The sequence below is a fragment of the Saimiri boliviensis genome, chromosome 4 (assembly GCF_048565385.1).
Source record: "Saimiri boliviensis isolate mSaiBol1 chromosome 4, mSaiBol1.pri, whole genome shotgun sequence".
Lineage (NCBI taxonomy): Eukaryota > Metazoa > Chordata > Mammalia > Primates > Cebidae > Saimiri > Saimiri boliviensis.
Window position 1 is genome coordinate 148,635,234 of NC_133452.1, and position 60,948 is coordinate 148,696,181.

Here is a 60,948-nt window from a genome sequence, read left to right on the forward strand (position 1 = left end):
GGGGATCCTGGGCCGAGGAAAGCGATCCATTTTCTCTAACCATTTGCCCCAGAGCTGTCAGGTTAGCGTTGCGTCCTTGGCAGCCCAGAGATGAATGTGTTAAAATTATTTGCACGGGAGCCTTTCTCAGCCCCAAAATATACCACGCTGTGACGTTCCTCGCGCCGACCACGGGTCCCTAACCTCGGCCACCTTCTCCCGTTGAAATATGCACATCGCTCTTCAATAATTTAGACACCTGGGAGACTGGACAAGTACGATTTTTTTTCCAAACACACGAGCATCCGGGTTGCCATCAATCATGCTTTTGTTTTATGTGAGATGGGCTTTGGTTGTTTAGCTACCCGGCTCCATCCTATTTGCATGTAGCTATTTAATGGGCATTTATTTTAGCTTTGAAGATCTGCTTTAAAATCTAAATCCAAAGAGGGGGGAAGGGCGCCCCTCTTGTGGTTCGGGTGGGTTTGCCTTTGGCACCCTTTCCTTTGAGGAGACTGGCCCTGCGGGTCTCGATTACAGATGAATTTTGATTCCGAGGTGGGGCACGTAATGGAACGGAAAAGATATGTTCTGTTTCCCAAATCTCAGGGTGCCTTTCTAGCAAACAATGCTCCAGTCACTATTTGTGTATGAGACAAGTAATTGTGCTCCAAATGCTTAAATAAATCATTGATGGGTGAAATTACACATTCTCACTTAAAGTGTAATGTGATTAAAAGATTATGAGATTGAAGCTAATATCTTGTCTCCCAGCTCCTGGCCCCAAGTCTTGACACCAGAAATTTATCAACTACAACTGTCCTGAAATTTACAAATACAATAGGTTTCTATTGACAGCGAATCAAAGACAGCCTCTAAAAAATAAAAATAGGTGTGTGTGCGTCTGCATATTGTGTTGGTCGTGGTTTTATTCTAAAAAGACCTAAGAAGGGAAGAGAAAGACTGAGATGATAGGGAGAGGGTATTTGCTTGTTTCATCTTTTATTTTTAAAAGTAAATAGGGAAGGCGGGAGGAGGGGGAGCCGTGTTGGGCGCTACGTCTGCGAGCTGATTACTCCTCGTCTGAAAGCGGCTCCATTTCCCGCACGGTGGGTAAGTCCTTTATCGGGGGAAGCCCCGGCCTCGCCCGCAGCCATTCCTTGCCTCGAGGCGCGCGCTGGGCCGGGGCGCGGGAGCCGCTCCGCGACTCCGTAATGACCTGGGTTCGCCGCAGCTGCGCCCTGACCCTTTGTGATGGCGCCGATAGCGCTCGGATGAAATTATGTCCTTCTCCGGGTGTGAAATTACCATGTTTATTAATTGAGCCAGACATTAGCTTTACCTTTTCTTTTTAAGCCGTGAAAATCTGTGATTCAGGGCAAATGATTCTCCGACAGACGCTCGGCTCCACATCCCACCCCTCCCAGCCCGCGCCTCCTCCTGTCCTCGCGCTCCCCTGCCCCCACGTCCCGGGCAGTTCAGGAAAGCTTTCTAGGGTTCCACGCCGGAGAGCCTAAGGAGAAGCAGCCAGCAGGCCTCTGAGCGTGTGAGCGCGTGTGCGTGTCAGCGCGCACACGGGGATGTTTTCCTCTTCAGGAAGTGTTACCAAACAATAATAGCAACCCGCGACTCTGAATTACAGCATTTCCCCCAGAATTCCTGATCAGTAAAACCCAAATCGTTTTCAAGACAAAGGAGCATCAATCAGCGACAAAGACAGATTTAACGTATTAAATCTTTATTAAAGTGAAGTCATTCTTATTGAAATGATGTAGTAGGTGTGCAGAAAGATTGTTGGTTTTTTTTTCTTTTTTTTTTTTTAACAAGGAGTAAAATGAAGATGGTGGCGGAGAGCTTGCTCCACGTCTTGTTCTGGGCTGGGATTGGATTACTGGGACTCTGCCCAGGGTCCCGCGGCAGGAAACACCACCTTGGACTGCAGGGAAGAGACTGATCTCCCTCCTCCTGCCGCCCTCCCCACCCCCGGTTGATTTCCCAAGAAACAAGCGTTTCCCTGGCCCGCTCAAAAACTTCCCGCCTTAGTCTCCGCATTAGGGAAACTGAGGTACTGCCGGCATGGCTGTCCACACTTGTGCTAAACCAACTACTCCAGAGGCCTAGAGAACGCAGAGAACCCCTAAGTGTCCCCTGGTTTTCCAGAACAAGACGCAGCAATCTCCCTAGCCTAAAGAAAGTCCTGGCCCCAGGTCTGAACGAGAAGGGGAGCCTGGGTTTGCTCCCAGCGGGCTCGCCGGCCGTCTCCACAACCCTTCCTTCCCATGGGCAGTATTGAATGCAGGAGCTGCCTGTCTTCCCGACCGGGGTGGGCTCTTCAGTTGGACCTCGGGGCCTGTCAAGGAAGGGAAAGCAGGAGGAGGAGGGAGTTCAGTGAGGAGTCTTCTCCCCAGGGGATGGGCTGCCCAGAGTTTGCTGCTTTGCGTCTCAAATGGCCCAAATTCTTACCTCCCCAGGAGAGAAGGTAGAGGGGGTATCTAAAATTGTGGGCTGCTTTTCAGAATGGCAGCCTCAACTCTAACAAAATGTGTTTGTGTCTCCACCTTCAGACACGCAGACATCCACACCAACTGAAAATCAACTGTTGGAATCAATTTCCTTGGAATACTCAACTTTTTTTTCTATCATATTTCAGCAATGGACTGAACAGTTATAGCCAGTTGATTCAATTTCGTATTTGCATAACCACGAGAAGAAGGTGGCTTTGCAGACTCAGTGAATAGGTCTCTTGTTTGTTGTGTGTGTTGTGGGGTTGGATTTTTAAATACGTGTGGAGAGGAGGAGGGTATCTCTAGGGCTGAGCTGCTGCCCCAGGAGTCAGAAACTTAGAAAGCTGCTTCTGGGCTGATGACTTACTATTGTTCCCTTACTCCTCCACGTTCTCTCTCCCTTCCCTCAGATCTACCCCTGGAATCCTCTACATTTGAAAATTCACTAATTGGATCTTTCTTTTGTTTGTTCTAGGCAGCTCTGCTTTTAAAGACAAACTGCTGTAGTAAACTGTTTGAAATAATTACGTGGCAAGGAGAGATGGCAATACTGTTTTACACTTTGCCTGAAAGGAGCAAGCAGATTTTCAGGGCAGCCTTCAGAAATGGAGCCAATTTTAAAAGGATCCCAACCCGTGCACTAATTAAATATTTCACAGCTCCCAAAGTTAATGTGTTAACATTGGGACTTCTTTTCCACCATATCATACAAATTGGCCCTCTGTAACATCATCCTCTCGCCCCAACTACTCCCTCCTGTACTCACCCACACACATACACACTCCCTGCTACAGACTCCTACCCACCGACCTGTTTTCTGAATGGCATTAAAAAGAATTTTGTTAAAGAAAAGTCAGACTAATTGCTGCCAGAAGACCCGTCTCTTAGAGAAGTCTGGTTTTCATAAGCCAGATTCAGTAAAGGTTGTGGTTAAATCTAAGCCTAGTGGAAGGTTCTTAAAGTTTTCTCAGCAGAGAGGGAAAAACAAAGAAACAGTAAGTTCAGCCAAAATGCTCAGTGAGGGGAGCAGGGGAGATGATGGGTAGGAGGGACATTCAAGAGGGATCTCTGAACTCTTGTTTCTAGATTCCTTTCCTTGGAAGAGCTTCCTTCAAACTTAGTAACATCAATTGAGCTGGTTTTCCTAAGTAACCCAACATTCCAATCACAGACCAGTGACTTGATTCTCTTGATATGGCACTAATTTTCAAGGGCTGGGAGTTATACTAGAGGGTATAGCAAGGGATTTTCCAGTCCCAGGATTCCCCGAGGTACCTCCCTGTTCAATTAGCAACAGCCTTCCTTCCAAATCTCCTGATTGAGGTAGCAGCAAAAGGCCCCTGCAGGAACAGGCAGGTGGATTCTCCCCACTTCTAAGCTGTCACTAAGGAACACAAGCTTTCCCAGAGCGTGTAAGGGAGTGCCACTCCAACCTTCCCTCCCAGCTTCTCCCTGGCTTTCCTGAGCTAAACCAGCAAGATGCTGCAGAAGCTTATAAAGCACAGAGATGGGAAGCAGTGGTGGAGATGGGGTTTGGAGAGACCTTGATCTCTTTTGAGTGTTTGAAAAGAAAAAGCCTTCCAAGAATGGTCTCATTTAATAATGAGGCTGGTTTAATTTTAGAAATTTCTCATCAGAACTTTATCCTATGGTTTAATAGATGCAATTCCATGGCTGGTTAGAGGTTCCCGATAACTCACTGTCTCCTAATAATGGGTCTCCCCCAAGCCCACCTTGTTCTAATAGATTCAAGAAGCTGGAACCACCTGATTATGTCTCATGTTGCAAGAAGAGAAACCTACTCAGTCTCCCAGTCTCTGAACTTCATGGGACTCTCCAAGACAATTCTGACTTGAAGCAACATCCTCAAGGTTAAGACTCAACAATCCCATGTTCCCTATAGTCCCTGGAAATAGCCTTTTTGGAACCATTATCTTGGATACTTTCATTCAACTGGCTATGGCGGATGGTGGTAGGAAATAGAATATGTAAAAACTATGTTTATTGAGTACAGTCTCTCGCACCCGGGGGTTCTCTTCTCCCTTGCCATTCTGGTGGCTAGTATTTAACTTTTTTCCTTTCAAGGTCATTGTTGCCTTCCAAATCCATTGCCCACTCCCACCCTCACCCCCATGTAACCATAGGGATGTGGAAATGGGGGTTGGAGGATGTCTTGGTGTTACTGAGTCTTTTGTTCTGTAATTACAAAAAGATCATAATATAAGCAAATGAATGAAAACTTAAGAATCACTCTCACTTTCTCTTGGCAGTTCTTGTGGTTGAGGTTTTAAAGGATGTTATCCATCCTTTACTGTTTGATAACCATAACAAAGTGGTTTCTCGTTCTTAAGACATGAAGCTACTAAGCTATGAAATGTACCTCATTTTCTAGTTTTCAGGATGAGTCAGGACAGCCTTTGCCCCAAAGTCCTATCACTTCTCATCCCACAGCCTGCACGCCGTAGAGGACTTCAGGCAGCATGTTGCCAACCTTATCTTAAAACCGTGATGGTGGAGGTTTGACTTAAACACCTGGATGTCAACATTAACAGTGAATTTGGCTCATCCATGGTTAATCCAGGAGATTGCAATGATTTCATATGAATCTCAAAGTGGACCAAGGCCAGTAGGGTTGGCACTGAAGGGTCCATTTGAGCAAGAAACAACTGATCACTTTCAAGCCCTTCACAGTCTTCCTTAGCCTGGACATATGAGCCTGGACATATGGGAGACTCACCAAGAAGCTACTTCACGCCACCAAGGCCCACTGTGCTCTAAGACTGTAGAACGAGGAACCATGTCCATTTACATTGCCTCCCTTCCCTTGATCATCATGGGGAAAAAAATGCTGCAGAAGTAACTACCTAAGTCACTTAAATCAGTCTCAACATGGAGTGTTTGGGGATTCGAAGAAAACTGTATGTTACCCTGACGTTCTCATTTTATAAACAAGCAGCAAGGCTGTGTTCTCATAATGGAACTACGATCTCTACTGTTTGTGTGTTATTTGCATAATAATTGCTACACAAAATCAAACCTCATATCCAGTCTTTTCCATTTGACGTTTTTTTCTCCAGCGTCAAAAATATTTCCTCTCTTATCTGCTTCTAAGATCTTTTTGAGAATTCATCTGTTCACTGTCATTCCTCCTATTCTTTTTCTCCTAATCAATGAAAACTTCTTCTCCTGAAGCTAGGATTTCAGCCAAAATATAAAATCAGGAGTGTGTGAGACCTCCACATTAACCGAGGCAGAAATCTTCAGATTCAACTTTTAATCACGCCTGTCACCGGCAGGAAAAGAGAGATTGGATATGTACATGGAAATCAGCGCTGGAGATATTTTGTCAAAAGAGTTTCGAGTTGGAGACCACCAATAACGCCCGTTAGACAGGACCCTTCTAGGTGCTAGGCCCATTTCACAGAGCTTGTTTCTGCCATTTTATCCTACTGGGCTGCCCAAACACTCCACAGAAGCTGTCAATTTCTGTAGTTTCAAAGAAAGAAAGAAAAAAGATGAAACATGTTTTCTCTGAGGGTGACCTTTGACCTTTCTTTCCAATACACCTGACACCAAGGGCTTAGGAAAGACCCGTTTGGGGTGTGGGGTGCTGATGTTGCTTTTTGGTCCTTCGTTTGTGCTCGCTCTCGCTCCCTCTGTCTCTCTGCACCCTCCTCACCCCCTTTCTCGGAGACTGAACTCAGTGAAAAGTTGATGCAATAATCGCAGCTCCCTGCTCCGCCAGGGCCGAGGGAGGCGGGCGGAACACGGAGGGTGTTTTGTTAAATGCTCCCGTCGTTCGCAGGGGCTGGGACTTGATAAAAGGAGACAGTTTTCTGAAAAGATTTGATTGAAATGGCGTGTGCCAGGGCTGATGGGAGCCAGCGAGGGACAAAGCGCCGAGAATCCATGGACACTCGAGCAATTATGCCTCCACGCTGAAGGTGGATTAGCGCGCTGGAAAGAAGCATATGTTTGGCCCGGGGCGACACTTCCCCCCGGCTGAGCTTAGAGAATGGGAGCGCGGAGAGCGGCTGGACCCGGAATATCAACTATCTGCGAAGCCCCCCCTTTCAGCCCAACCCCGCCTGCCTCCCCGCCCCCGCCCCGGAAAAGTCGGAGTGCATTTTTTACAAAGAAAGAGTGGCGGAGAAGAGAGGGCTGGGGGAGGAGCGGGCAGGGAGGGGAGTAGATGCCCAGAGGTGCAAATGGCCCTGGGTTCCCGGAGGAGCGGCCCTCCAGGCTCTCCTCTCAAAAGATCCCGAGGGGGCGTCCCGGCTTGGGTGTGAAGACCCAGAGGGAGTCAAATAAATGCTCCCCTATGGAATTTCCCACTACTAAGGTATCCGGGATGTCCGCTCGAACGTGTATTGGAAGGTCAACCGATTTGTTGCAACGAAACAAGGTTTTAATGACTGTAAAGATGCAAATGCCTAATGGTCAAGAGTGCGTTGGGCAGGAGGCGCTGGGAGGGCGGCGCGGGTTCCCCGCCGTGCCTTGGGCCCAGGTGGAGGAAGGCCCCGGGAGACGAATCCCACAGTCAGATATTTGACCAAATGGGTCGAGGCTGGAAGCTCGGACAGGCCGCGTGGGAAAGTGTGCGGGTGCCGCAGCCCTGGCCCCACGCAGCTCCGTCTGCTTAGACACCCGGCTGAGGGATGCTGAAACTTCGCGCTGCTTTGGGAGTTTGGAGCCAGAAAGTTTCCCAGATCCTGCCTTCGGTCATTAATTAAAGCGCCCTTCCCGTGGAAAAAAAAAAAAAAAGGCCCTTAAAACTCTGACCTGGAGCCTCCGGGTTCTCGCTCACTGTTTCCGCAAGCGCGCTAAGGGAGACGGGAGGCGCGAGCGAGTCCCAGACCTCTTTCTCGGGGTTTTACTGCGGTTTAATTGGGTCTAACCTGGACGCGAGTGCCGGTGGCCGCCGCCCAGGATGTTCACATTTCCCACCCTCCCTGGCAGTCCTTCCAGCCCCTGCCAGTCCTTCTACCCGCCACCCAAGCCCAGGCAAGACTCCTCCCGCCCCACACAACCTCTACCACCCAGCACCTCCCACCCAGCCGCCCAACGCCAGACCGTCAAAATCAAGTTGTGAATTGCTCCTAATACAAAGGGGCGTGCGGCAGGATTTTTTCGGGGAATTCAGCTAGTGCAGCGCCCTGCAAGCAGGAGGGGTCCTGGGCGGGTCAGGTGGGACCCAGTGAGGCGATGTGCACCGCGCCCCCTCCTCCTAGGCAGGGGTCCAGGAGCCTGGAGCTGAGCTCTGGCGCTGGGGACTGACTCCACGCTGTGGACAAAGGCGCAGCCCAGACTTGGGGACTCCAAAAAGACAGGGGGCAATCCTGAAACAGGATTTGGTAGCTGACAAAGCAAAAGGAAATTTGATCCTAGCGTTAACTCAGTGCCCCAGGGAGGAAAATTATTTTAAGGTACATTAGCTAAATTTAGTTTGATCAAATACACACACACTCACTCACACACGCACACGCGTGTGTATATCCATATTCCGAGGATGGGGTGGATTTTAAAACGGTGATGAGACCAACTCTAGAGAGAGTTTGGAGAGATTTGCTCTCAGGCCAAAAACAAAAACAAAAAACACCGGGAGGGTCTGGGCTTTTTGACTTGTAAAACTTAGCCGTGATAGACACGCCAGGATCGCTCCTACAGAGGCTGTGGACCACCTTCAGTTGAGGGCGTGTTTAGGTTTGTTACTGGAATTCAAAAGAAGTGATCTTTCTTGCCATAGAAAAATCATGTGCAGCAAAAGCATAGCTTAGGTTGGGTTACTTTTTAAAGCTCCCTCCCCGCTGTTGAAAATATTCCCACCCCTTTAAGTGGGACATTAAACGAAAGTCAAAGTAAGACTAGGAAGTTTCCTCAAAGTCCTATAGACTCTTTTTTTTTTTTTTTTTTTTTTTTTTTTGGTGAGAGAGAAAAAAGGCAATCCCTGTTGCAAGTGTGCACTGTGGAAAGGTCGTCTCCCTGGGCCACGTTTCTCTCTAGATTTCTCCAGCAATATATTAACTATTGCTCTTTCGTTAAGAAATAAACCTGTGAACACTAAGTTGGTTCTGAGCCGTCCTTTTCGGGCATCGAAGATGAAAAAGAAATAAAATTTTACACATGAATAACACTTAAAGTTTAGTTTTAGGCCTCCCAAGTTCAGCCTGAAATCACTTTTCTTTCCACCTTTCCTTATTATTTTTTAAACACGGGACTTCCCATAGACATGAATTATAGTTTTCCAACCCAACATTCTCTCTTCCCGCTCTGATGCTTTCCATGCGAAACATCAGTTACTTCTTTGAGGGTAAGACTCAGTGCATGATGTGATTATGAATATTTCTCATCTGTGTCCACACAGGCAAAGATGAGTCTGGGCTACTGGTTTTGTAGAAAGAAATCAATGTCTTGTTCAATGATACAAGGGCTCATGTGAATAAATACTTCACCTCAGACTTGTTCTCCCCTGTCTTCAGAAAACAGTTAACTAAATCCTGATCGTTAATGGGATCATCAGTTTGAACTCATGGCTAACTTGGCAAATAATGTTTTTAAAGACATTGAAAAAAGAAACCCATAACGGTCAAATTTTTTCAGTTTCCCACCTGAGGTGGGTCACAGGGAGGAGAGTATTATTAAGAGTAGTAGCAGGCCAGTGCCCTGGCTCATGCGTATAATCCAGTACTTTGGGAGGCTGAGGTGGGTGGATAATGAGGTCAGGAGTTTGAGACCAGCCTGCCCAACATGGTGAAACCCCATCTCTTTACTAAAGATACAAAAATTAGCTGGGCGTGGTGGTAGACGCCTGTAATCCCAGCTACTTAGGAAGCTGAGGCAGGAGAATTGCTTGAACCCAGGAGACAGAGGTTGCAGTGAGCCGAAATCCCACTACGGCATTCCAGCCTGGACGATAGAACAAGACTCTGTCTCAAAATAATAATAATAATAATAATAATAAAGAGTAGTAATAATAATGGGAAGCTGAGATGGCATACCTGTGCAACTCAGGTAGTAAACCAAGTTTCATACAGAAAAGAATTGTTCACTGAAATTCACAAGAAAAAATATCCTGGAATATCCTAAGAAGGGTTGCAAAGGTGTGAGAACTCATATTACCTGTTGTGCTCCATGGTTTCATTCTTCTGGAATGGGGTGGTTGTGTGCTTTTGAGATGAACTGGGCTTGTCTGTGGTATGCGTGGGTTTCATTTTTTTCTTCTCTGCTTGACTTTTAGATTTATTTACCCCCATAGCACTAAGCAACAGGGAAACATGGATGTGTTTCTTCAAATGCACAACTTGGATAATCAAGTAAATTAAAGAACAAATTTTAGTACTCTTGCCTCAGAACTGCTGCCATCTCTGCACCTGTAACGCAGACCGTGAAAATGTTGGTTATTTATTTTGTACTTTCTGCCTCTCAGATCTCTAGCGAGTTGACCCGATTTTTACAGCCCTTTTACCCAAGCAATGAGGAATCTTCCCCACTGTACCTCCCCCTACCCCTCAACCCCATAACTGAGTGGCTTAGGAGATCTGTAACTGGGATGATGCAGCTGTTGGCTTCATGCCGTCCTCTAACTTGATTATTCTTTGGACACGTTAGGCAAGCATTAGTGATTGATAATGACGCTAATTAACCCCTTTCCTTTCCAAACAGTAAACTGCTGCCAGCAGGATGCTACAAACAATAAATATAAAACACTGCATACATCAATATCTGTTTAAGGCACAACTTCATTTGGGCACATTTAACTGTACTGCTTTCAGTTAACAATTGGGTATTTATTCAAGTACTTCTCCAAAAGCCAAGAGATGGGGGGAGGCAGTGAAAGAGAGAGGGTTAAGAAAAGGAGCCTGTGGCTTTAAGACCACAAAATGCTGTCATACCTGTCAGCTGCTGCAAAGTTAAGCTCTAATGGAAACCATGCGTATTTTTTTTTTATTTCAAGTCTATACTTTTAAAAAACTTAATTAATCCAGCTTTGTTCTTAACCTATTTAAACTTAACGCAAGGCTGATGACCGCAGATGATTTTTCTCTTCGTAGGGGAAAGTAGCTCTCCTGCCTGACATGGAATTATTGTGAATTTACTTTTGGCTGACAAAAGGAATGGGGAGACATTGTCTCTTTCAGAGAGTGGTAAAATGTAGATGTTAAGCAGGATTTGGGGAAACCAGGGCAAATTTGATCTGACTGTGCAGTCTAACATAACCTGAGTTGTAAAGAAATGTATATTAAATTTGGAATTTTGATAAATGAATATTCCTAGCAAGTGAATAAAATGTATTCAATTAACTAAAACCCTGTGCACTTCTGAACTGAAGTGGAATCGACTGTAATTGATTTATTTGAAACCAGAGGTTAAGGACTGAATTAGCTAAGTACAACTGGGTATTTCAAGCCACTGACTTCTCAAATGTCAAATCCCTTCTATTTTAAATATTATTTCAGCTGCGGGGCATTGCAGTCCTGATGGTAGTTCCATCAAGAACACAAATTATATTAATATTCGATTTTGGGGAGGAATGGATGGGATTGTAATTTTTAAAGGGTGTTAGAGAAGAGAGGAGGTAATGATGACTACCAAACTCCAAGGGGCATTGTGTTTCCATAAAAATTGGGTGTGGTAATTAGCATAGCCTGGCAAGCATCCTTCTAATTCAACTATGTATCCTAATTTAGTTTAGTCCAAAAAGAATCACTGCTGTTAGTTTACAAACACCTGTCCTGTCAAGCAATCACCATGTGTTTTAGAAAGTATACATCGGTCACCACAGAGAAAGCCAAAATCTACATAGCCTTTGGTTAATCCAACAAAAGTTATTTTTAATATAATCTCTCTAATCCTCCCATTTCTTAAAAATATACATAACTTCTATTTTTTTGTTTACAAAAAAGAAAAAGAGAAGGAGTCAATATCACGATCCTCAAAATGTCCAACTACCGAATAAAAATAACTAATTCTCTGCATTTGGAAACCATTGTTTATTATGACCTTGTAATGTTCTAACCCACCATTTCCTTTCTGTCTTTCTCAGGATGCAAGGATTATATTGGGTTCAGGTTTTCCAACATAACAAGCATCTGTAAATCCAGATATGAATGAATGGTATTTAATAAGATTGTTTTCGTTTTAAAATGAGTATTTATGTGTCGTTGGAGACAGAGCAGCAATGTATGGCTGTTTATGAATGCTATTGTGCCTGAGGTTAGGATCCCCCACACAATCTGAGATGCAGCCAAGAAAAACAGCCCTGATAGACAATGCTTCACTTCACCTGCTACAATGCTGTGTGCATTTCATTTCTGTCAAGAGTATGTACAGTTAGGGTTCATTCGCCTCATTATTTTGTTACATCTACGTTACAGTTAACCAGTCTCTCTAGGAAATAATAAATAACCGCTTTAAAAAACAATTGCCGCGTTGCGTTCTGAGAATACACTTTCCATTTGAATTCTTTTTTAAACCCACCATTGTTATGAATTCTCTGGCTTCGGAAAATAGAATTTAGACTCCACCAACTCTCGTTCGTTTGTCGAGATTGATTTTACACTGCCTTCCATAAGGAGATTAGAAAGCAAAAGGCTGCAAAATGGACACTCTCTATAATGCTTTGCTTCCTTGGTCCTTTGCAACGTCAGACCACAGGAACAAATGCTAAATCTCCACTAGTCTGTCTACCTAGACATTTGTTCTGTGACGTTTCCTCTAAACCTTCCAGTTAACCACCTCCTTTTGCTTGTTAAAAAGTCTTCTTCCCTTCCAAAGCAAAGAATTTCCAAATCAGTTGACAAAGGTCTCGATTCGCCATCTTTATGCACAGGAAGTCCGTCCTTCTCTCAGAGCTCAGCACACAGTCCTCTTATTGTAGAAGACAGATAGGAGAGGTCTGGAGAGGCTGGCTTCACAGCCCTCCCCCATCCTCCCACCCACCTCAGAGAAGGTTTTGTATTTCTAAAAGGTCCGAAGAGGAGCGCTCTGGTGATAGGAAAGGGTGGGCAGGCATTTAGGGGACAAGCAGGAAAGATTCAAGGGATCAGTGTCATTCCCCACACCTGTCTCTACCTCGAGAGCTACTGGAGAACATCTCTAAATAAAATATGAAAATAAATGGGAGACAATTTGCCCTCTCTTTCCTTGCTCCATGTATATTTCTGCCACTATTCCTTTTCTCCTGCCAGAAAACTGGAGCTGGTCTTAGCTCATTTGCTTGTCTTAGCCACCAAATAGCCTGGGCAAGCAAGTGAACGTTGAAGTGGTTTGTGCTAATGAACAAACAATTTAAATCTCAGTTATCCTCTGAGACAAATTCCAAAGCAGTTATGAGGGGAGGGGGGGCGCTGTTAGGTAGGGGTCGGGGGAGGGGGGAGGGGAGGGCTGCTGGTGGGAAGGTTCTTCTGTTCTTCTCTTCTTCATCTTCCTGGTCATCCTTAACATTTGGTCCTGGAGATTTTGTATTTTGCTTTCCAAAACACAAATGAAAACCTAAAGGATCAACATAAATAAAATAAAACTTTATTTTTAATAATAAAATTAATGTTTCTAGTAAGGAAAAGACAGTATGTCATTCCTTTAGCAGTACAAACAATCTTTTATCCAAAAGAATACATTGGGTTTTATTGTGTCATTTGTCTGAATACAGACTCAGTGGAATATCTAAATGATACCCTGCTCTGAACTCCAAGTTGAAAGTAAGTTTTTATTATACTTGAGGGAAACAATGGGTTCAGCTGCTTATTGCAAGGAGCAATTGCCAAGGGAGAGTTAAACTCAATTACTGTAACCATACTGAATAAAAAATACTGCCAAGAACAAAAATACGCCTGGGTAAAGACAGCCACTGAATAAAAAAAAATCGACATAAAGCGTATCAAATATTTATTTATCTGGGCAACAAAGGACTATGATACATTGACAGGCATGGAGACTACTGCCAGCACAACTCAATACAATGCAACTAGAACTGCTTCCAAAATGGCCAGTGAAAATACAGAATACCAGGTGGTCCCAAATGTTTGAAGTTCTTTGAACAAAGAGAGAGAGGAGAGAAAAAAAGAGAGAGAGAGAGAGAGAGAGGAAAATTCCCTAACCCTTGGTTTAAAGACAATATTCATTTATTGCTCAAATGATGCTTTTAAGGGAGGACAGTGGAATAAAATAAACTTCCCCCCCCCCCCTACAATACATAGAAGGGTTATCAAACCACTCAAGTTTAAAAATCTTTCCAGGGTCCAATATCACTTCTTTTTCTTTCAGTTCAATGAAAAGCTAAATGTAATAACACTAATTATAAATTTTATTTTACTTTTTAAAAATTTGTCCAGCTGTTTCATTGTCACCTTTAACATGCTACAACAGGGCTAAACTCATGAATCCCAGAGGAAAAAAAAAATCCCCCAAACACTGGATTTCTAAATCAGTACCATGAACCACATGAAAAACTAATAGGAAGATTCAAAACCCACTAAACAAGAGGTAAATGAGATCAGATAAATTAAAAAAAAAAAGGCTTAAAACAGACTCACCATATTTACAATTCCCATTAAATTACACATAAATAAATATATACAGAGACGTGAACACTGATTCCCTTATATAACTGCGAATCGTGTTGCCAGAGAAAGTTCAAGTTGGTCGCTTTACCTTAAAGAGGAAAAACTTCTATAACTGAAGACATGACATGGAACTTCGTGTATTTGTGTTCAAGTTTATTCACAATACTGATAAAAATGTTGTCATCATCCTTTTGGCTTTTTTTTTTTTTTTAAAGTATGGCTACAATCTGAACTGAAGTATGTAAGGGAAGGTGGTGATTCAGTCCCATGAAGCGCATATAATTTTTTTATTTTTAACTTTTTTTTTTTTTTAGAAAAAAGGTTTTTAATTTTTTTCTGTTGCTGTTGTTGATTTGCTGTTTTCGGTTAAAAAAGAAAAGGGGGTTCACAAACATGGCAGAACTTTTCTCTGCTGGCTTCACGGCCTGTTCTGTTCTCTTAGGCTCCACAGGAGGGCACAGGGGTGTAGGAGTAGGAGTGGGTGGGGAGGTCGAGGGGGGAGTCGGAGCGGCTGCCCCACTGACAGTCGAGAGAGCAGTCCTGGAGACTGGGGGGACCCAAGGGCAGCGGTGGCGGCGGCAGCAGCAGCAGCAGCAGTAGCAGCAGCAGGAAGGGTTGCTGATCCCAGAGCTGTCACCCGCCGGTGGGTGGGCGCGCGGGGGCTGGTGAGGCGCAGGGCGGGAGGAGAGCCTCACTTTCTGTGCTTCTCCTCTTTGTCACTGCTTTTGGCGTTGTTGTCCGTGTGGCTGTTGGGGTTGTTGCTGAGGTACATTTTGTCCATGGCCTTGAGGGCCTCGGTGAGATAGTTCTGCAGGGCCGTGACCGCGGCGCACACCGCCGGGCTGCCGAAGCCGTGGGAGATGAGGTTGAAGTGGGTCAAGCAGCTCTGGATGCCGGGCTCCAGGATGGGGTTGGGCCGCGAGTTCCCCAGGGGAGATCGGTCCTGAGCCAGCAGGTCGGTGAACTCCTTGCAAATCTGTCTGCGGCACAAGTGGAGCAGAGAGAGAGATGTAAGGCTCCACCTTGGGCAGCACCAGCAGCAAGGAGAAAACCTCTCTCCCTGCAGCTACCTCTGCTGGGATCCCGCCAGCACCTGACATCACCTAAGGCCCCAGGGACAGACCGTTCGGCCACACGCTGGGAGACCCAGCCACCTCTCAGTGGCCACTAAACCATCTCTCTTTACTAAAATGCAAGCCCTTCCTACCTTCACAAATGACTCTCTCTTTCTCCTCTCAGATATGTTAAATTTCCATTCCCATCTTTCTCCCTCACACCAAACGTCCTAGACTAGTCCTAGACGTAGGAAACCATTTCACACATTAGAAGAGAAAGAAAGAAGTCAGACAGACCGGAAGTCAGAAACACTAGCATCTTGCCAATATTCTGCTGCAGCCGTCAGCCTTCCTATTCAAAATGTCCTAGAGACCCTCTTCCCTGCTCCTCTAGAGACCTCGGCAGCAGTTTGTAGAATGAACCCCATTCCTTCACCTTCCAATCAGATTCAGTTGAATTGGGACAGAAAGGCAAAACTTTGCTTGGGATTATTTTGCCTTTAAAAAATAACAACAGTAACAAAAACCAACAGGCATACACACACACACACACACACACACACACACACACACACACACACACACCCTGTTACTTGGAGATAATTCAAAGTAGTGTTTGGGAAGAAGTAACAGACATTTCAATTTCCCATTCCTCCTCTTTCCCCATGTAGGTCAAAATAAAAATACTGCAGGGAAATTGTGAAGATGGGTGTGCTCCGGAACCCTGGGGAAAAGGAAAAGTTGAAATCTCAAATAAGCAGATGAGGCCTGTACTCAGGAAGCTCTGTCTCTGATTTCTGGGAGGCAAAGGCTAGCTGGGGCCTTCCCAGGGCTGCAGCAGACTGGCCTAGGAGGCTGCGGAGGGGGATAAACGTGGAACCTGGGTTGGCTCTGTTCTCCAAGGCCAGCTGATGTCCCCAGGCCAGAAACAGGGTCTCATCCAAGGCCTCAGCTTCTGCCCTCTGCTTCCATGCCCTCCTGTGACATCAACTTTGATAATTAGGGGCTTCCCAACAAGCCTTTTAATTTCCAGAAAACATATCCAAACAGTCATTTTCTTTTCACACACCACCTGGAGAAGCCTATTCAGCCCAGGCACCAATGGGAATATAACTTGGGCCACTTTGAAACCTATTTGACTTCTCGCCTATAGGCTAAAACTTCTGTGGGTTGTGTGTATCTCTCTCTCTCTCTCTCTGTGGTACTTTTGAGAAGGGGTTGTGAAGGAAGGTAAGAAATGGAATAAGGGATTTGGGTTGAAATTAGGACAGCTTCTGGCTTGCGCATTTTGCAGGCCACGGTTTAATCTTTGCCCGTGGAGAACATACTGACAGGGGACAAAAAGTGATCTAGGTAAGCCTGTTTCCCCTTTGAGGAAATGATTCTGGTCCTTCTGAAAGAACGTAGTCACAAATCCACCCTCAACTTCCAGCAAACCTCTCCTACACCCCACCCCCATACACACTCATTTTTAAAAAATTAAAATGAGAATGTAGGAGAGATGAGAGAGAAAAGTTGGGAGCAACCTAACAATCCCACCTGTATTTCTCCCTTAACATAGACTATGATTTATAAGACGGTGTTGTGACTTCAATATCTGCAGCAAAGCTGATTAACACAAAAGGGAAACAAGAGAGAAGGAAGAGCAAAACAATTTTTGTTTCTCTTGACAATGAGACCCAGAGACCCCGCAGAGGTAAATGCCTTACTTTGTAGCCAGGAGCATGTTTTTTCTTGTCACTTGCTCATTGGGATCGGAATGTTGTCGGTTGAGAAATTCAGCTACTGCTTTGGCAGGAAATTCGGTTTCGCACACGTACCCAAAGTCCCTGGCTAGGTGGACAGCTTCTCCTGTCAAGAGGGGAGAGGAGGGAGCCAGTGCAAGAGAATGAAGAGTAGGGATCCCAACTTCTTCCCCACTATCAACTCCCTTATTCCCTTCACCCCAAATGCGGCAGGAAACACAAACTACTTGTTTTCACATTTCAGGCATTTTATTTCCTTCCTCCTCTGTAGGATCTGGTGGATCCATTTATCAGGAAAAATTACCACTTGTTCTAGAGGGCCAGGAAGACTTGAAAATGTAAAGCCCATCCACCAACTTCCAGTCCCATCCCCCATGCCAAATGGCATTTCTCCAAATTCTCTTTTAAAATGCTTCTTATATTCCAGCTTCACACCTATCAACACATTCATAAATGATACTCATAATTATTCCTTGAGCTTTTCTGCAAGGGAACAACTGAGGGGTTACATTTTAACTTGATCACATAAATTATCTGTTCATCCAAACCGATTAACCAAGAGGATTTGAGGGTCACTCCACTGAGTCTGTCTGTGTTGTTGATTTTCGAATCTTTGGTTTTAATTTCCTGAACCAGTTGGTTTTTACTGCAGGGCTTCCTGCCATTAGCTCCAGCTCCGGAAGAACGCATGCGCCAATTAGAGCATCAAAGCCCTCTCCGCAGAGCTTGTTTCCATAAAATGGAGCGGATCACAAACAATAACAGTTCTCCAGAAACTGCCTCCCTGCTACAGAACTCAATCCCCAAAGCCAGACAAACTCTCACGCTATACCCCAAGCCACCACTACCATTTTCTTGGCATATCCTTCTTTAGGGAGTATGAAGAGTGGGTTCTCTATGGTACGATTTTTAATGTAATGCTACTGTAGTTCAGTTTCTAGCACTGAACAATTGCTGATTTTCTAAACAGTTAAATTACTAGCAATCTCTGACATCATCAACAAACGGAATTCATAGGATTCCTCCTCAAATATATGGTTTTAAACATTTAAAGCATAATTTACAAACTACAGCTTCAATTGTAATGTATCTCCTCAAATACAAGATATGAATAAAATAAAATGACTTCTTTAAATATACATGCTAGTTTTAAAATCTGTCTGGTAATTAAAGTAACTTTTATTCCCTGTTAGCAAGAGACATTTACAAAAGGACACAAAGAAAAACAGGAGAGCTGTGGATTCAATCCAGTATACCCAAACCTAGGCCAATCTTGTATCAGAAAACTTAATCTAGAGGCAGCAGGAATGTGAATGGCTTCTGGTGACACTTATCTAGAGCAGGGAGTGAGAATGAGGGTTGGCATTTTGTTTTGAGGCGTTTGGAAGGGTGGATGTGTGTTTACAGCTGCAAGGAGGAACTTTTTGCAATGCTTCTGTTTCTTTTATCTTTCCAAATCCATACAATCTAGAATCAAAAATTGCTCACTTTTCTTCTTCTCTAAGAGAAAAGCACAATTAAACAAGAGATAAGGGAGCATATATTTGGAAAACAAAAACCTGAAAGGGCACATAACCCTGGGCTTTCAGGACGGTCTTAAATCAGGACGCAGGTCAAAGATTCCCAAATTAATTCAGGAAGTAATGGTCACGCATTTCTCAAACACAGATGTCAGAATAACGTAAGTGATTTACTGCTGAGCCCTTTAAAGGAGACAGAAACTTGGAGAATGCGCAGTTCTTAAAACTTGTGCATTGTTTAGGTCAGAATGAGGCTGGAGAGATGTAACTTTATGGTAGAGGAGAAGAAAGGATGAAGGTATAGGAGTATATGCAAATGTTTCTTTTTGCCCTTCAAGAATTCTGTTCACATCTGGCTATATTCTCTGCAAAGATGAAACTGCCCAACTGACACAAAATACAACCAAACATCTGGCCACTAAATATTATTCATTTTCCCAGAAGGTAGGTCCTTCTAGTTAGCAAGTGGGTTCGCTTACCCTCTACTAGTGATGTGAGCAGGGTAACGTTGGCAGCTTTACGTCTCCCTGCTGGCAGATTTAATCCTATTTTGTCCAGTTTTTCTCTTAAAGATCTTCCTCCGTTTTTAGACTTCGCCCTGTTTCACAAATATATGCGAGAAAGGGATTTAGAAAACATTGGGTTGCTCTGTACCACATTAAAATCATTGTGAAAGCTTCCTAAAATGCGCTTTCAAAAACTGAGAAGCTTGGCCCCAAGACATTTAAAGGAGGGAAACCTAGGAATGGTACAGAAAGTTCATAGGAAATAAATGCCTGTTAAACTGTAAAGCACTCCCTGTGTTTAGTTATTATTGCAACATTTGTGGCAGGTTGAAAAGTTTTGATTTCCCAACTCTCTAAAGAAGAACCACAAACAAACAAACACAGCCCGATCTCTAGGGTTTGAGGTATTCTTGAGTTCAAATGATTACTGTATATTTTCCCTGATGTTACCATCACACAAATCCCGACAGGGTCTTTAAAATTGTCTGTGCAAGATATGCTGTTAGGTTGTTCTGAGTAACCAAAGTTATCATCACTCTCATGTTTCTCGCTCTGGCTCTAGCCCCAATGGGAAATTCATTTCATCAACTGTTTACATGCCATGTCACCAACCTAACTGGAAACGTCAAAGGCTGATATCAGCCCTTAAAAGTTTCACTGATTTCAGAGACAATGGAGGCAGTTCTAAACAGATGTCTAAATAGAATCCCATAATCAGAAAGTGGTTAAGATAAATTGTTTAAATAAAACAGCAAATTAATTAATTTCAGATTTTATTCCCTACTCAAGTGCTCTTTAATTGTGTGGATTAGATTATACTCCCCTAGGTAAACAGTCTCCAATATTGGGGATGGGGGAAGGGAAGGAAAAAGCAGAGGGCAGAGAAAAGATCTGTGTCAGTGAAAGATTACAAAAGGAAAGCAAAATGACTGTGCAGGAGGAAGACACGACCAGAATGGTTGATGTTAAAACCTTCCAAAAGATGATCTTTATGCGCTTTGTATGGGACATAGTCGCTAGAACGGAACTGTGGTTCCATAAACAGAGAGGTAAATGAATAAAACTCAAAACAATGAAGTTCTCGGTATGATTAAAAAAGGAGAAAGAGAAGAAACATATTATCCAGGCAAGTTCAACACATGCCCCACAACTCACAACATGGAGTGGAATCCTAGGGAGAGGAAGCCCACAGCAGGGAGAAATCTGCCCTGAGAAAAGGTGCTTTACCTTGCTGACCCTTATAAAATCTTATCTACTAAATGAATCATTCAAACCTCGCAGGAGTGAGGTAAGAATCCTGGCCATGTATGTAACAGATGCATTCCTTGGTAGTGACTACACACAACGCACGTAAACATGCTGCCACGCAGCCTGGCACACATGAGGGTCCCGATAAATCGGAATAGTCATATGCAAACGCCTCTAGCACGGGGGTCGGGAGGTGACAGCAACCTGGGGACACGGCGTGTGGACTCAAGAGGACACCATTCTCTTCCTTTAGTTAAAAGCCATTCTATTAAAACCCTATTCCAGACACGACCGGTTACCCCCGGAGACCCTACTCAGAGGTATGGCAAAGCGAGGTGCCTGAGAGGAACTTTCCCTGGGCTTGCAAGGTGTGAACGAAGAGTGAAAAGCTGGCTGCACGGCGCCCCGCGGCTGCGGCGGCCGGGACTGAGCCCGCGGCGGAGCGAACTGCGCCTGCGCACGGAAGGCCGAGGCGGAGGACCCGCGAGCGCGCGGCAGCCGACTGGGCGCGCTCCAGAACGCGGGAGCGCGCAGGAAGGCAGCGGAGAGCGCAGGCGCGCGCCGCCTCGCTCGCCGCACCTCCCTCTCCCCGATCCCGCCCACTTGGCTCTACGCTCTTCTCCCCGCCCCCTTTCCTTTCCCGCGTAGGGAGGGGCGCGGCATGAGTCCGGTTTGCGCCGCCGCCGCCGCCCCAGCGCAAGCGCAGTGATTCCCCCGGCCGCAGGGCGGAGCGGGCGGGGCCGTCTGTGCCGGACCTCACCTCCGGAGCACTCCGCCCAGTAGCGACGCGTTGAGACACTCGGGTGGTGAGAGCCGCCGCTGCACTTCCGCCACCGTGACCTTGTACTTCGAGGTGGAGCTGAGGAGCGAGAGGCGACCCGGAACTGAACAGAAGACTTCGTTGGGGTTCACCACGCCGCCGAAGAGGTTGTCCTTATTAATAGGGATGGCGGAGACGGCATTGCTGTTGGACTTGGACAGGGACACGGGGCCTGCGGAGACAGAGGGGAGGCCGCGTGTGGGCGTCGTGATCCTCCCCTCAAATCCTGTCCGACCCCGAGCCTCATCCCAGCCAGGGCCAGCTCCCAGGCTTGGGCCACAGCCCCCGCTTTTTTTCCTGTCCGGCTCAGAAATTCTGTGGCTCTGTTCTCATCTTGCTACTTCCCTTTCCGTTCCCTTCCTCGGCCTCGAGCCACTCCTTGCCGCGCCGCGCGCCGGGAGGCGGTCCAGCCCTCCCCCAACCAGCCTGGCCTGCGTTTCTGCCTAGACTCTTTCCCCTTCGCCGTCAAGGGTGCTCTCTAGAGATGGGCGGTGAAATTGGTGCCCCCTGAGGCTCTGAGCATCCGAGCGCAGTGGGCCCCAGATGAGGTCCAGCAGCACGGGTTCGGGGTGCAGGGGAGTTACATTTGCAAACCGGAGCAAGTTATTTGTACTTTTAGGGGTTTTGCTGGGTGAGGGGTTTAGTGTGTGTGGTGGTGGTGGGGGGATTGCTTCAAAGACCCATTATTAAAATCAGCTGACAATTTAGATGGCTAAAGCACCCCGTAAACGAGCGTTTTAATTGAAGCACCACGCTGGGAAGTGTTGGATTTTGTTGTCCACACCACAAGTCCCACCTCTTTGATAAATAGGCCCTTTCCTATGTTCAATTTTGAAAACCTCTCAGTTTTGGAGCTCTATTCCAAGGCCAACTTTGAACTAGGTGGGAACAGTGGAATACTAGCAATGTGCCCTTTTATTAAGTAAATACTTAATAGTCCCCCTCTGCTAAAGCGCCTTCACTGGGAAAGTGGGTATATATACTTTCTATGTTAAAACCATAAGCTCTTTATTGTTGGACCCACCATTGTTAGAAAACAAAACAAAACAAAACAGAAAACCGGCAGAAAGTATACTAATGCATAACGTTTCTCAGCACCAATATAATTCATATGCATTCACAACCATTTGAATACAGTATGCATTATAATTTAAAATTCCATTTGGAGACATAATATGCACACAATCTCATCACAGTGTTCCTTATGCGTTCTTTAATGGGGATATGCTAGATGTATAGGGAGGTGTGGGGCTCTAGGTTTTGGATAGATCACTTGTGACATTAATAGCTCTGGGGAGGCTAATAGAGACAATAGGAGTTAAACGAACTCTTGAGAGATTACTAATAAAAGAGCCAATTATCATGTCGACTTGGAAAGAGCATCTCTTAAGATTTATCCCTTGCACATCTAATTTGACGTGACAAAGACTTCACAGATGCAAAAAATGAAACTTTAAACTAGCTAACAATATACTGATTGGGGTTAGAAATGAGAACAGTTTTATATAGCATCGTCCTCTGGTGGTGCCTAGAATCCTGAAATGTAACATTGCCACCATAACCAAAAAAAAAGCTGCTACCAAGAGTGAATGGCATTTAATCCAGTAAACTTTTATTTCTACTCACTAAACACAGCACAAATTACAAGTCCATTCACATCACTTGACACTTTAAATTTCTGCACTGAACAAATACCCTCACATCTTCAGGATACTAATTTTAACCAAAAGCTGAAATTTTGTTAACCTAATTCACAAAGTTCTAAGACCCTTAAACAGCAAACAAGAAACTGAATTGAAGAACATGAGTGTTTTTTTCCCTCTGCTAAACAGTGCTTTTCACCATCTGTCCTTACGCTAATATTAAATTATTTGTACTATTTTAGCATTATACACTTCTTAACACTCATCCACGAAATGGATTAAACTATTAAACTGTTTCAAAATTGAAATGCCACTTCCAAGTCAATTCAACTACTGTACATTTTGTGTTTGTCCAGATATCATTAAACTAAATTAAATGGTCAAATCATGAATCAGAACAAAGCTAGCCTGTTGGCATTACCAACATACTGAAAGCTGATTATTTAAGCATTGCTGTTCTGTGCCTATCTATTTGCTAATTCTGAGCCTTTAGGAAATCCTATTTGGAAAAAATAAACACAGCCCTGCAAGTTCTTTTAAATAGCACTCTGCCTGTAAGGACATGCTTGGAATGCAGAAGGAAATGGCTTACCTTTCTTAATTACAGTTTGATCTGGGATGTTAATACCCGGGTCTTCTACATGCTGCAACAAAAGGATACACATGGATGTAAGTGCATAATCAAAACAAAAGGAAATGAGTATTCCCTGCAAGATGGAAGGAGGGGAAGGTGTAGAACTAACATTCCTCCTCCCATATAATGACATTTATATATAAACATCTCATCTTGGCTTATTGGAATTTGGGGCTTTGCAACTCAAGAGGTTTCACTGCACACCCATGGCCAATTTCTCCTCCTCCAGCAAATAATCCATGTTTAAAGGGGGTGGAGATGGGGAATAAAACTTTCTTTGGAAATTAAATCAAGTGTTGGAGCACCTAATCATTCTCAGTCAGTTCAACATTTAGAAATATACCTAGCTTTAGATTGGCGCCTCAGCGGCTTCTGACTTTAGCAATTCCAGTGTTCAGGCAGCGAAAGCCAGGGAAACACAATAGAAATGACAGGGGTGGAGTAACAGGAGAGTGTTGGAAAAGGTTTAGATAGTATAATAAAGAGCAAACACACATACACACCTTTACTTATGGAAAACTCCAAATAAATTTTTAGACTACTGCCTAAGCTTGGATATTACAGGAATATGAAAATGATCAAAAACACAAAACCTTTGAGCTTGCTTTCCTGTTGTCCAGCAGCAGGTTTGTCGTGTTTTTCTTTTTTTTTTTTTTTCTTTTTTTCCTTTTACAGATGGATGGCTATATGTGTGTGTGCTAGAGTCAAAACGTGATTAGAAAGTAAAATGAAATCATGTTTTCTAATGCAGAAACTGACAGGCAATATAATGTCTGGCTGTGTTTACAAATTAGCACCAGGGCTGCTGAGATAGAAGATTTTGCAATCGTTACCAAACACAGGCATTACCATTTAAAAAACTATTACTTCCTTCTCTAGTCTTTGTCCAACAATAATACAGATTCGAACATTTTCCATTCTGTCTTGGATTTATGCTCCTGTTAATTGTGCCTGATCGCAATGATTCCGGGTGGATGGTACTAAGTTGCTTTATTACAGGTTTTATTATACTCAATGCTCTCATTTGTAACTTGCCTAAAGTGCTTCTGGATTTAAGTATAATTAAATTGAGAAATGTTCAGAAATGACTACTGCTGCAGTTCTTGTGTTTTAACTATATGGGGAAATATGATCCCTTTATGCATGCACCCTAAACCCATAAAGTAAATGTAGTGTGGCATAATACTTTTATTTGTGTTATTTCTAGACCTTGTCCGTACCGGGAAGACTGTTAAGTTTAAAACCCCACTGAGATATTAATGATTAAATAATTTTCATCATCGATTTGATTTTCTTAAATATTTAGCAGTTATACTTATTAAAGGTTAACTGTTGCAGCAATGGGAAAAAAAATTGAAAACAACCTTTCTCTTGACCCAAATTCCTTTGAAAGAATTTTTTTTTCTTAAAAGATGGGGGAGGGAGAGGGAAGAACAACAACTGGGTTTGTTTTTATTTAATCTTTTGGTTAATTTCTCCTACTGACCAATTTTGCCACAAAGAATGAGTATACAGGTGTTAAGAATTCACCTTGATATTTTTGCAAAGCAGAGCGATTCTAATAAACAGTAGTTCCAAAAGCTTGCAACATTATTTTGCAATTCAAATATTTTCAAAGAACAAGCAAGGAAAAGATTCAGAGTGCTTTGGAAAAAGGAACTAAAATGATCATAATAACTCTCAGTTCATTTTTAAATTGCTCTTTTATAAATTATTGCTCCTCTCATTTCCCTTCCAAAAAAAGCACTGCTAAGTATCAGTTTCTAAAAACATGTATGAATACACACACACAGACACACAATGCTTACTAAATCTTACGCTGGATCAAGTGCCTACTTTCCTGCTTTCCATGCAAGGGCTGCTAAACATAACCAACAAATTTCAGTGACTAACTGGGCCAAATGAGAGATGTAATAAATTTTCTATTTTCCTATGGAACTTAAATAATGTTTTAAATTCACCAAGCAAGCAGGTAAGTTCATCTGACCATTTTCCTTACAATCTAATGTAGTAATCATTAAACTGTCAACGGACATACTGCTGCAATATTTGATGCAGTAATTTGAAATAGCATTTTAGCAAAAATCACATCCAGATACATTTCCTCTCCAAAGAAAAGCAGCTTTAACAGAAGCCTTTACAGCTTTAATAAAATTACTGGTTTGCTCTAATTCCATTTCAGGAAGGTTGTGAGGAAACCATAAATATGTAGAATTAAAGCAGAGGTACTGGTTGAAGTTTAATTTCAGAAAGTATTTTCAAATTATCAGTAGCCTGGTTTGCAATGTAAACAGTAAATGTGCTAATGCCATGCTTATTTAGAAATCATTTTAAACTGCATTTATTGATAACTGAATTAGAACTCAAATAATGTATTACCCAATAGTCTCAAAACATTTAATTTAATATGGGGTGTAGCAGGTTCTGATAGGCATTGGGAACCCAGCTAATGATTTATGAGGTCACCACTTAGCACCCCTAGGAAGGGAAGGCTGCTGCATTTTAAAGTCTCTTAGCTTGGATTTGCTACTGAGTTTTTCTTTAATCAGAATAGGGTGTACACATAACTTTTAGGTTTCACTAGTGCTTATAAAATCCGGTTAAAACCGATCTTCTTAGTATGTCTTTTACACTTCCTTTTACATTTTCAGAACGTTTAATGAGCTCTTTTGGTTGCATTTAACATCATTCCCAGGACAGGGAGAAATCTCCAGGCCAGACTCAGCGGTAGAAGTAGATCTTTTAGCAATTGAGACAGTTTACTGTCGTCGAGAGGAAGATACTGTTAATGGTGACATTCGTCTGATTTATTTGTGTTGGTGGAAATGGTAATGCAGGCATTGTTTGAGGGAGCTCCAGGCACCATTGTTCCGGAGCAGAACTCGCAACGACTTTGTGTGGTTCCTCAAAACGTCCTGCCACCCCGCCCCCAAATAAAATGTTTTTAAAAGGAAATACTGGGGAGAACCCGGACCCACCGACTGTGTGTTCCTAGCATCCTTTCCTGGGGGTGAGTGAGCAGGGGGCTGTGTTCCCTCCCGCGCGGCCTCTTACCGGGACCTCCTCGATGGCGTGAGGTAAGGAGTGGATCGAGAGGTCTCCGAGTCCTGAGCTGAGCGCGTGCGGGCCGTGCAGCAGGTCCTCGTGCCGCCTGTAGTCCCTGCGAGGATCCAGGCCCGACAGCTGGTGAGGCAGCCCGCGGTGCGTGTGCAGGAGCCCAGACTCCTGGCTCTGCCTCTGGCCGGGCCAGCCTGGGTGCTGCGGCTGCGGCTGGGCGTGCAGGGGGTTCAGGCTGTAGGGGTCGTTGACGTGGGAGTAAGGGTCTTGCGACTGGGGGTAGATAGGCTGGTAGGGTGGGGGAAAATAGGGGGGCTGGAAGTCGGCATTGGGGGTGTGGGACAGCGGCGGGGCGCTGGTGTAGGGAGATTGACCTACAGTGCCCAGCTGGGGCAACCGTGCCGTCCCGTTGCTGGTGCCGTCGTGACGGTCCTAGAAGACAGCGAGAGGAAAGGTAAAGAACAAGGAATCAGGCGTCGAGCTACAACTATCCACACAAAATCCACTTGACAAGCCTGCGTGGGAAATCGCCCGTTCCCGCTGGCTGGCCGCCGGGGGGGGAAAAAACAGCTCTAAGTTCTTTTCAGGAAATACCCGCTAAGTGAAACAGACCCTTCCAAAAACGCAGAGGAATTAGACTTCATATGTAGGAGCACAAGAGACTCTCTTCAGGCGTTTCTTTCAAAGGGGGGAAAAGATAGAAAACGGTCTCCTGAAACATAGCCTGTTAAAGTGCAGCGTGAAACTGCTCTTAAGCAAAATTAAAATTTTTCCTAAATACTGAACAGCAGAAGCAGCCCTTTCCACCCTCCCTCGATTTGAACCTGTCTGCCGCCGCGTTATTGTTTATTCTCTTCCATTTATTTGGAGAGAAAAAAAATCACAAACCTTCAAACACTATTACCCTTTCATGACTATTTAAATAGAAACATATTTCGCAGAGGGGCTGTAACGAAAACACACGTTTAAATTACCAGCTTAAAGAAGGTTTTAACTGCAGGATCGGGGTCTGTCTTTTCCGCTTCCTCAGTTAGGAGTCTTTTTCTCGACAGAGTCGATTTTGGTTTGGATGGGGGAAAGGGGGACGTCAAGGTTTAAAATAGAAAGATTCAGCCTTATTGGGTTTAAAAGAGAGAGGTGCACCCCGGGGCGGAGGCCCCCGCCCCTTCCACCCCAGCCCCAAAGGGCAGAAGAAACGCCTGACTTTTCTGTTTCTCTATTACAATTCGCTCGCAAAACAAGCGAACAGAGTTGATTCCAGAGACTGCGAACCCTCGGCGGTTCAGCCGCAGGCCCCGAGAGTAGAGGCACACCGGGCTGCACTTTTCCTGCAGACAGATTAACCATCGAATGTTGAGAACATCTCTGGAACAAGTGAAGACGCAGGAAAATCAAGATGAACGTGGGGAGAAACACGCCTTGGGAAGCCGAGGCGAGGTAGGTCTGCGTGCGCCGAGAGGTCGAGCGGGGGCTGGGGTAGGGGGCAATGCATTGGATTTAGGGATGAAAAAGAGCGAGAGAAAGGCGGAAGGTGGGGTGGGAGATGCAAATAGAGGGGGTGTCCTGAAGGAAAGCTGGGCGTGAAACCCGAGGTTTCGGGCAGCTCCACAGCACCAGGCTTCCAGAATCCAATTCCTAAAGAAACAGGAACGGGGGTGGGGGTGGGACTCACCATAGCTGAAAAACTGTGAACTAACATCTGCGAAGAGTCTGGGGTAACGAGTCAGGGTGGAAAAAAACAAGCAAGCCTGGAGCGCCCGGCTGCCCGCCGCCCGAGCGCGCGCCACACAAAAGGCGCCGAGAGCCCCGCGCCACCCAGGACTCCAGTCACGGCGCCGACGCTCCCCCGAGCGCGGGAGCCCCGCTCGGATCCATCCGAACTTGAACCACCGATTCGCGCGGCGCCTTCAGCTGGTCGAACCCACGGTCTCTATCCTGCCGCGACTGGTTATGATTAAAAAAGTTCTTTAAAAATGAAAAACCCCAAAAAAGGAAAAAGGAAAAAGTATGTGTGAGTGTGTGGGTGCGTGCGTGTTCCTTAATCCGTGTCTCCCCCTCTTTTCTTAGCGGCGGCTTCGCTTGAGCTTCTAATAACCGCGCTGGGCAGCGTTCCTGGAGCCTCCTAATAGCAGATATTCATGACTATTAATATTACAAGAATACTTAATAAGGGAAGAATGCCTGGAAATCGAGCGTGAAGCGGAGAGGCAACTCGCGCCGGAGCCGGCTCTCAATGCAGTCCATTGACGGGAGTCTCAGTGTAGCAAATCGGAGTGGGGAGAGGGAGCGCGAGAGACAAAAAGCGGGCGAGAGAGGGAGCGGGCGAGCGCGCGGGGGGCCGCGGCGCGGCGTCTGGCGAATCACAGGGAAGGGGCAACATTTTAAAAGGTTGCAGGGCATGCAAAAGTGAAAGAGAAAGAGGCAGAGAGGGAGACCGAAGGAGAGAGCTCAGAGAGGGAGAATGTGTCTGCGTGCCTGTGTGAGAAAGAAAGTGTGGGCGAGGGAGAGGAGCCCGGAGTGGGGAGAGGGGAGGGAGGGAAGGAGGGAGAGCCCGAGAGGAGGAAAGGAGGGAAAGAGGGAGGGAGAAAGGGAGGGAGGAAGGGAGGGAGGGAGGAAGGGGGGAGGGGGCCCAGCCCGAGCGCACGGAGGGGGAGGCCGCAGGGGAGGGGGAAGGGGAGAGGAAGCGAGCGAGGACAATCAGACCTAAAAGGCTGGGCAGACCTCGGGATGTAGCGGGGGTCGTGCAGAGCGGGCAGGAGCTGCTGGGGACCGCGTTCGGGCGCTCGTGGGGCTCTCGGCGCGGCAGGCGTTTCCCGGCCCTCCCTGGCCGCGGGCTCCTCCGCTCCGCAGCCGAGCGTGAGACTCGGGACTCGGCTGCCGGCTGCCGCGCGGTTCCTCCATGACCCGTCGCCCCTCCCGGGACCGGCCCGCTCGCGGCGCTGGCCCTCTCCTCGGCCTCCTCCTGAGCTTCCCTCGGACCGGGGCGCCGCGCGCTCCCCGGCCACCGTCGCTCTGCCCTCGGCTCTCTGGGGCCGGGGATTCCGGACCAGGAGCCGGGATGCGGGCCGGGGCGCGCACAGACGCGAGGCGGCCCAGCCCGGGCGCCGCTGGCACGGGCTCGCAGCTCCCGGCAAAAACCCGTCCGACTGGCTGGGCCACTCCCGCCCGACGCCCCCCCAGATGACACGGCTAACTCTCCCGGCGTGCTGCCTCTGCCAGTACGCCAGGTTGTCAGAACAAGCGGCACCTCGCCTCCTGCGTGTCCCTACAGAGCCCCGGCACAATCAGACTGCTCCAAGCCAGCTCCGAAACCCGAAGTCCCCGCTCCGGCGCTTGCCCGCCGCCGCCAAAGTTGTGGAAACAGCTTTGACTTTATCGTCCTCTCTCTCGTTTCTTTTCTTTTCTTTTTTTTTTTTTTTTTTTTGTTTGCCTCATTCACACACGCATTCACACTTGCCCCCACAGGATCCCTCTAGGGATGCAAGTACATCCCCCACCTAGCCACCCACCCCATCCAGTCGGCACCTAGAGCTGCGCGGAGGTTCGGACCCCGCCCGCCGAGGCCGCCCACACCTGGAGCTGGGTTTCGGCCTCTGCGAAAGTGAAATGCCCCAGCCTCCGGCCAAAGCCCAGACCAGGACTGTATGAATTGTCCTATGAGACTGAGGTGCTCAGTTTCATTCCGACCGGCCTGCAAAGCTCGCCCCCAGCCTCGAAAACAAAGCCACTGGTCTGACATGGGATCCCTGCGCCCCTCCCCCAGCGCTACAGGACCCCCCACTCCCAGAGAAGGGCCGGTACCCGTGGGATGTCACCCCGTGCCCCATCTACCGGGGTGGGGGGCCTGAAAGGAGAAAGATTTAAAATAGTCTTCAGAAAGAAAAGGGAGGAGGGAGCGGGTGACACATCGTTCACATAAACCCAATTTCTGGTTTCGAGCGAAGTCAAGACCTCCGCCTCTGCGCCTGCACGCAGACCTCCTGCTTAACATTCTCAGCTTCGAATGCCAAAAAAGAAAAAAAAGTAAAACCAGCAAAAGTTGGGACTGCCACCTATTTATATAAGTAATCTTCAGCCCTGCACTCCCCAGTCCCTCTCTCGGACTCTGCTCATTTCACCGAAGGTTGTAACCGTTCCCAGCGCCTCCTGCGGGTGGACCGGTCGCGCTAGGGCCTCCTTGCTGCCTCAAGAAGGCGAGCTCCGGGGACTCTGGGTTTTAAAATGGGTTCCAAAGCGGCGCGCTCTGTCGGCCCAGCGGGCTCGCGGCACCAGAGGTGTCCGCAGCCGCTCAAGGATTCCCACGGTCGTTCTCGGCTGCTGCTGAAGCTGGCGCTCCGGCACCCAGCGGCCAGCAGACTCCGCGTAGCACCTTTCCCACCCCACCCCCACACGCCCCCGTGGGGTGCTTCGATCCTGTAGCTCAGAGGGAGAAGCTACTTAGAACTTCTTGAAGCACAGAGGCACTGGGGCGAGCCTCGCAGCTGGGATGAGTGTTCTCAAGTTGAACCCGCTTACAGGAAGATGCAGCCCTTCTCACAGCGAAGTGTGGGGGCCCTTCTCCAAAGGCCAGAAGAGCACCGCTTTAGAACGGGAGGTGAGGGGAAGAGAGGAAGAAAGGAAAGAAAGAATGAATGAATAGAAGAAGGAATATTAAATATCGGAGAGGAAGTTGAAGAGAGAAAAGAGTTTTCTCTCTGTTCCTCGTGACTTGGGCCCTCAGAATCTCGATGAAGATACACGAGGAGTCCACAGGCGCGTGCCCATTTGCCAGCGACCGCTTCAAAAGCCATGTTCTTCTCTTCGCCCCACTCTTAGGCACAGCCAAAATTGGTCAGAAAGGGAAGTAAAGTGGGACACGGGTTTCAAAGTAGGGAAACCAAAGAAGGGAGCATCCACGACCTCCCTCTCCAGCTTCTCCCCCGCGTTCTTCCGACGAATCTGAGGGGCGGGCGCTGCGCTAGGGAAAGTTTGTCCCACCCGCGTTTCGCAGCTGGTTGCAAGGAGAGGAGGAGGAGAGGGAGGGTCGATCTCCGAGCCTGTGGCCGCATGGACGATCAAGCCGGCGTAGCGCTTACCTCGCAGTCCTCGTACTTGATATTATCCGTCAATTTCCAAAGCATTTTCATGGATCGGCTTGAATGGATATGCCCCTCTCCGCCTCGCACCCAAGTGGAGCTACTCTGGGTAAGCGCAAAGTGCTGGCTGCCGGCGGTGAGCAGAGGAGGAGGAGGAGGACGAGGAGGAGGGAGAGGAGGGAGAGGAGGTGGAGGAGGAGGAGAAGGAGGAGGAGGAGGGCGAGGAGGAAGAGGAGGGCGAGGAGGAGGAGGGCGAGGAGAAGGGCGAGGAGGAGGAGAGACGGGAAAGAGCTCCCGTGTGCGCTCGGAGATCTCCCTCTAATGGTAGAAACTTTTCCCTTTTCCAGCTCTTTACCAACAGCCTAATCGCCTCATTAGCATATCAACAATAGTCCAATTGCTCGCCAGTACCACAATCTGCCGCCGGCCGCTCCGACCCAGGTATAAAGGCCTCTCTACACCGCGAACTAGCTTCTAGTGCTCTCTCCTGCCTGCGAACTGATTAAACTATCTTGAGCTCCGCCGCGCGCCCCTGCCCCAACACCCCTTCTCTTACCCCAGTTCCGCCCCATTCCTTTTCCTTTCTTTCTCCGCTTCCTTTTCTCCAGAGATGCCCTGTGCAAAGCCCGGCACAGCTCCAGGTCCGAGCCGCCACGCCTTAGGCCCGGCTTTTTGCGCTTCTCCCTTAACCCTGCTACCACGATCCGAGCTGCCCTTTTGGCCCCGTGCAATTTTATTAGAAATCATTATCCCTTTCGCAATTAAACATAACCACCAAACCAAGACCGGCGAAGTCACTCCAGGATTTTTGCCCAACTAGGGATCGCCTCCGCTCGCAGCAGCCACCCCCTCGGGCCGCAGCGCCCTGGGAGTTTTATTGGCTTTGAGCTTTCCCCCAGGTTGGAGATTCTGCCAAGCGGCTCCAGTGGCTCTGCTGGGGTTTGCGATCCCTTAATTGCGGCATGGAAAATAAAAGTTGTACCCTGAAGAGGTTACTTGACAGCTCCAGGGGTTAAATAATTTTTCTCCCGTTTGTGTGAAGCTAGGGCCAACTGACAGTTCAACTTGGTGTTCAGGCTAAGGTTTCTTAGGTGCGACGTGGACACGAATACAGAACTATGGAGCTGCACACCCGCTTCTGAAGTTGAGCCGAAATAGACATGTGTGCGCCTGCAAGTCTAGATACCATCTCATGCATGCATCAAAATAAATCACCAGGAACCGACTCTTCGCTGTGTTAATCTGCTCCAGTTTTCCCAAGATTCCCCTTTTTAATTAAAGCAGGGAGAGTTCCTTCATGATTTGGTGATGCTACTAACGCGGGCGTGCTCGCCAGGCAGAGCCCGGCTGACGCGGAACCTGGAGGCCTGGGAAGCCACCTCCTTGTCCAGATTGGTCAGTCCGGGCTTTTGGACTTTTCACCTGGGCCTGCTGGCTCCACTGGGGCTTTTATCCGTTTCCTTTTAGGGATTTTTTTTTTTTTTTAAGTAAGAAGAAGAAAAAAAGGACCTAATGTGACACTACGAAATACAGAGTAATTAATTTTCCTGGCTGAATTTCCTCGTTTGTCCTCCAAAAGAAAGTTAACCTCAGTCTTTTCTCTCTGCGATATGCGCAAACTCCTTAACTGCACTAGGTCCTGCTTCAGAGTTGCTCTAGTAAGGACTTTTGATTCATCTGGGATTGTTTCTCGAAAATCTCCAAGCCGCCCACATTTCCACCTGGCTTACCTAAAATAGGATGGGCGCTGTGGCAGATGGGAGCATTCACAGGTGTAAGGAAGGCAGGAGCAGGGAGAACTCTCCCCTCCACCCAAAGCTGCAGAAGGGGAAGTTTCCCTCCAAAGACGCCAGCAAACTCCCCAAACCTAGCAGAGTAGGCGGAAGGCCCCAAAAAGCTAGGGAGAAGCCGGAGCTGGCAGGGGACCTCAGAGCCCCAGGAAGCCCTCCCCATGCTCTGGGCGCTCCCTTGCCACACCTGAACTGAGCACAATCCCTGGTCTGAACCGGGCTCGAGGCTTGGCGCCGCCCTCCGTCCAGAAAATGGTCGACTTTCCAGGGCTAGACCCAGCGGGGCCGTCCCGGCCTGTCGCCAGTGCAGTGGCTTGAAGTCAGGATCTGGGCTGCCAGGAGCATGAACACCCTCCCAGCAGCGGCCACAGCCTGAGTAGGCCAAATCCGAGGCCTGGGAGCATGGGTTTTTACATTCCGCAGATGTCGCCACAGTGTGCTTAAGGGAACTCCAAGCTTCGCTTTCTTTCCTTGTTTGCCGACTTGGGAAGACGCCCTTCCATCCTCTGTAACCCCGTTTCAATCCCCCTTCCCACCTCCCAAATGCCCCGCGCCCCACAGATCTCCGGCTCCGCACCCACCGGGGCTGCTAAACTGTTTTTGTATTCCCGCCGAGGGCGCCATTGAGGTGCAGATTGGGACCTGCGGGCTCTGGGCTGCCGCCCCTGGTGTCGGTGTAGGCGCTGATGAAAGGCCGGGACGAGCGCGGGTACGACCCCGGAGCCAGCCGAGCTGCATTTGTGCCAGCGTCATTACCACGCTAAGTCGCTTCATTGCATGTCAATGCTCCGGCAGGGCCAGAACCCCGGGACAGCAGCGCCAGGCCTGGGGTTGGGGGTCGAATATCCAGGCCTGACTTCTGACTTGGTGGGCATTAAAAGGGCCTGGGGGTGGGGGAGAAGGGGGAATATTTGTGTGAGAGACAGAGTCACAGAGAAAGAGACAGTGAGGGGCCAGAATGACTATTTTCCCTGATTGTCAATGCCCAGCGGGAGCCGGGAGCCCAACAGGCACAGCCCAGCAGATTCGGCCCCTCCGGGCCCCAAATGCGCTGGCCCCACCCGAGATCAAGGCCTCCAGCCACTTGCCTAACTATAAGCCCGCAGGAGTCAGGCCAGCGGCTCCCTCTTCCTTCTCCTGCGGCAGTCTCGCGGCTTTCAAACCTCAGTGAACCCACAGGAGGCCCAGTCCCGGCCCGAACCTACTCAACAGGCACCTTCTCAGGCCTAGGAATTCTGCAGCGAAGTTCACTGGGATTTGAGGACAAAATCCAAAGACTGCTATCAAAGGACTCCCTCAGTCTTCAGCCTCCAAAGAAGAGGGGTAGGAAGGACCTTTAGCCCACAAGGGTGGGGAGGGCAAGGTGTGGGTTCCTGGAGATTTGTGTCTGGTATGGGATTTGCATCCTTAAACCACAAGATTCATCTAACCTTGGGGATGAAATAGCATTTAGTGAGGCTTATCTAGGGGGGAGAATATAAAACAGCTCACTCTTGATTAATAAGTACAAGGGGGGAAAGTACAGAATGCAAAAGGCCTTCTTTCTTCCTCCAACTCCAGGTAGCTTAGTGAGAACTGCACTTCTCAGAACTTTACTTTTAATGGCCTAAATCTGAAGCAAGACAAAGAACTCGCCCAGGAGTAGCAAGGCTTCGATTTGGTTGGGACAAGGGGGGAGGTGGGGAGTTCAGGGCATTAGATTCAAATTGTCCCCCGGGGTTTTGGGCACACAAAATCTCGCCCTAATCAGGTCTCGCTTGGTTGGGGCGAAAACAGGGCCTCGCGGTTTTGATGATGAAATCTGCTAGAGGCAGAGCCTTTTACCGCCACCAACCTGGCCAGAGCCGCACTGTTTCCCAAAGAGAAAATGTCTGGAAGTTGGAAGGAGAGCACTGGACAAATGCTTCCTTGGCCGGGGTCGGAATCCGGGACTCAGGAAGGACAAGAGCAAGCCTTGGACGCCTTGTGTTGCCCGCGGCCTAGCAGGGCCAAGTTCCGCAGGCGTTGTTTTTGGCAAATTCGCGATCTCCTGCCTCGTCAGCCCCCATTCACACACTCCTTCTTCCGTACCCCAGGCAGCAAAAACCCATTTCAGGGAGCGGAGTGAGTTGGTAGCTAAACTTTGGGCAAACTCTTTTAAGTGTCTCCCAAAGAAACACCTTGCCGCTGCGACCCGGCCATCCGGACCCGTTTCTATTCTTCACACATCCTAGATCCCCCGAAACCTGGGGGTACCAGGAAAGACAGGTGCACAAGGATCTGTCTCGTACTCAACCCCGAGGTCTACCGCGAGCCCGAAGGCGCGGCAGGCTAGGAACCTACACCGCCGCGCGCAGCCACCCCAGGCCTGCGCCCTCCCCCCTTCCGAATTAGTCATCCTCCCAAGTTTCTGCTTGAGGAGGGAGGCGGGTGGGGGAAATGGCCACGGCATAAACCACAAGTGACCCACCGGGCCACCTGTGGAGCGTGCGCCGGACTTTCCCCGGCACTGGGCCCCGCGGGCGGCGCGCCTTGCCCCCAGCGCCGCGGTGGCCGCCTGCGCTCGCTTTTCCTGTCTTTGCTGTCTCCTGGGAGCTCTCTTGGGCGCTGCCAGGCGCGCCTCACCTACGACTCCCCTGCCCTGGGCCACGGCGCTTCCTCTCCTCCTCCCTGCTCCGGCCCCCTCCCCTACTCCACCCCCGCCCACCTCAACCCCAGCCAAGGCAAAGCCCCCGTACCTGCCAGTCCCCCATTTTGGCAAGTATGGACATCGCGGCTTGGCGCTCCTGGCGACTGGTCCCCGCCGGGCATGGGCTGGAGGGCTCGGCCGGGCCCGCTCCCTGGAATCGCTTAGGCAAATCCTCCTTTTTTACCTGCTCACCAACATCTCACCTGGTCATAAAGAGCTGGGTTGCTACCTGCCGACGCATGCGCGCTGGCCCAGGAATTCACTCCGCCAGCTGCAGTCCCAGCGCCTCACCGAGCTGACCTGGGAAGTGATGGATTTATAGCCGCGGCAATCTTGCCATCAGCTCCAGCTTTTCCCAACAGCCCCAACCCGCTTTCCCAGTCAGTCCCTGGCCTGGGACCGAAGTGGACTGACTGCTGGAGTGTGCTGGGTGCGATGCGGGTCTGAGTGTGTGTGTTCTCGCACTCCAGTGGTGGGTGCTTCGACAGCCTCGACCCATGGCCCCCCTCCCCTCGGAACTTTTGAGCTGGAGGAGTCTCGACTCCCGGGTAAGGGTCAGGGCTTGGGAAACAGCAAGACCAGTAGAAGAGACCTGATGATCCCCGCGCACCTGGACACAGTGCGGATGGGTCGCCGTCCCCACCTCCCCACCCGCCTACGAGGTGCGTCGCTCGGCTGGCCTTAGCGGATCCGACTCTGTCACCCCCCAGGGCCACTTCAGCATTAGATTCCACATGAAAGTGTTGCTCAATAGCTGAAGACGTCCTGATTCTGTGTCACTTCTGGCTTCTAGCTTTGGTCTCCTCCCACCCCAGACAAAGAGGAGAAACTGTACACACACATACACACTCTCTGTCTCTTACACACTCACACATAGCACTTCTGTACAGAAGTCCACCCCTTCTTCCCACGTTCACAGTTCTCCACCCCTCCCCCACTCCTCTATGGTTTCCAGAGCTTTATCTTTTGCATTTAGAACTTTTTAAAGGAAGAATGGGGGCGTTGGTGGCTCTGGGATGGGCAACAGAGGTTTGGTTTAGGGTTTGCTTTCCCATGACAGATAAAATCACTCAAGTGATTTCACCGCTGCTTCTAATTAGAGGGGAGCTTTAAAAGAAGCCACAGGATTTGGGGCTCCCGGAGCTCACCTCCGTCAGGAGCCACACCTGGCCGGGAGGGAGGTGACGGTGAGGAGACTGGCCTCGGGCCACTCTCTCGCAGAGAGGGTGCCAGTCCCATTCCCGCGGCAAGGATATCGAATTGTCCTGGGTTTGGGCCTGGGGCGCCTGGGGCAGGCCCAGTTACCCTCCCGGCCTGCTGTCGCAGAGACTTGGAGACGAACAAAGAACCAATTTTAAATCGTCTTCTCTGACACGTCAGGCAAATATGTGTAAAAGGTCAGCTCCACACTGTGGAGCAGAGACCTGTCCCCCAGGCACCAAAACCTCCCCTATTCTAACCCTGCTCTCGAGCCTCCGACCCCGGGCTCTGTCCAGGAGCCTTTGCACCCTCTCGGCGTTCCCAGAGGTGGGATAACGGTGCCTCTCCCTGGAGTCCCCTCATCGCTTCCGCATTTTATTCATCCCTGGACTACAGGACTCTCAGCCCAGTGCCCATCCTAGTCGATTTAAAACTCTCTTGAACCTGCCTTAGAATCTTGCTCAAGTCTGGGAGTTTCTGTGGGTAGTTTTCTTGTTTTGTTTTGTTTTGGTGGAAATGTAAATAAATTAGATGATGTTTTTAACTCATCAGTGCACTTTCCTTGCTTTTTCCAGACGGTGGAAATAGGGTGGTGACTAACTTTTCAGTGTGGAAGACCTCGAAGAGAGCACCTGCTGCTCTCCGGAATGGAGACGGGGGTCGCTGTGCTCTCTTAAGAGTGAGCGGAGGTTTCAGCTCGCGACCGCTTCCTCTCGCCCGTGCGGGGGAAACCCTGGCTGGAGGCGACCTCAGGCCCGGCGGGACAGGCCCGGCCAAGCCTAGGAAGGGCGGGCGGGCGCGTTCCAGGGCCAGGGTGGGGCGTGGGGAGCGCCGTCTCCACCCTAGGTACTTTTGGGGTGGGGGACCCGAGCGTGCGGAAAGCGGGAGGCAGAGCTGGGAGCTGGGTTAAGTGCGAAGCTAAGGCGCCACATAGGGTTGGGTGACAGTTGACAGGGTGAACTGGAAGCAGCCCAGGCCTTAGCAGAGAGAACCCTCGGCATCTGTGCACGTCCTAGGGGGAGGACGACGTGGAAGAGAGGTGGAGGGAGGTGGAATGCCGGAGCTAGAATTTAGCTTTGCAGTGAGATCACTTGGGGTCCACAGTCAACTCTGATATCTACATGTACAGGCTGTGTGATCCCGAGGAAGTTACTGACCTTGTCTGGCCCGTGTTTCCTGGTTTGTAAAGTGGACAATTGGTGGGAATTCAATAGGAGAATGTGCGCAAAAGCCTTAGCACAGCGCCAGGCCAACAATATGCACTTAAGAAAGGCTGCGGAGCCTTGCCCAGGACGGTCTACATTGTCCGGTCCAAGAAAAGTTCACAGCGCCCAAGACCTGTTCTATTCAAGATCATGTAAACCCGACTGCCCCTTCTTAGACACACCGCAGTCGGGAACTGGTCATCTGCACCTCCTGCGATTTCCTCCTCAGAACCCCAGTCCTGCCAGATCTTCGTCCTTCCTTCGCTCCTCAAACACATGCTGCACCGCTCAGAGCCTTTCCCCACCCGGACCTCCTCCGCAGCTCCGCGGCAGCGAGACGGTGCCACCTCCGGGGGTGCCACGATTGGCGGGGAGAGGGAATGCCTCCCAGCTTCCTCAGCTCTCCAGGTTCCTGGCTGCCATTCTGGATAGCCCGCTGCGCCCAGTGCGGGCAGACCCAAGGCCACTAACTGCACTTGGCCACCCACCTCCGCATTCCAAAGGCCTCGGGAAGTGCGGGCTCTGGGATCCTTTGAATCAGAGATCCGCTGCTCCCCCCTCCTCCCCCTGGTATGGGTGAGGGAGAGCTGCGGGAGTTCCCCAGCCACTCCTGGCGCTGCCACCTCGAAGCAGGTTCCGTAGCTAACAGGTCTGGGACACTGGGCCGTATCGCGAACTTTCCCGTGCACCACTCAGTGCGGGAAGCCTGAGCTTCGGGGAGGGGCGGGATGGCCCAGTGTCGAGTTTAGCGGAGCTCCCAGCTACAGGTAATGCTGAGCTCAGGCGCTCTGAGGCCTGTGGTGTCAGAAATGCTGGTGGAACCCATCCTCCTCCCAGCGCCATCAACCCCGAAGTTGCTGAGGGAGTAATCACTGTCTTAGGGTTAAACCCTGCTTGAGTTTTCAAAAACTCCACCCCTTCACTTACCACCAAGCACTATACCCCTGGCGATTTCGCCCAACGTTTCTTAAAGGAACTTGGATATCTGGACCCAACTCTGAGCAATGAGGGTGATGACCTCAGCTTCGCTCTCCCCCTGGGGAGCTGAGGACCCCTGGGCAGGTCGAGTGGCCTCTTGCTGCCAGTCTCTCCTCTTCTCCCATCCCCTGCAGTGGCTGGTCTGCCCTGCCCTTGGTAGAGCAAACCTAACTCAAACTCTAGTTCCTTCTTGGTCCCCCTTGGCGTGGTAAACCGGCCTTCAGGGTCAGGGCCAGGAAGAAGGAAAGCTGGGCTACTCTAAGGACAAGGTGAGGGAAGTTGAGTGGCATCTTCTTACCACCCTGGGATTTTGGGTCTTCAATCAGACCAATTCCTCGATGGTACAGAAGCCCTCTTGACTCTCCAATTGGATTAGACCAAAGGAATTACCAGTAGAATTACTAGCAACCACAGGAAAAGAAATGAGCCAAATCTCTTAGCAAAGTTGTCCCGGGAGAAGGTGAAGAAGGAAGGGTGTGCATTAGGGGTATCCCACTGTGGCTCTCCAGAACGCATGCTTTCAATTGATAGCGATGGGTACAGGCCGGAGGTGTGCAGCAAGCGGGAAAGCCCAGAGGCCCAGAACCTAAGAACGCCCTGGATGCTGGAGGAGCGCGTCACTGGTCAGTCCACCCACTCCAGGAGCGACCTCCCGGCCCTCTCAGCCCTAGGTGACAGGTGCAGCAGCCGTCTCGGCTGCCCGCTGTGCCAGGGCGGCTGCCGAGCAGTGGTGTGGAACCACTATCGCAACGGGTTTGCGCTTCTGTTTACAAAGCAATCCTGCCATCAAAAGAGGAACAAAATCACCACTTATCACACCCTGTCATAAAGTAATCTGCCCCGAGGGAAACCCTAGCAGAGAACCGCGCCGAGTGTGGGATGGGGGGTGGTGGTGAGGGAGCCGGGAGGGATGGAGGAAAGGGGGACTCTCCCAACTCTTATGCAGAATAAATCGCTGGGACAGGTCTTGTCTGGACCGGCCCGGAAAGACAGAGGGAACCTTGAGCTGCGGTGCCGGGGTGTGACCGGGATCCCCGTCCAGGGCTGGGCCTGGGGCTGGAAGAGTGCAGAGTGGCTCTCTTGCATCTATGGAATGGGCACATCTGCAGCCTCCTCTCCAGTCTTTGCTTTCCTAGCATCTTTGAGGATGCTCCCAAAGGCCCCCAAATACATCAGCAGAAAGCGTTGGGGGTGGGGAGAGTAAAAAAGTTCTTGAAGACTGTAAGGTCCCTTTTCTCGTCCTCAGCAACTGGGGTATGCAGAGAATTCTTGACCAGTGGAGGAGGGTTTTGCTCCCTCCAGTCCCGGGTCCCCCCTTCCCATGTTATGCACTTGTTCTTGGAGAGACGGGGGTTAAGGAAGCATCAGGCGGTTCTCACTGCAAATAAATGGTGCAGAAATAAGAAAGAGAGGATGAAATCCTAGAAGTTATAAGTAAGCCCTGACCCAACGCAGCCACCGAGGGTTATCTCCTTCCAGGTTCTGCCTTGTCTAGAGTGAGGTGATAAACGCTTTAGGCATCCTAACCCAAGCACAGCTGGATGCCTGGTGGCAGGGAGGGATGGGGGGCTGGAGGAAGTGTTCTATGTGGTGCCTCTGCCCTCTGGAGTTGCCTTTAGGAAAGGTCAAGAGAATTATCCTCCCCTCCATGTCCGCTGAAAAGGGGCTGTTTTGCTAGTCTTGGTATCAGTAATTCATCACTTAATATAACCAGGTTTTCAGTTTGTACATGAGCGATCCTGGACATCCAATACTGCCCCCACCTCCCCTCCCCCGTTCCCCAGAGCCACTCCTGGACACTCTAGACACCAGCAAGGCTTCTTCTGTAGCCAGTCTTAACGTAGCAGATCCATTTGGGGGGAGTCTGGATGCTTGGGGGAATCTGGATGCAAGTGCGTGTGATCCAGCCTGAATCTGAGACTCTCAGTTTCCTTAACGCGAGCTTGAAAAGTCTGCAATCACTAGCCCTGAGAGATTACTTTGGTTCCTAATGGAATATCCTGAAAGAGCTTGAACATGGCAGGCAGAATTCTCAATGCTAAGTTATCATTTGCACTAATTGAAGGCCTGGGGGAGCTGGCTTCATCTTTCATAATTCCTGTATGGCTGATGCCACTGGAGAGTCAATGTTTTGCTGTGTCACTTTGAAAAACAAAACAAAACACCTGTAAGGTGAAGGATTCTACTTTTCAATGACTAGAGAGCTAGATCCAAAGTTGGCACAATTGCCAAGAGCTAAATGGGAGCAGGTCCCTGCTCCTTCTCCAAAAACCTTTCCTGGGGGTAATGGATGTCTTAGGGCAGTGGCTTTCAAACTTGACTTCGTAATAGAATCAGCTGGAGGGTTGTAAAGTCCCGAAGCCTGAGTGGGTCAACACAACAAATAAATCAGAGTATCTGGGAGTAAAACCCAAATTTGTGAGCTATGTAGGAAAAGTGTGCCTCCATCTGTAGCAGAGTTTTGGGATTCACTGCAGCCACTCCTCATCTTTGGCCTTGTGAAAAACTTGAGACCCCGGCTTTATGGGTTCCTCCTTTGAAAAACAGGGCGTGTCTCCGTCCTAAGTATGGCAAACGAAACCTCTCAAACTGCTCTGCGTTCGAATTAGCCAACTTAAGAACAAGTCGAACAGCACTGCTAAGCAAGAGCCTACAAACTCGGCGTTTCCCGATTTCTCTCCGTGGCGTTCCCGGTTTTCGCGGGACACTGGTTTAGAAGCACAGAATAGGGTGTCTTTACGTCTAAGAAATCGCGACAGCCTCTAGGTTAGAATAAAGTTTACTAGGGACGGGGCATAACTTTACTCCACCTTTGGGCTTCTTTTTCTCCAGTTTCCCCTCTTCTGCCTTTTCTTTCCCGTCTTCCCAACTCGTCGCGCGCTACCTTGAGTCTCAGTCTGGCTTGTTAAGCCTATGCGCCTGGGACGTGTTCCTTGAATCTAAAGTCCGGAAAGCCAGGAATCCTGGATCATGGACTTCTTCCTGCTAAATTAGAGGGAGTGAAATTTCGCTCTCCTCTCCATCCTACTTCTCCATCCCTAAACTCGCTAATTTCGCTGACTAGGTGCGCACCCAATGGCAGCGCCCTCTATAACATCCTCTCCACCAGAGATGCAAGCGGCCTGCGTTTGTACCTAAAGGTCCCTAAGTCGCTGGGTGGAGAGGCTCGGATGCCCTTTCCTGGACCGGGCCTCGGGGACCTGCAGCAACCCCAGCCTTAGGCACCACCGCCAGGCGAGCATGCTTTGTGCTCAGAGATTCGCGCGCAGCTGGCGACCTGGGCCGCTGACCCTCTGGCCACCAAGTCTACCCGAGGTTGTGTGCCCGGGGGCTCGGCTTTGCCTCAGGTGAGGAGGCTGGTCACCATTCAGGGTCCAAGTGTCAAGGCCTGGAAATGACAATATCTGAGCAAACAGGTGGGCGTCGCTTCCCGGCGGTGCGCTGGCCGCTGGCTCGCAGCGCGCTCCAGCTTCCGGCCCCGCCGCCGCCGCTTTGCTCTGCGGACCGGGCCAGCTCCCAGGTGGCACAGCCGGGTGGCTCCGAGGCCGGCCCCTCGGGCTGAGGCGGGAGGCGGGGACGGCCGTGCCGAGGGTAGGGCGCCCCCGCCGGGCTGCTGGTTCCCGCTGCGCTCGCGCCTCTGCCTGGAGGGCGCTCTGGCGCCAAACCCCGGCTGGCTGCGGGGTGGGGAGCCGATTGGGCTTATTCCCATTCAGAATTTAGAGGCTGGTGGAGACAGAGAGTCTCCTAAATGGATGCCAGTCTCCTGAAAGTCTGGGACAGAAGCCTGAAAACCTTCTGCCATGCAAAGGCCGGCAGTCGCCGGGGCTCGGTCCTGGTTCCCTTGGTGCCGGCCCTGAGGGGTCCTCCCCGTGTTCCCGCTGCCTGGAGGGGCCCAGGGTGGCGGATAGACTCGGACAAGGCTCCGTTTACTTTCCGTTTGTCTAAGTTGACTAATGGCGGGACTGGTTGTGATGCGTGCTCTGAGATTTTCTCCAGGATTTGTCACTTTAATTTTGCCAGACGAGATAAGGCTGTGCTTTTTAAAGTGAAGACACTCTCTTAAGTCTCTCCTGCCTTCCTAAAGGAAGCACATCCTCTCCACGTGTGCTCGACGGGACCTGTAGACTCCAGACTCCCCTGCTTTTTCTCCAAACCACACACTTCGATGGCTGTTAAAACTTATCAGATTTCCATGTTTCAATCTCTGGTAGTGTCTTAATAGTGAAGCCTTACTACTTTTACACGTATTGCTGAAAGGATATCCAGCAAAAGAGCTGTGCCCGTGTCTTTTGGGGCTCTGCAAGGTTACTTGTGAAGGATCTCAAAATGACAATCAAGCTACCTCTGGATTTCCAATCACATGCTCAAAACTCACAGATTCTCCGTCTGGAGAGGTTTCGTTTTGTTTTGTTTTGTTTTAAAAGCTCATTCCTTCCCCCTCTCAATAAAACAGTACTTAATTGTTTTATTAAATTGTTCCAGGCTCTGGAACACTGGGGAGGCCCTGTTCAAATGACACTTTTTTTTTTTGTATTTATGTCAACATAATAAGTTGCATTAGAAATTTATGTTGACAATTTAACAAGGCCTGATCAAGTATATGAGTTTTTTTTTTTTTTTTAAAGAAAATGGACATAGCACATATCACTTCCTTTATTTTCAAACTCAAAATGTGCTCTTTCTGAATCTTATGATGTAAATTGTACAGTCTTTATGATTAGATAATTTTAGCTGTGGTATTGTGACTATAAGAATTGTATGATTTTCCTTTGAAATGTGGTGCTGAGAAGAATAAAAATGAAAATTTATCTCTGGAAGTAGTTGGAAACAAATGCCAAAACCTGACAATTTACACACACAGTTCCCTTTCTGAGTTGACTCACCACTTTGAGAATTATTTTTGTTATAGGACACTAAGTTGTGGTCGTTCTAATTTTGAAAAACTGGTTTTCATTTGCCTCAAGAACTTTTAAAGGCAAAGTTGTCTACTATACTTCCGAACAAAGACTCAGACAAAAGCATTTGACTGCTTTTAATTTCTTAGCATTTTTACATTTTAAAATATAGCTCGAATGAAACTCAAGTGTACTGAATAAAAAATAAATACTTAAAAATGGTTTAAATACACATTTTCTCCTTTCATTATTGGAGCATTCAAGCAAAGATTGTGTGAAATTCAGGTTAAGTAAAACGTAAAAAATACATATCCAGTTTACATTACATATTCTTGTGTTCAAATATTTATACAAAAAAAAAAGCCTAGGATATTTACATCTTTAACATCTTTTTTCTTTTACTTTTACTACTAGAAAGAGAAGCTAACAAAGGAAACCCTCTTCAAAAAATGGGATTTCCTTGGCCTTAGCAGTTCTGGTGTGTTCCATTGCCAACACTAGGTAGGAAGAATTTGACTCGTGATGTTTGTGATTGAATAGTGGCCTAGCTCAAACCTCCCAAAGAGAGGGAACTCACCATGCATTCCACAGTTTTATTCCGAGGAAGAAACTAACAGAAACAGAATTTTAGAGCCTGAGAGTTCTCATTACAAAATGCCCCTCACTGTAAGTGGTACGTGCTGAGCCCAGTTTAGATGTGTGTACTGAGCCCAGTACAAATGTATGTACTGAGCCCAGAGCTATTCGGCCTGTTGGTGGTGGGAGTTGTTAGGATTAGATGATGACACTCCAATGAGTTAGTCTATGATGCTGTGTCCTAGATTGTGCTCAGCATTAAAGACCTGATTAAAAGACCTTTTTGATTGAAGAATGTTCTTAAACCTGGGCATCCAATCAGCTTTAAACGGGTTGCAATCAAACATAATGCTATGTGTTCATTGTTAGGTGCAGACAAAATGTCCAGTGTTGATAGAAATTACCTCTAAAGCCTTGATTCTGGAAGAAGCTAGAGAAATGGCTCTTGGGTTTCTAATACTGACATTTCTTTGGTGACTGGTTCCCATGAATGACTTCAACTTCCACTGAAATCGACAAGAAAACCAAAAAATGCAAAGTGCAAGCCTGAATATGTCTGCAAATTACCTGTGTCTTTAATGTGTCTTGAACAGTTTGGATACATGCTTGATATTTTGTGGCAATATAACACTAGTGCCAGGACTCCACTTTTGGCATCACTTCTAGTATTTAGTATTATCATTTTATCTTTCAATACATTAGCAAAGCTTCTTACGGTATTGTTCTGCCTTTCCAAATCAACAGGTGATAGTAGGAAAACAGGAATAATCACCCAGGAATCATTATTTGATTGAGAGTTATTAGGGAGTGATAAGAAACTTGACTGTAAGAATGGAAACATTAAATGAAGGTGGGGCAAAAAAGAAGTATCTACCAAAGAAAATGTTTTATTCATCAATAATCATAACAATGGAAATGGATTATGAAAACACCTAAAGGAAATCTTCACTAATGAGTTTGACTATACTTATTCCAGTCTCTGTGACATCAAATCTCATGAATTTCTAAAAAGAAGATATGACTCAAAATTAACAAACACTCCAAAGAAGTCACACGTCCTATTTATGAGTGCTTTTAATAGTCTCTTAGCAGAGTCACATTTGGAAGCTAAATTGAATCACAGTGACTAATACTTTCTCTGAAATCCCCAATCCAATGTTGAGGCACATGGCTCAGAAACAATCTCAGTATCAAATAAGTAAACCACAAAAAAAGAAAAAGGAGCTCTCAAATATCCCTTTCCCACACGCTTCCCAAGTATATACACATATGTAGACAGTACAGGCTAAAACTGGAATTTTTTTTTTCCTAAACATTTGCTGCCCCCACGTGTCCCTTTAGAAAACTGAGTGTTAAAGCTAAATCATGTTCATTAGGACCTCCTATACAGCATTCACAGGTTACAGACGCTTAACTAAGATCACAGAAACAGCTTCGTGTTTGTAGAAAGCGCCAGAGACAGGGCGGGGAAGCAGGGAGGGGAGAAGCTGACTTTTGCCACAGACTCCTGGGGTAATCCCCAGTAATTACATAAGGTCCAGGTGTCTCTGTCTCTTCAAACTTGAAATGGGTGGCAGCCTGGTGGGATGCGGCAGGTAGCCAGATTTTGACTAAGGTTCCATCTAGCTCTAATATCTGATCACTCTCATTGAGGATGATAAAAGAGAAGTGGGGAAATCCAGTTATCCCATTTCTGGCTAAGTTGTCACTTTGGAGGTGTGCCAGAAACTCATGAATGAACTTCCTGTTTCATCATTGGAATCCATTACCTTGGTTCTCTGTCATCTTGACAAACTTGCTTCCCAATGTCTGAGTGGCTCTGAGCCTAAGGAGACAAGAAGGAATTTGTTTCTTTAATGTCCAGTGATTATGCAGTATACTGTCCATGTTTATAGTATATATCAGTAGCTGGTGTCTCCACGGCTCTGACTAGTTCCCCCCCCCCTTTTTTTTTTTAGACAGAGTTTCACTCTGTCACCCAGGCTGGAGTGCAGTGGCGTGATCTTGGCTCACTGCAACCCCTGTCTCTTGGGTTTAAGTGAGTCTCCTTCCTCAGCTAGGGTTACAGGCACGCCTACCACGCCTGGCTAATTTTTGTATTTTTAGTAGAAACAGGGTTTCACTATGTTGGTCAGGCTGGTCTTGAACTCCTGGCCTGAAGCGATCCACCTGCTTCGGCCTCCAGAAGTGCTGGGATTACAGGCATGAGTCACCTCGCCTGGCCACTAATTCTTAAATCTCCACAATACCACGATGGGCATGGCAAAGTCATTCTCTCCCTATTCCAGGTCAACCACGTTTAAAGAAAGTCTGTGTCCCTCCCTTGCCCAAGGGGGTGAACTTTGACTCATCTAAGAACTAGACTAGTCATTGGTCCTCACCCTTCACTGTTAATCAGAATCTTTTGGGGAGCTCTATAAAAATACTGATGCCCAGGCTCATCTCCAGAGATTCTGATTTAATTGGTTTAAAGTTTAACAGTTTTTGAAAACTCCCCAAATGATGCTGTGAGCAGCTTGGGTTGTGAATCACTTATCTAAGTCATTACCGTAATTCCATTTTCCTCTCTGATGATTAGGAATGCGTACATAATATAGAATTTTAGCCAATGAGATTTAAGGGGAAATATGACTGGAAGTAGGGACTATTAAATTATTTTCCTCACTTTTAAAAAGGAACGGAAGATTGGATCTTTATCGTGTCTTCCAGGCTTTTGTTGTTACCAAGTGAGGATATAAGGGATGAGATGTCTGGAGCTGCTGCGGCCACTTTGTGACTATATAAAGGAAGCTCTCACATGGCAGAGTTGAAAGATGGGAAGAATTCCCAGTCTTTGATGGTCTTGTTAAGCTGTCCTACCTCAGGACTTATTATCAAAGAATGTGAGTAAAAGACGTATAGTTGGAAGGCCAGGTGCGGTGGCTCATGCCAGGAATCCTAGCACTTTGCGGGGCTGAGGTGGGAGGGTCATGGGGCCTCAGGAGTTCAAGTCCAGCCTGCACAACATAGTGAGACCTTGTCTCTACAAAAAAACACATATATTAAAAGGTGAAAAAAAAAAGAAAGACATATAATTGGAGCCAAAATCATTCTAACTGGTAACACTGATAGTTCTAAAGAAGTAAGCACAAAACTTTTTTTTTTTTTTTTTTTGAAATGGAGTCTCACTGTGTTGCCCAGGCTGGAGTGTGCTGGCACGATCTCCACTCACTGCAACCTCCACCTTCCCATTTCAAGCAATTCTCCTGCCTCAGCCTCCTGAGTAGCTGTGACTACAGGCATGTGCCACCCACCCAGCTAATTTTTATATTTTTAGTAGAGATGGGGTTTCACCATGTTGGCCAGGCTGGTCTCGAACTCCTGACCTCAGGTGATTCACCCGCCTCAGCCTCCCAAAGTGCTGAGATTACAGGCGTGAGCCACTATGCCTGGCCAGCACAAAGATTTTTAACTGGGTTCCTCAAACTATGCTCCTGAAACCCTGGGATCCCATGGGATTTTGCTAGTGTCCTACAGGGACGTTTTATAAGTGGGATTTTGTGTGGGTGTGTACATGTTTCCACAGTAAAATGTGTGAGGATATAATTTCAGAATATTATGTGGTTCACTTCTGTCTTCAAATTGAAGTTCACCATTTATTTGCAAATATAAAATAAGGACTGGGGCAGAAATAACCTATAGATATTTTTTTTCTTCTTGAGACAGGGTCTCACTCCATCACCCATGCTGGAGTGCAGTGGGGTGATCTTGGCTCACTACAGCCTCCACCTCCCAGGCTCAAGTGATCCTCCCACCTCAGCCTCCCGAGTTCCTGGGACCACAGGCACATACCACCAAACTCAATCACTATTTTTTTTTTTTTTTAGGGCTGGGGTTTTACTCTGTTGCCCAGGCTGGTATTAAACTCCTGAGCTCAAGTGATCTGCCCTCCTCAGCCTCCCAAAGTGCTGAGATTGCAGGCATGAGCACACATAGCCAGGAAAATGCCTTATTTTACCTGAGTAAGATGAAACCTAAAAATAAGGGAGATTTTTCTTAGAATACATACACACTTAACCCCTAAACTGTCATGATATGTATAATTCTTAACGTTATTTTTACTACCACCATCTTCCATGTGATCATTATTATTATTTTATTATATTTTATTTGAGACAGAGTCTCGCTCTGTCACCCAGGCTGGAGTGTAATGACATGATCTCAGCTCACTGCAACGTCTATCTCCGAGTTCAAGCAATTCTCCTGCCTCAACCTCCCAAATAGTTGGGGTTACAGGTGTGTGCCACCACACCTGGCTAATTTTTTGTATTCTTAGTTGAGATGGGGTTTCATCATGTGGGCCAGGCTGGTCTCGAATTCCTGACCTCAGGTGAGATCCACCTGCGTAGGCCTCCCAAAGTGCTGGGATTACAGGTGTGAGCCGCTGAGCCTGGATGATGATTGTTTTTTTTTAACACTTAGCTTTAGTGACTTAAATGTTTTGATTGGGCATGGTGGTTCACGCCTGTAATCCCAGCACTTCAGGAGGCTGACTATGAAGGAAGAAGATCTCTTGAGCCCAGGAGTTCAAGGTTGCAGTGAGCTACAGTTGCACCATCACACTTCAGCCTGGGCAATACACTTAAAAAAAAAATTGGTGTTTGAAAACTCCTGCACTTAAAGGCCTTCTCTTTCACGCTTAGCTTTTGTTGTCATTTTCATCATGAATGCACTCACTGTCACTTGATACACAGGATTCCAAATCCTACTCATGTTTATAATTCCTACTTTCAATATCATAAAATTATGCCAGAATACTCATACACCAGCAAACTCTGCCTGACAAAACAACGTGATAAGTGACCATACCCCGAGTTGCTTGGAGGAACTTGACTCTAGTCTAATGTTTTGCACACTTACGCACACTTATGTTATGCACACTTATGTTTCCTAAGCATACTGGCATGGCGCTTGCTCTATGAATTATATGCAGATGTACACAGACTTAAACGTGCACAAATATGAGAGAATTACTTTTATCCTGATCACCATCTATTAAGACATGAAACTTAAAAATTCAAAGCCCCAAAGGCAGGAAATGCAACTTATTAGGTTAACTTAGGTGGATTTTCAAATATTTTTCTCCATTACCAGATGATCTAATATTTAACTGAATAGAAAACAGATTTATAGTGTGGAAAATATTTGTGTATTCTTACCTAAATCATGATGTATTATTTACCTTCTCTCTGTGTACCAAGAAACCAAAGACATTTAATGGGCACGATTACCAACTATAATCAGAAGTATCGAGGGAGAGCCAGAGGGGATGTGTCCCTAGAACAGGCTTTAGAGTGACAGATGTGAAGTCATTGTCCTTAGAGCTACGGTTCAGTTTGGTGGAAGAGCAAAGTGCCCATTCATCATTCTCAGGGTTTGCCATTTCTGCAATGATTGTCAAATGCAGTCTCTATTTCCATGCCGCACCCATATTTTCCCAAAGCTGATTAGTTTAACTACAATATATATCCTTCTCAAAACCTGCTAATGTAACAGGTAGGAAATGCTCAATATTTGGGAATGTTGGTGAGTTTCCTGAGTAGCATGTGACCGGAGTGGGACGAACAGGATTCTAGGATCAGCCTAGCCACAGGCTGGCTGTTAGGTCCTTGGGCAAGTTTTTTCTTGTCTCTAGGTTGCATTTTCCAACCTGTAATGCAAGAGTATCGGTCTCAGCGATCTCTGAGGCCCTTTCTAGCTCTTGGAGACCCTGGAATCAGATTCATACATCTGTCAGCTGAGTTTCCAAACCACACAGCCTGGAAACAACAGTTCTTTTTTTTTTTTTTTGAGATGGAGTTTCGCTCTTGTTACCCAGGCTGGAGTGCAATGGCGCAATCTCGGCTCACCGCAACCTCCGCCTCCTGGGTTCAGGCAATTCTCCTGCCTCAGCCTCCTGAGTAGCTGGGATTACACGCACGCGCCACCATGCCCAGCTAATTTTTAGTATTTTTAGTAGAGACGGGGTTTCACCATGTTGACCAGGATGGTCTCGATCGCTTGACCTCGTGATCCACCCGCCTCGGCCTCCCAAAGTGCTGGGATTACAGGCTTGAGCCACCGCGCCCGGCCTTGGAAACAACAATTCTAAAAATAAAACATACAACCAAGAAAGCAGTCGCAAGACTAGAAAACATGATCACACATATTCTGTCACTGGTAACAAAAGAGTTGCATACATATGCAAGTCAGTACTATTTATTATTATCATTTTTTTAGAGACACGGTCTTGCTCTGTTGCCCAGGCTGGAGTGCAGTCACAGCTCACTGCAGCCTTGAACTCCAATGCTCAAGCAATCCTCCTGCCTCAGCCTTCCAAGTAGCTGGGACCACAGGTGAACATCGCCACACTTGGCTAATTTTTTATTCATATTTTCATTAGAGAAGAGTTCTCCCTTTGTTGCCCAGCCTGTTCTGAAACTCTTAGCCTCAAGTAATCCTCCTGCCTCAGCCTCCCAAAGCGTTGGGATTACGGGCATGAGCCACTATGCCTGGCCAAGTCCATCCTATTTTAGATTCATCATTATTCATTAGACAAAGTATTTTTACTTATTTGTGTCTCACCCTAACTTATAAAATCCAAATAATGTTTGCCTGACATGAAGATAATATGCTACTTAATCCTGTTATTAACTTCACTTAAGACGGCTACACAAATAATGCCATAATATTCAGTAATATCATAAAAATTATGACTTTTTTCTAAGGGAACTGAGTCATATAGTCCTTGAATAAATTATATAGAATAATCTTTTTCTGTTTTTGTTTTTTTGAGATGGAGTTTTGCTCTTGTTGCCCAGGCTGGAGTGCAGTGGCGTAATCTCGGCTCACTGCAACCTCCAGGTTCAAGCGATTCTCCTGCCTCAGCCTCCCGAGTAGCTGGGATTATAGGCATGCACCACCATGTCTGGCTAATTTTCTGTATTATTAGTAGAGATGGGGTTTCACCATGTTGGCCAGGCTGGTCTTGAACTCCTGACCTCAGATGACCCGCCCACCATGGCTTCCCAAAGTGTTGGGATTTTAGGTGTTAGCCACCGCACCTGGCAATAATCTTTATAGTCAAGTTTGCTGTGTGTGTGTGTTGTGTGTATGTGTGTGTGTTTAAACACAAAAAACACACAAAACAGCCAAGGCAGGCAGATCACAAGGTCAGGAGTTCAAGACCAGCCTTACCAACATGGTGAAACCCCATCTCTACTAAAAATACAAAAACACAACAACAGAATGAGTTGTTTTCCTTTTTATTTTGTTTCGTTTCAGAGACAGAGTCTCACTATGTTGCCCAGGCTGATCCTGAACCACTGGCCTCAAGCAGTCCTCCCACCTCAGCCAAGTTTTATAGTGTTACTTTGTCTATTATTTTAGCCATAGACACCTGGAGCTGAAAAACCATGAGAAATTGGGCAGCCCTTCCTTTTGCCTGTATGCACAGCAATGGTAAACATCACCAGCAAATTTAGAATCAATCTGATTTTCTAATGTCTCCAGAGATTTGATTGTTTTTCTTATACGGCTTATGGCAATACTCATCTCCAAAGTCTGATTTTTAAAAAATTTTTATCTAATCCTTTGTGCAATGGTTTACATCTAACTTCCCTTGTTCTGAGATGCAGACAGCTATTGAGAACTGATCTTTGCACAGTAAACTTTCCCATTCTTTTTTTTTTTTGAGACGGAGTTTCACTCTTGTTACCCAGGCTGGAGTGCAATGGCGCGATCTCGGCTCACTGCAACCTCCGCCTCCTGGGTTCAGGCAATTCTCCTGCCTCAGTCTCCTGAGTAGCTGGGATTACAGGCACACGCCACCACGCCCAGCTAATTTTTTGTAATTTTAGTAGAGACGGGGTTTCACCATGCTGACCAGGATGGTCTCGATCTCTTGACCTTGTGATCCACTCGCCTCCGCCTGCCAAAGTGCTGGGATTACAGGCTTGAGCCACCGCGCCCGGCCAACTTTCCCATTCTTAACCATTATCCTTAGGTGAGGCCACATGGTGCCACTGAGATATTCAGCAAATTCTCACATGTTCCATCTGCCATGCATTGTTACAGGTTTTGAATCTAGAACCATGAAAACAAAAGACAAAAATCTCTGCCCTTGTCGACTTTGTATTCTAGAGGAGAGAAAATAAACAAGGTAAGTAAAATACATAGTATGGTAGATAATGAATGGTATGGGCTGAAGGAAAAACATAAACAAAGAAAAGAAGTTAGGTAGTACTGAGAGGAACTGCGGTTTGCAATTTAGATAAGGACGTCTTCAAGGATACTGAGGCGTCTGCATTACCAGAGAAATATTCCAGTCAGAGAAGCCAGCAAAGGCCCTGAGGCAGGAGCGTGGCTGGCTTGTGTAGCAGGTGTGAATGAGCTAAGGACAGAGGAGCAACAGCGGAGGCCAGTGATAAATCAAGAAGTGAAAGGAGTTGGGGGTTGGAGCTGTTGGCACCGAATAAGACTAAGACGTTCTAAAGACCTTAGCTTGGCCAGGTGTGGTGGCTCACTCCTGTAATCCCAGCGCTTTGGGTAGCCAAGGCAGGTAATCACCTGAGGTCAGGAGTTCGAGACCAGCCTGGCCAACATGGAGAAACCCCGTTTCTACTAGAAATGCAAAAATTAGCTGGGTGTGGTGGTGGGCGCCTGTAATCCCAGCTACTCTGGAGGCTGAGGCAGGAGAATTGCTTGAATCCAGGAGGCAGAGGCTGCAGTGAGCTGAGATCCCACCATTGCACTCCAGCCTGAGCAACAAGAGTGAAACCCCATCTCAAAAAAAAAAAAAAAAAAAAAAAAATTTAAAAAGACCTTAACTTTTCCTCTGAGTGAGAGCAGAGACTTTGGAGGGGCTTGAGCCAAGCCATGGCGTGATCTGCTTCATATTTTAACAGTCACCTTGGCTGCTTGGTCAGGGCAGAGGGACGAGTGTGGAGGCAACAAAGCCAGTTTGGAGGCTGTGGCCAACAACGAGCGTGGCCGAGGTCACCTAAGGAGTGCTTGTGAGGAACAGGGAAGAGGCCCAAGACTGGACATGGAGTTCTCCAGTGTTTAGAGTCAGAAAAGGAAGGGCAGCAACAAAGCTCACCTAAGAAAGGAGCAGCGGGCAGGACACAGTAGTTCGCCCAGGTAATCCCAGCACTTTGGGAGGCCGAGGCGGGCGGATCACAAGGTCAGGAGTTCGAGACCAGCCTGACCAACAAGGTGAAAACCCGTCTATACTAAAAACACAAAAATTATTCTGGCATGGTGGCGTGTGGCTATAATCCGAACTACTCAGAAGGCTGAAGCAGGAGAATCACTTGAACTTGGGAGGCAGAGGTTGCAGTGAGCCGAGATTGCACCACTGCACTCCAGCCTGGGAGACAGAGCGAGACTCCATCTCAAAAAAAATTAAAAAGAAAAAAAAAGAGGGGCAGCCGAAGGAGGGGAACCACAAAGTGTGGACTCTGGAAGCCACCGCTGCAGGAAGAGGAGGTGAACAGCTCTGTCAATCGCTGCTGCTGGGTGGAGCTCCCCGAAGACAGAGTGGGCCCTTGGTTTTTGCCATGTAGAGGTCAGCGGACGTGGTGGAAAACCTGCAAGGAGGTTAGAATCAGGGAGCCTCAACCGTTTTAGCCAAACTCACTACATAAAACCTAGGCACTGCTAAGCAATTTACTGGCCCCTTTGATCCTCAGCGCTCTCGTTAGTAACGCAGGTGGAATGATTCCTACCACAGGTTGGTGAGCTGTTAAAGAGACAATGCTAGGAAAGCCTGTATTCTTTTGCTAGGACCACCTTAACAAAAGACAACCGAGTTTAATCGCAAACATGTATTTTCTCACAGTTCTGGAGGCTGGAAGTCCAAGATGAAGCTGCTGTGAGGGTTGGTTTCTGGTGAGGCATTTCTTCCTAGCTTGTAGACAGCCACTTTCTCTCTGTGTTCTCACGTGGCCTTTCCTTTGTGTTCATGCCGAGAGAGAGGACTCTCTGTGGACTCTTCCTCTTTTTTTTTTTTTTTTTTTGAGACGGAGTCTTGCTCTGTCACCCTCGCTGGAGTGCAATGGTTGGATCTCAGCTCACTGCAACCTCCACCTCCCAGGTTCAAGCAATTCTCCTGCCTCAGCCTTTTGAGTAGCTGGGACTACACGCATGAACCACCACACCACCACACCCAGCTAATTTTTTTTATTTTTAGTAGAAACAGGGCTTCACCATATTGGCCAGACTGCTCACGAACTCCTGACCTTATGATCGTCCCGCCTCAGTCTACCAAAGTGCTGGGATTATAGGTGTGAGCCACCATGCCTGGCCGACTCTTTTTGTAGGGACACCAGTCCCGTCAAACTAGGGTCCCACTCTTATGACCTAATTTAACTTTAATTACTTCCCGAAAGGCCCCATCTCCAAATAGAGTCACATTGAGGATTATGTGTCCTCAATGACTTTGGGGAGAGGACACATTTCAGTCAATAACAAAGTCCTTAGTGTGTTTCAGTGCTCAAAACTGTTCATTCATACCTCGATTACTCTTATTATTGTCTATGATATTACCACTTCAGGGCTTTTGTAATTTTTCAGTGTAGAGCACAACATTTAATAAAATACACAAATTCTCATTGAGAAATTACCGAAAATAGACCTATTCTCTCTACTAAGTTTTAATTAGCGTCTTGAAAAGAAGGTAAGTTTTTCAAGGAAAAAAACTTGGCCAATACTGCCATCTATTGGAATTTTGGTCAAAGCTCATGTGTCGGAGTTTTTGTTTGTGTCTTTTAAGTTGCCGTGATTATTTTCTTCCCTGGTAAGTGTAAAATTTGCCATGTTGGCCAGGCTGGCCTCAAACTCCTGACCTCAAGTGATCCTCCTGCCTTGACCTCCCAAAATGCTGGGATTACAGGCATGAGCCACCGCGCCCAGCCTCCTCTTACATTCTTAACATAATTTATTTGTGTCCTTTCTCTTTGCTTTTCTGCTCTTGCTCACAGGGTTTTCAATTGTATTAGGCTTTTCAAAGAACCGCTTGTCTTTTGCAATGTTCTATATTATAAATTTTAGTTGTATTTACTTTGCTCTTATATTTTTCTTTTTTTTGTTCTTTGAATTTATTTTGCTGTTGTTTTCTAGTTAATTTGGATGACTAGCTAATGATTTTTTAGTTTTCCTATTTATTAAATGTCGGCATTTATAGACTTTCACACTATGCATTTTACTCAAAATAGATTTTGTGGAATGCCACAATATTTGACATGTAGCATTTTCATAACTGTCCATTCAAAAAGTTTTCTAGTTTTCAATGTGACTTATTTTTTGATCCATGAGTTTACTTATAAGTGTATATTTTTAAATTTCCAAATATATCATTTGTTTTGACTATTATAATTTTTTATTAAGGTATAACTGACAAACGTTGCATATGTGTTGGAAATAGATGCTTGGTGATGCAAAGAAAAATTAGCACTGAGACAAAGGATCTTTCAACAACACAATTTTTACTTCCTGGACTGCAGGAAGGGTACTCTTAAGGTGTTTAAGCTGTTTCTCCTGCTAATTAAAAAAACAAAAAACAAAAACCAGATACAGGCCATGGCTTATAAGGGGACTCCATCTTTCTCAGGATCTAATTTCCTTAATCTTATTGCTCTGCCATCCCAAGTGGGGTGTTTCATGGTCCAAGAAGGCTGCTTAAGCTCCAGTCATCAAGCCCAAATCCCAGCCAGCAGAAAGGCAAAAGAACTGACAAATGTTACATTCTAGCATCTTTCACTCTAGTATCTAAAACTTAGTTACATAGCCTACATTATTAGCTGACAGAAAGGCTGAGAAATAGAGTTTTTTTTTCTGGACAGCAATGAGTAGCTTCAAATACATTTGGAGTGCTGTAATAAAAAGAGTGAGGAGATCAGATGCAGTAGCTCATGCCCGTAATCCCATCACTTTGGGAAGCCAAGGTGAAAGGATCCCTTAAGCCTAGGAGTTTGAGACCAGTCTCAGCAACATAGTGAAATTCTGTCTCTACAAAAATTTAAAAATTCGCCATGTGGTGGTGCACACCTGTAGTTCCAGCTACTCCGGAGGCTGAGGCAAGAGGACAAGGCTGTGCTGAGCCGTTGTTCATGCCAATGCACTCCAGCCTGGGTGACAGAGCAAAACCCTGTATCAAAAAAAAAAAAAAAAAAAAAAAAAAGGAAAGAAAGAAAAAAGAAAAGAAAAAGAAAGTGGGAGAACAAGATTGAGACGGGCAACTTGCTGTCGCTTTCATGGTATGCTAACATTTATGTGAAGGAGAATATATAATATGTATATGGTAAGAAAAGTTTGGGATGTCTAGAAATATACAAGTACCTTGTAACAGTTCCTTTAGGTGTCTTTTGGAAGATCTAGATGATTAGGGGAAAGGGGAGGAACAGAGACAAGCTTTGTAACTTACCATTTTGCCCTTTAAATTTTACATTATGGCCCTATATTTTTTAAAGAAAAAAAATTACATGCAAAAACCAGCAATTGATGTTAAGATTTTCCACCTGGATCTGCTTTGTGGCTAAAAGTTTCCCTCCCCTGCAGCTTTACTGAGGTATAATTGACAAATAAAAGTTGTATATATTCAAGGTGTACAATGTGATGTTTTGATGTATGTATATCTTGTGAGGTGAGATACCATAATCAACCTAATTCACACATCCATCACCTCACAGTTACCATTTGTATATAACTTTTTTTTTTATAATAACAAAGGATTTATTTTCATTGCAGATGAAATAAATGCACTTGCCCATACTTGAAAGGTTTCAACAAGCCTAACATTTTTCAGGTTGTACCAAGGCACCACTACTGCCTAGTTATATTATGCACCCATTTATTTATTTATTTATTTATTTTTTGAGATGGAGTTTCGCTCTTGTTACCCAGCCTGGAGTGCAATGGCGCGATCTCGGCTCACCGCAACCTCCGCCTCCTGGGTTCAGGCAAGTCTCCTGTCTCAGCCTCCTGAGTAGCTGGGATTACAGGCATGCACCACCATGCCCAGCTAATTTTTTGTATTTTTAGTAGAGACGGGGTTTCACCTTGTTGACCAAGGTTGGTCTCGATCTCTTGACCTTGTGATCCACCCGCCTCGGCCTCCCAAAGTGCTGGGATTACAGGCTTGAGCCACCGCGCCCGGCCTATGCACCCATTTCTAGAGTAAAAAAACGACACCTCCCTCAACGTCAGTTCTGTACTGTTTCTGGTTTACTTTACACTTCCAAAACAGCAACAAATTGCAAATATCTGCAAACACTGTGGTCCTTTCATAGTACTGCTTAGTCATCATCTTCTTCCTCCTCCTCTTCCTCCTCCAAGCTATCTTCAAAGCCCTCACTGTCCTCCTGGTCTTCATCCCCCTCTACTGCTGTATCTCACTATGGGTGATTTTCTGGCACAGGCTTCGCCTCATGAACTTCCACCTTCAATGGTTTAATCTGATCCAAACCCATATAGGAGTCTGATCTTAGAAACACAGTATACTGATAATTTCCTGGTTTGTATGTGTGTGTGGTGAGAATATTTAAGCTTTTTTTTTTTTTTTTTTTTTTTGAGACGGAGTCTTGTTCTGTCTCTCCAATTGGAGTGCAGTGGTGCAATATCAACTCACTGCAACCTCTGCCTCCTCGGTTCAAGCAATTCTTCTGCCTCAGCCTCTCAGGTAGCTGGGATTACAGGCATGCACCATCATGCCCAGCTAATTTTTGTATTTTTAGTAGAGATGGAATTTCACCATGTTGCCCAGGCTGGTCTTGAACTCCTGACCTCAGGTAATCTGCCCACTTCGGCCTCCCAAAATGCTAGGATTACAGGCACGAGCCACCACTCCTGGCCACATTTAAGCTTTTTAACTAAAAGTTTCTTGGGAGAATAAAGTGGAGGGCAGTAAAATCCCTCTAGTGGAAGAAACTGTTGAGTTGTGCTCATTATGACAACTGGGAAGGCGAGTTTCACCCTTCACGTGACTATATGGTGAGAACATATTTCTCAGCTGAGACAGATTGGAGGAAAGTTTCCAAGAACTGAGAAAAAAAATGGAAGAAAATGAAATATTTGTTCTTCAGGGTCACCAAGTTCATTATATGCCTGGACTCTGTCACTTATGCCAATAAATTTACAAATGCAAAATATACATTTGATTCCAGCATGGTAGCACACACCTGCAGTCCTAGGTACTCAGGAGGGGGAGTAGCTAGGACTGCAGGTGTGTGCTACCGCACTGAACTCAGGAGTTCAAGGCCAGCCTGGACAACACGGGGAGACCCTCTCTCTAAATATGTATAAATATGTATCCTCTCAGCCTCTCAATCTTCCTCTTGCAGGAAAGAAAAGTTAAGCATTCCAAAGTGTTCAGCTGATTTGAGCATTTTGTCCAGGACATCTGATTCCAATGTTTGAATGTGTGTGTATATATACACACATATATATAAAATATATGTGTATATATTTATATTTTTATATAAATATATATTATTTATATGTGTATATATGTGTGTGTTTATGTGTTATTTTTTATACATACACACAGACACACACACATATTCAAACATTGGAACCAGATGTCCTGGACAAAATGCTCAAATCTGCTGAACACTTTGGAATGCTTAACTCTCCTTTCCTGCAAGAGGAAGACTGGGAGGTTGAGAGGCGAGCACAGGGTGTCAGCTCAGTGCCTTGGCAGGTCACACGGGCTTTGAGTCCCAACCTGTGGGCTGTGCTGTGCTTGGACTGCCCTGTTATACCACCTGCTTGCTTCTGCCTGAAATTCCTGTAACGCAAGATAACAACTCTCATTCTGCAATTTAGTGATAAACCTTATAAAATCTGAGGCTAAGGCTTGTGAAACGGGCTGAAATGGCAAACCCCAGAAAGCCAGAGAGCTGGTAAAAGGGAGTGAGGAGAGAGGGTGCAAACTGGAATGTGATCACAGGGAGGGCAGTCTCTGGGCTGTAGGGAAATCACAGGCAGCTTGAAGCCATGAGATGAAAGACACTCCCTTTCAGTAAAATGTCTGTGACTCAGAGCTACAAGGCGTGTCGTGTCGGGAGAAAGTTCTGATGAAACTGCATTCCATTCCTGGAGGAATAATCATTGCCATTGAAGTACAAATTCTAAAATGATGTAGGGTTAATAATGAAGGCAACAGAGCAGTGGACAGCGGCCCAGAGAGCTTTCCCTAGCTTCTGTAATTTCTTCTCTCCACAGCTTACATAAGCAGATATTCACCCAAAGAGTAAAGAATGTTGAGACATTAGCGTTACGTATTAGTCTGTTCTCACAGTGCTATAAAAAAATACCTGAGGCCAGGCGCGGTGGCTCAAGCCTGTAATAACAGCACTTTGGGAGGCCGAGGCGGGTGGATCATGAGGCCAAGAGATCGAGACCATTCTGGTCAACATGGTGAAACCCCATCTCTACTAAAAATACAAAAAATTAGCTGGGCATGGTGGTGCGTGCCTGTAATCCCAGCTACTCAGGAGGCTGAGGCAGGAGAATTGCCTGAATCCAGGAGGCGGAGGTTGTGGTGAGCTGAGATCACGCCATTGCACTCCAGCCTGGGTAACAAGAGCGAAACTCCGTCTCAAAAAAAAAAAAAAAAAAAAAAAAAAAACCTGAGACTGGGTAACTTACGAAGAAAACAAGTTTAATTGACTCACAGTTCTGCAGGCTGTACAGGAAGCATGGCTGGGGAGGCCTCAGGACACTTACAATCACGGCAGAAGGCAGAAAGGAAGCAGGCACATCTTCACATGGCAGCAGGAGAGAGAGCCAAGAGGGAAGCACTACTCACTTTTAAACCACCAGATCTCATGTAAACTCACTCACTGTCATGAGGACAGCAGGGGGGAAATTCCCTGCCATGAGCCAATCACCTCCTACCAGGTCCCTCCCCCAACATTAGGAATTACAATTTGCATGAGATTTGTGTGGGGACACGGAGCCAATCATATCACATTGATAAACCTATATAATAATGTTTTTCTTAATCTAAATGTATACTACACTGGGCGAAGTGGCTCATGCCTGTAATCCCAGCACTTTGGGAAACCCAGGTGGGCGGCCTCCCAGAGTCAGCAGGGAGTTCAAGACCAGCCTGACCAACATGGAGAAACCCGTCTCTATTAAAAATTCAAAATTGGCTGGGTGGGTGGCTCACGCCTGTAATCCAAGCACTTTGGAGGCCAAGGTGGGCGGATCACCTGAGGTCAGGAGTTCAAGACCAACCTGGCCAACATGGTGAAACCTCATCTTTA

At 47.0% G+C, this 60,948-nt stretch overlaps 1 protein-coding gene and 1 long non-coding RNA gene across 6 annotated transcripts; one reads left to right on the top strand and one right to left on the bottom strand.

The window, feature by feature from the left end:
* Positions 1–13,659: 13,659 nt before the first annotated feature.
* On the bottom strand, positions 13,660–36,096 carry TFAP2A (transcription factor AP-2 alpha). 5 transcript variants are annotated; one of them, XM_010338060.3, is made up of 8 exons: positions 35,855–36,011; positions 26,647–26,704; positions 26,270–26,507; positions 23,174–23,225; positions 20,879–21,110; positions 18,844–18,962; positions 16,809–16,950; positions 13,660–15,024 (listed from the first exon to the last, which is right to left on the bottom strand). In XM_010338060.3, exons 1-8 carry the CDS (start codon positions 35,925–35,927, stop codon positions 14,736–14,738), a joined length of 1,203 nt encoding a protein of 400 aa, XP_010336362.1. In that variant the 5' UTR covers positions 35,928–36,011; the 3' UTR covers positions 13,660–14,735. The 5 variants fall into 5 exon arrangements, with proteins under 5 accessions (XP_010336362.1, XP_003927407.1, XP_003927405.1 ...); XM_003927358.3 differs by having other exon boundaries at positions 26,270–26,704; positions 35,855–36,096; XM_003927356.4 differs by lacking the exon at positions 35,855–36,011 and adding an exon at positions 31,348–31,415 and having other exon boundaries at positions 26,270–26,704.
* Positions 31,380–32,769, top strand: LOC104651271 (uncharacterized). The gene is made up of 3 exons (XR_744760.2): positions 31,380–31,456; positions 31,695–31,788; positions 32,424–32,769. It is a non-coding gene; the product is annotated as an uncharacterized LOC104651271 (long non-coding RNA).
* Positions 36,097–60,948: the final 24,852 nt, after the last annotated feature.

Excerpts from the sequence above, each read along its gene's own strand:
- TFAP2A (XM_010338059.3), bottom strand. The coding sequence starts at position 29,173 with ATGGAGGAACCGCGCGGCAGCCGGCAGCCGAGTCCCGAGTCTCACGCT. Across the intron at positions 21,111-23,173 it reads TCAAACTGTAATTAAGAAAG|GCCCCGTGTCCCTGTCCAAG; the intron begins GTAAGCCATTTC and ends CTGTCTCCGCAG. Across the intron at positions 15,025-16,808 it reads AACATGCTCCTGGCTACAAA|ACAGATTTGCAAGGAGTTCA; the intron begins GTAAGGCATTTA and ends CTTGTGCCGCAG.